At 50.2% G+C, this 60948-nt stretch overlaps 1 protein-coding gene across 1 annotated transcript; it reads right to left on the bottom strand.

Moving 5' to 3' along the window:
• Positions 1-2444: 2444 nt before the first annotated feature.
• Positions 2445-30735, bottom strand: TSPAN33 (tetraspanin 33). Its single transcript, XM_075557727.1, has 8 exons — positions 30634-30735; positions 8968-9025; positions 8300-8427; positions 7954-8028; positions 5573-5668; positions 4681-4809; positions 3846-4007; positions 2445-3591 (listed from the first exon to the last, which is right to left on the bottom strand). The coding sequence occupies exons 1-8, from the start codon at positions 30733-30735 to the stop codon at positions 3490-3492; spliced, it is 852 nt and encodes a 283-aa protein (XP_075413842.1). The 3' UTR covers positions 2445-3489.
• Positions 30736-60948: the final 30213 nt, after the last annotated feature.

Raw genomic sequence — 60948 nt, 5'->3', positions numbered from 1 at the left:
TCTTGCAATGGGAAGATTATCCTGGATTATCTTGTAAAAGGAAGGCCGAAGCATCAGAGAAAAAGGCGATGGGGCGATAGAGTCAGAGGTGGGTGTTCACGGTGTTTGGAGATAGGAGAAGGGGGTCACCAAGCCATGGAGCCTCCACATGCTGGACAAGGCAAGGAGATGGCTTTCTTCCTCGGAGCTTCTGTAGGAGCTTGTGTGGTCGTGGGTTATGCCTTGGCTGCTAACCACACAGTAGCCATTCTCCCCAAAGAGCGGCAGTCCGGGAATCCCACAGGTGCGATTCTGCCCTGTCCTATAGGGTCAGGAAGAGTCCTGACCGGACAACAGTGAGTTTGGTGTGGTTTACTTGGGGGAAACCAGCTCAGTTGAACTTCTGACCTCCAGAACTGTAAGATAATGAATCTGGGTTGTTTTAAGCCAGTGGGTCCCCACCTTCCTCATGCCGCAACCCTTTCATACAGTTCCTCATGTTGTGGTGACCCCCAACCATCCAATTATTTTCGTTGCTACTTCATCACTGTCATTTTGCCTCTGGGATTAATAATAAGACCCCTGTGAAAGGGTCGTTCGATCCCCAAAGGGGTCTCGACCCACAGGTGGAGAACTGATGTTTTAAGCTTGTCAATCTGTGGTGAGTGGTCCTAGCAGCAATCAGAAGTGAAGGTAAGTAAAATCATAATTTCATGGGATACCGTTCCAAATATGTACTCCTGGATTCACATCATAAGGTTTGAGGTTGACCCAGGCCCCCCTCGCCCTTAGGGGACTCTTCCCACGGCTTCAGGCCACCCTGCTTGGCTTTCACTACCCCAAGAATCGCCTTCCCCACACGCACCTGGAGTTGCACCTTCAGCTGCTTCTTGTCGATTCTGACTCCTGACCACCTCACCTGTGCTGAGTGAACTCTGTCTCAGAGGGTTTCCAAGCTGACACCCTTGGGAGCCAGATCTCTAGACACTAAGCACTAAGTGCAAGATGCTTATTACAATTAAGGCCAGAGCCCACCTAACTCAGGCTCTTACCAATAGCCAACATTAGGTCATGCCCACAGTCCACTCCTTCCCCCAAGTCATCGTGAGGCTGCAAAGGGGTGGGTACGGTAAGCCCCCTCCCAAGGGGCCTCTGGCTGGGTTCAAACCTCCAACCTGGTGACTAGTACGTGCGATGCTCACCCCACCCAGGGACTCCCTAGACTTGACCAGCTGTTCCAGTCCTTGTGTGCACCCCGTATGCTTGAAATGAGGGTTCTTCAAATAGGGAGGAAGTCACCAGGCAGAGTGAAGTGAAACTTGAAATAACAGTAAGAACCCTTTACCATGTTTTGGTGGCATTTTTCTCTCCCCACGTCCTTGTCACATATGCATGGAAGATTTGTGAGAGGGTTGAGCTGGAATGGAATCTGCCCGGTAAGCTTCCGAAAGGACCTCTGGTAGCGCAGCGCTTAAGCACTGCCTGCTAACGCGAAGGTCGGTTGTTCCTGGGGGGTGCAGCAATCAATGGGGGGGAGGACGGGGGTGGCCGGGACAGCTCTGTCCTGCGGGGTGGCTGGAGTTAGAACCTCGGTCTGTGTTGGGCACACTTGCTCAGGCGGGTCGAGGCCTGGGGCTGGGGCAGAGGCAGAAACGTCCCCACTCTTGCCCCAGCCGCGTTGTTGGCTTGACTCAGCGGAGCCCTAGGGAAGCGTGGTTTGTAGTGACTGGCCCTGCTGTAAAGCACACTTGAGGTCCCCCCAGCCTGTACCTCTGGACCCTGGGGGAAGAGGGTCCCCCGCAGGGCGGAACCCAGAAAGTGCGCTGCAGGTTTCTTCCTTCCAGAGCAAGAAACGTGTTTTTGAATTAAAAAGTGTACTTGAAAAAATACTTGGGATGATTTTGTTTTTTTCGCCCCGTTCTGTTCCTTGCTGGGCTCGAAGCCCAGGCGGGGGGCCCCAGGCAGTGCTGGAAAGGCGCCCTCCCAGGAATGGAGTGGGGGCGGGGGCGCAGAACCAGGGGCAGCAAACAGCAAGTGCCTCTGTCGCCCCAGAATGTAGGGGCTGGCTGGCGAGGCCCGGGTAGCCAGGGGGCTTGGGGAGACTTGGGGACAGCCCCTCTACCCAGTGGCAGGGTCACAGCCCCACCCACACTTCTCCAGGGAGGGGCGGGGACCACCCAGGGTGCCGCAGGGTGCCCCGCCCCCAGCTCCACAATGCCAGCTGGCTCCCAGGCTTATTGCTCCTAGGTAGAGACCCTGTTTGGGGCGGGAGGGGAGGGAGGACGCCAACTCCCAGATAGACCCTGCCGGCCCAGGACACCCCCTGGGCAGTGCCACACTGTCACATGGGGTGGCCAGGAGTGGGCACCAAGGCAGCACCCCCCACCCCTACCCACACCATAACAGTTTTGGGGGCGGGATTCACTTTAATTTGAAAAATATTTTTAATAAACATCTGTTTGGCTTAGTTTGGAGAGGTTTAGAATGTATTGAGGGGTGGGGGGTAGGGGCAGTGCACATAGTTCTGAGCTAGGTAGGTGGGGTTGAAGGGGGGAGCCTGCTGAGTTTCCCTACCCTTCCCCCCTAGATGGCAGAGTGGAAAATGGCCAACAACTGTTATTGCTGTGTCTGGCTCCCTCTGCCCAAGACTCCTGCTGCTTACTGGGTGGCAGTGCCCAGTGCAGGGGCTGGTGGGTCAGTGCTCCCGAGAGGGCCCCCCCACCATGGGGAAGACTGCAGGGCATCTCTGGCTCAGTTCCCTTTATGCAGGCTGTAGAGGGCAGTGACCCTGGTTCCACACTTTTTTCCCCCAAAAAGTTGGGGGCAGGAGCTGAATTTGGCCACTGTGGCACCCCTGGCCTGTGCTGCCATGTTTCCGTGGAAACGAAGGAGGGGCAGGGTACAGCTACCTGGGGAAGGGCAGTGCAGGCTTTCAGTAAACATCCCCTCCCACACTGCCGGACAGATACATACAGCTGTCCCCAGCCGACCCGAGCTCACTGCCCACTCCACCACCTTCCTTGCTGGAGTTGGTCTTGGGTCGACTGGGCTCCGGGTGGGGGACCCTGGGGCCATTCCGCACAGACAACAGTCAGAGTTGGGGTCTGCCCGCCACGGAGCTCAGCAGCTGCCCCAGCCCAGCTGGCCCTAAGGCCTCAGTGTGAAGGGCAGCCAGCTCTGGCTGTTTCCCAAGCAAACTTCAAAACAAAACAGAAACCCAAATGCTTAAGGAGAGAAGCAAGACAAACAGTTTGCTAATAGTCGGGCGGGCTGGGACGGGGTGGACTGCTGCAGGGGTGGGTGGGCGTGGGGTGGGGCACACACATATTTCCAAGACCCCTGCCCGAGGGAGGGCGGCTATGTGCCCTGCCTTCTGCCCTTCTGGAATCTGCTTCCCACACGGCTGTCTCTGAGGGGCCGCCCTCCCACCCCCCATGTCCACATGGTGCCCAAAGCTGGGCCTGCTGCTGTGGGAGGACGAGGCGTGTCTGCTGCCACGGTGACAGGTCCTCAGTACCACGGGTCAGCCCGGTGCTGCTGGTTGTAGAGTTGTAGCTTGATCTGATCTTTGATCTGGTTCACCAGGATCTGGGACAGCAGGATTCCCACCAGCTGGGGAGAGGGGAAACAAGGGTGGGGGGGTGGGATGGGCGTCTCAGGCAAGGAGGAATTGGGTCCACAGCAGGGCCACCTGAGTGGCCCTGACTCTGCACCACACCCCCACGCCACTCTGCCACCCTCTCTGCCCTTCAGCAACCTCTGGACCTTGACACCCAGAGGATCCCCAGGGGGCCCTACTCCAGATGAAGAGGCCACCTCTGCCAAGTCGGGTCTGTGGGGCCTGCAGGCCTCACGGGACATGTTACCTGAGGGATGGCCAGGCCCAGCGCCACCCCGCCGAGTAAGAAGAGGTTGCTGTGTATCCAGTTGACCAGCTTGTCAATGCAGCCGTTGGGGTAAATGACTTTACTGGCTTCCAGGTAGTCAAGGGACTGCATACCTTGGCCACACATGGTGTTGATCACTGCCTGGGGAGAGAGGTGGGAAGCTCAGTGGGACTCCCACTCCAATAACTGTCTGTCTGAGGCCCTCGCTCTCCGGTGTCAGAGAATCTGTGTAGACTGAGCCCCCCTCCGCCTCTCCAGTCACCCTTCAGGTGTGGACTGGAACTCACCTCCACAGCTTGATGATCAGCCAGTCTCAAAACTCATGGCTGTCAAAGTCAATTCCAGCTCACAGAGACCCCAGCCGACAGGGTAGAACTGTCCAGTTGCGTTTCCGAGACTAACTCCTTAAGGGAGTAGGACAGCCTCATCTTTCTCCCACAGAGCGGCTGGTGGTCTCGAAATGCTGCCTTGGCCCCAGGTATAACCCTTGACACCACGTCAACCACAGGCGGGGCTTTAAGGGGGAGGCAACCCTAGGGAGGTGCGCACGCCTTAGAGTCATCAATCATTTGGGACTCAGAGGCGGCATGTCCCCACGTTGTTCCAAAGGGTCTGGGAAGGGGGCAGACTGGACACTGCAGGGGGGACACACAGGGAGGGCGCGGGAGAAGGGACAGGGACAGGGACAGGGACAGGGACAACACGAAACCAAACATGTTGACCGGAAATGGTTTTGCTATGCCAGCCTTCACCCAATTCACAAGGAAAATGGGCCTGGGGCGGAATGCTCACCGGCCCTGCCCAGGAGGCTCACCTGGTTGGGGGTGGGCAGGCAGCAGGAGTAAGGCACAGAGCAGCGCTCCCGGCTGGGGTTGTCGTCCGAGCAGTTGAAGTACATGTTCTGGGACCAGTCCTTGTAGGAAATCCCTCCACAACAGCTGAACTGCAACAGAGCACCCCCCACCACGGCCTCTGTGCTTAACTGCAAGCAAGTCACCCCTCTGGGCTTGACTTGACCACTGTCCCTGTGCGTGGAGTTTTTGCTTTACATGGGCAACTCTGACTGCCTCTAGGGCAGTTTCCGGCTGGGCAGCCCTGCACAGCAGAGTGTGGTAAGACCTACTGAGGAAGTAAAAGATCCGCTCTGAAAGCCTTGGTCTCAGACCGAGCAAGCACAGCGGGGCAGCTTCAGCACTGTACGCCCGTGGTTACTGCTTTACAGCAAACAGAGCCCTGGGTGTCCGCTCAAATGTCCACTTCAGACGTACCTTCTGAATCCAATCTGCCCAGTCACCGACCGCAAACACAACATCCATTCTGGGTTTCTTAGGTAGCCTCTCAAATGATTGATTGTTCTAGGACAGTGGTTCTCAACCTGTGGGTCGTGACCCTTTGGGAGTCGAATGACCCTTTCACAGGGCCGCCTGATTCATCACAGTAGCAAATGACAGTGATGAAGTAGCAATGAAAATAATTTTATGGTTGGGGGTCACCACAACCTGAGGAACTGTATGAAAGGGTGGAGGCATGAGGAAGGTGGGGTTTTGTCCTGCCGGGTTTTGTTCTTTCTTTTATACCAACCCCCCTTCCCAGTACCCACAGCCTGGCAGGTAATGAAGAGGCCTGCAGGCCTGGAGGGGGGAAGTGCCCCCTTGATTGTGTTATCAGTTTTCCCCCACAGTCCCCCAGACCACCATCACACATACCTTCTTCTGGCCAAAATCAATGAGGTTCTGCAGGTCCAGGTCATCTCGGTAGTGCACGATGGCATTGTTGATGATCTCGCTCACCTTCCCCCGGGCCTGCCAGAGACACCGGGAGCGAGCGAGTCAGGACACCTGGCCACCCTCCTCCTGGCAGAAATGACAGACCCCGCTGGCCAGCCATCTTTATGTGAAGTCAGCTGGGCGATGGCACACTCCGAAGCCCACCTGCCCCGGGCCTGCCACTGGCACCGCTCCAGGAGCACCTTTCTTGGCATTACTTCAGCCAGAGGGGAGGAAGGACCTACGCTTGGGCTTGGGGTTGGGAGACAATCCAACACTGATCTACCTCTATTCTCTGGGTCCGCACACTTGACTGCTCCCTGGAACCACCTGGGCATGTGGTGAAATAGCAGCTCTTGGCTGGGGCTTTCTGCTCCCATCCACAGTACAGTCTCTGGATCCCACAGGGGGCAGTTCGACCCTGTCCTATAGGGTCACTATGAGCTGGCAACCGCTCCACGGTAGTGACTTTTTGTTTGTCTAGTTGTTTTGGTTTCGGGACTCTATTTGCCACCCAATGAATCAGAATCCCTAAGGCAGTGGTTCTCAGCCTTCCTAATGCTGTGACCTTTTCATACGGTTCCTCATGTTGTGGTGACCCCCCCAACTATAAAATTATTTTCGTTGCTACTTCACATCACTGTTATTTTGCTAGTGCTATGAATCGGGCGACCCCTGTGAAAGGGTCCTTCGACCCCAAAAAGGGTCACGACCCACAGGTGAGAACCACTGCTCTAGGGGGAGGAGCCCAGGGATCTGTAGTGTCCCCAGATCCCCAGGTGAGTCCAGTGATCAGCCCAGTTCAGGAACCCAGGCTCTATTCTACAGTGTCTCGCACTGGGCAAACCTGCTGCCAAAGCCTCATGTGTCCCAGAGCAAAGGTGGAGGACTGTCGCGCACCCGACCACGCCATGGTGTTTTCAGTTACCTCCCATGTTGCACAGGCTGGACCATGAAGGAGGAAGAGCGAGGAACAGATAACTGAGTTACAATGTTGGTGAAGAATAGTGAACGTGCCAGGTACTGCCCCAAGAACTGAGACACCTGGCTTGGGAGAAGTACAGACAGATAACTCCTAGGAAACCAAGATGGGGAGATTGAAGTCTCCCGGACTTTGGGCACATCATCAGGAGGGGCAGGCCTGGGAGCAGGGCAACAGGCTTGGTGAAATAGAGGGTCAGTGAAAGAGAGGCAGATTCTCAGCAAGACGCTCTGCCCCGTGGCTGTAGTAATGGGCGGATGGTGCAGGACCAGGTAGTGCATCGTTCTGTTTTGCAGAGGGCCGACTCACAGCCCCGTAACAAGCCCAGCATTTTATCAAGGAGCCCCAGAGGTGCACTGGTTAATGTTCGCTGCTCTGCTAAGCACAGAGCCAGCTTTTGGAGCCTGGCAGTCAATCTTTCCTTGGGAGAAGAAACCTGGCACTCTGCCCAGGAAACTCTGTGGGAGCGGTTCCACCCTGTCACACAGGCTTCTGTGAGTCAGGATCAACTTGATGGCACATGTCAACATTCCCTAGTTTTCCTGTAGCCACAAAAACCGTCTCTGATGGATGCAAAACAGAGAAACAAAGCTTTGGTAAAAAGAGGCTTACGAACGGAGGCACTTCCCTCTAGTGGGCAGACAGAGAATTGCATCTCTTTAGATTTAAGCGTGTCTATTCTTTCAGATTTCACTAAACCAGGAAGAGGCCCTTCTGAATGAACTCTGTGGCTGTCCCTTCTCATGGTTCGTTGTCCTACACGCTCTCCCTTCTTGCTCTACTGTTTGTTTGTTCTTCAAAGGGTCCTATCCGTGGTCCTAGCCTCTGTTCCTGGCCCCCATCTATCTGCCTTTTGGGAAAAACTTTTCTCGGTCTGGGTTACAATGGCAGACCACTTCCCGCCAGAGGCAACACTTTTCCAAGCCACCCTCCCTCTCTCCACTCCCTCTCCTCCGGTTGACCCTAAGGCACAGAACTTCTTTTTTCCCCAACACACAATAATAATAAAATTAAAAAGTTAAAAAAAGGAAAGAGGCCCTTCCTATGGTCTGTGCTCTGCTGGGCGATGGCATTTTGCTGAGTCACTTGATATTAGACTGTGGGTTATTTTAGCAGGATGCCCATAGAGTGAGTCCCCTTGTTGACCTTGAAGTCGTGGGGGGGGGGGGGAAGGCCCCTCTGACTTCCAGGTCCTCTCAAATAGAGGACGGGACGGAGGTGGCGGCTTTTCGGAGGAAGGCTTGCTGGGTTGATCAGCCTGAATGTGTACAGGACCCTTCCCTACCTCCACCCGGCTCACAGCTGTGGGTGGAGAAGGGTGCTGACTCTCAAACAATACCTTGTCGGAGAAGACGAAGCCCAGTATGCTGGCGGCCAGCTGAAGCAGGAAGACCAAGGTGAGGCAGAAGGAGAACTGCGGGGGAGACACAGGTGGGGGTGGGGAGGGTGGTTTTACCATATGGAGCTCCCCTCCCAGGTGACACGCCCCTCCCCCTCACTGGCATCACACCAATATCAAAAAGGCTGCTAGCTCTAGGCCGCTAATCAGGGTGCCCCCACCTCCCCGAGCCCTTCGTTTCTGGTTCCCCTGGGGCTGAGCTCCTTAGTGAGGGGGGGCTAGCCCAGGTGACTGGGCAAGCTTGGAGAGAAGGCCGTCTGCCTGCCGCCTTCATGGGGCCACTCACCGTCTGCAGGAGGCAGATGTTCTCCCGGAGGGACCCAATGCAGCCACAGAAGGTGAGGAGAAACATCAGTACGCCCACCACGATCAGCAGGATGGCGGGGTCCATTGCCAGGCAGGCCAGGGCTGCTTCTGGGGGAGGGGTCACCGGGGGTGGGTGGTGGGTGTTGAACCTGGGAGTCTACTAAAGGGAACACTCTCCCAAGGAAGCGGCGGAGGAACCTCCAGTTCAGCTGGGTGAAGGGCACAGGGAGGTGGTGTCCCCTCACAGGAGAAGAAAAATGGGCGCTAGGAGATTGTGGCATTGGGCAAGCATGGGGACACGAGGCAGTTTGAGTCTTTAGTCCTTGGGTTTATGAGGAGGGGCCGCTTGGCTAGAGACAGGAGTTAGAATGAGTCTGAGCTCCAGGCCTGGCCAAATGTGTCTGGAGAATAGGCAGCTAGCTGCTCGGGAGTGGTGGAGAGGGCAGAGCTGGGGAGGAGAGGCTAAAGACCTTGACCTCCCTCCCTCTGGACACTCTCTGAGCTAACAATGTAGAGTCTCCAGGGCAGAGAGAGACTGCCGCCTCTGGCCCCTTGCAGTTGTGTGAGGAGCGGAGGACCAGAGCGCCCCGAGCTGGGCGGGGCAGGCCTTGGGAGAGTCCTGATGGGCCGGGAGGGCTTTGAGCTCACCTGCATGCTTCATCAGCCGAGCATAGACACCCACTGCCACCATCACCATGGAGATCACCTGTACGGTCAGAAAGGGGCACACGTGAGATTCTGGAAAGCTAGCTGCCAGGAACTTTAAGGAGAGGCACAGGAGGTACCTGGGGGGGGGGGGGGGCTGTTTTCTTCTCACAGCCCCTGGGGACAGTTCCTGTGAGTGCTTGATCATCCAAGAAGTGCCTGCTCTCATGAACCCCAGGACCAAAGACTCAAGCTGTCCAGTGTCCCTGGTGGTGCTCACACATCGTCTTGTGAGGCAGATACTCTCAGCTTACAGAAAAACAAACTGAGACTAGGCCAGGCTACACCCAGGCCGTGGGGAAGGCCACAGGTTTGGGGGTGATTTAAATCGGACCTGAGTTTCTGAACCTCAGTTTCCATGTCTGGAGGTGGACAAGAAAGGATCAAATGAATTCCCCCCCCCCCCCACACAAAAAAACAACAAAAACAAACCAAAACTACCTTTTCACAATGAGAAATCACAAAAAACGGTGCTTGATGCAGACAGGGCCTGTCATTTCTGGTCATGACCTTGTCCAGGGACACACAGAAACTGTGACACTCTGGGCCCTAGTCCCCCTCCATTGGGAAGTTGAGCAGGCCTGATGAGATGGTATGCTCCCAGCACCCTCACTCTCCAGATGGCCAGTGTGGTACCAAGTGCACCCCCCGCGAGCATGTGTGTGCATGTGTCAAGCAAGGGAGCTGCTTCAGTCGAGGGGGTTTTGCCTTGAGAAGCCCCAGTCCCACGGTGGCGGGGCAGAGAGCCTTACTCTCTAGCACCTTTCCAACTTCCTGAGAGAACAAACCCACCAGAGACTGCCAGGGGTCTCCGGAGGGGCCTTGATGGCACGTTGCGGTGATCGAATTCGGAGACTCCGGGGCGAGCAGTTGGCTTTGACCAGTCGACTTCATGGCACCTGCTACTGAAGTCACTTTAAAAACCAAAATAACTCATCCTGACCCTATCAATAACCCAGAAAACGAACTCCCTGCCACTGAATCATTCCTCCTCATTGGACAGGCTGGAACTGCCCGGGGTTTCTGAGACTGTAGCTCTTTACGGGAGTAGAAAGCCCTGTCCTTCTCCTGCGGAGCAGCTGGTGGCTTCAAACTGCTGATATTAGGGTCACATTACACCTCCAGGGCTCCGGGGCAGAATGGCCTCGAGTGGAGTGTCCAAGGGTGTGGTCTTTACGGACACAGCCTGCCTCATCTTCCTCCTGAGGAGTGGCTAGTGGATTTTAACCATCGTTTTTCCCCGTTAACAGCCAACCACTTGACTCCTGCGGTGCCAAGGGTGCTTGTCCCTTAGTAGAGCCGGCTTCCTTTAGGACGGGCCTCTGCCACCTGGCAGGGCTGCGGGAGCCATTCCGCAGGACGTGGGAAACCCTGAGCAGAACCACACCTCCCAGGTCCTCGTGCCTGGCACCCATCACTGCCTCCAACGATGCAGGGTCAGATGTGCCATCTGCCTCCCCTCCCCCTCCCTGTCTGGGAGAGGGGGAACTGTCTGCCACTGGGGTGGCGGGCGGGGTGCCAGCTGATCCTTGCCCCACAACATCCAGGCTCAGGGAATCCAAGGAGGAGGAGGGAAGATGGGAGGAGAGTGGGGACTAAGAGGAAGGAGAGGGGAGTAGGAGGAGGAGGGGGGGGAACCCACAGGATCGGTCTGGAGGCACAGCCTTGCGGCTGACTGAGGCTCACCACAGCCGGTCACCATTGTGTGTGCCCTTTGTTGGAACCATGGGAGAATCCAGGCTGCGCTTGGAGTTGGAGGCTCCCAGGTGCTTCACCGGGCTGTTGTTACCTGGTGCATTTCAACTAGGGCCGGAGGTAGCCCTCTGAGCAGTTTTAACTTATCCTATAGGGCCACTCTAAGGGGCCTTGGTGTCGTAGGGGGTTAAGCGTTGGGCTGCTGGCTGTAAGGTCCGCAGTTGGAAACCACCAGCTGCTCTGAGGGACAGAGATGAGGCTCTTTCCCACACAGAGCTGCAGTCTCAGAAACCCACAGGGGCAGTTCTATCTTGTCGTGCAGGGTCGCTCTGAGTCAGCATCCACTCAAAGGCAGTGAGACAGGGCCCTAATGAATTGAAATTGGCCCGAAGGCAACCGGGGAAGCATGTTCTGTGTTTACCAACCCAGGGCGTCCCAAGAGACTTAGGGACAGGGAGACAGGAAGTGTGAGAACAGGAGCAGAGGGCGGAGCAACGTGAGGCCGGGAGCCAAGTGAGCCAAGAAGCAAAGATTCTCCAGAAAGCCGCTCAAAAAGGACGCAGGATGAATGCACAGATGAGAGCTTCTATGGATGTGTTCTCAGGGGGTGGGAGGGGGCAGGAGCATTTAGAGCCTGAAACAGTGCTTCTCAACCTTGAAATCACCTTGGGGGTGGGGTGGGGATGGCGCTAAAACCTCCCGAGTTGCTGCAGCCGAGACCAAGCGTATCCGAATCACTGGCACGGGAATCCAGGTGCAAGTCGTTCTGAATGCTCCTCTGGCGATTCCAGCGGGCAGTCAACTTCGAGAGCCATTAGCCAAACCGAGATGAAGACCTCCGTATTCAATGGCTCCTTGATGATGCCACTCACCTGGCACTCATGCCCACCTCCCCGATCTGGCACTTGGGTTATCGAGCTGCCCTCTCTCCGGGCACAGCCTGCCCTTCCACCCACTTCCCACCCAAATTCCTCAAAGCTACGGCCATTCCAAAGTTCGTGTCGCTGTTAATAGCGAAGCATTTCCGCGCTGAGTCGAGCCTTAGAAATGAGCTTGGCTACTCGCCCTTTCAATGGGTGAGGAAACAAGAGGTCAACAAAGGAGAAATGGCACGTGACCACGTGCACACGGGGGCAGGACCCTAACCAGGTTCTCCTACCTCAGTGCAGGATCCGTTTGGATAATCTCAGTCTTTGATACCAAGTCCCCATAAAACACCCCAAAACTTACCCGTCCTTTCGTGATGAGGATGGAGAGAAAGACACTTCTCAGGATGGCTTTCCAGGCTCGAATGAAGCCTGGCAACTTAAAAGCTAGTGTGGGACAGGGAGCTACTTCTACCCCAAGTCTTAGTAAACTCCCACCAAATACCTGGGGGATGGTGTGGGTGGGGGACTGTTCACTGGGTGTTTATTTCCGCTTTTTCCGATGAGTCTGGATAAGGGAAGCTGGGCTGGGGAGAGGAAGATACCAATGGGATGACAGGATTCGGTTGTGCGTGATTGTTAACAGGGTTAACTGTGACTGTAGAAACTTGAAACTCTGATGTGGGGGCCGCTCGGTGCATGGTATAAAATGAGCCATCTCAGAAGCAGCAAAGGTGAGCTCACATCCATCCAGAAAAGGGAGGGAAGAGGCGGGCACATCCTTTGGAAACTCAGATCCCTGTGTGCTGAACCCCCTCAATCCGGGGACAGAAAACTGACTCTAGAAAAGGGGCAGGTTAGCAGCAGCAGAACTAAGACCCAGAGCATCGCCCGTGGATTGAGTAAAGCCGAGTGGCTTTGGGCAGGAGGGTCACTTGTGGAGTGGGATGCCTCTAGGTACTTAATTGAGGGAGCTAGGTTTGCGGAGCCACAAGGGGGAAGCTGAGAGTCTTTGGGCTGAGGCTTCTGAAGGAGTGGTAGGTCCTTGGAATATAATGGCAGCCCTAAAAGAGTCTTAAACAGGGCAGAGGCCAACGAGTCACATGGCTGAGCGGCCAAGGACCACAGAGAGGTCTGCTTGTTATGGACGACGCTGTTCTTACTGGAAGAACTGTGTCCTGAGTTTCTGATCCTGAATTGTAACCTGTTAATTTCCCTCACTAAGCCAATAATCATGAGAAGGTCTGTGAGTTCTGTGTGGTCACTTCAGTGGATTATTGAGCCCAGGTGAGAAGTAGAAGATGCAGTGGGAGGCATGCTTCAAGTCAGAATTGGTAAAGGAGATTTGAGGGTGAGGCCTGTCTGGCCTTGAGCTGATGTTGAGTTTGCTCTCCGTGCCTCTAGGGACACTGGAGGAAGCCAGATGCTGCTCCTGCCTCTCTTCTGGTGCTCTTTTGTTTCTATAAATGAAGTCAGATTTGTGTCCTCTTGTGATGGACGTATTTCACTCAGCACAATGGTCTCACATTCTAACTGTACTTATTGTCCATGTATACAGACTGCATTTCCCCCCTTCTGTTTGAATAGTATTCCATTGTTCGTATTTAGCACATTGGTGTAGCCATTTATCTGGCGATAGGCATTTATGCTCTTTCCAGCTTTGGGTTATTGTGAATAATGCTGTCATGAACATTGATGTACAAGTCTTTTCAAGTCTTGTGAGTACACGAGGGGGTAAATTCCCCTTCCCCTCCCCCCAAAAGGGAAAAAGTTCAGCTGGGTAGCGCCTTCATAGTATGCCTTTTTCCTAGTAGGCAAGCAGCAAGCAACTCACTCTGAGTCAGTGCACCCAAAGGTGTTGCCTGGGAAGGTTCTCTCTGGTCACAGTGAAATTCTTTCATAAAATCAGTTTCACTCAAACCTTGTTTTTTTGGTGATGGCCAATTTAAGAGAACAGCATGTAGCTGTGAAGTTTTGTGTCCTGCTCAGGAAAAATGCCACAGAAACGGCTGTGATGTTGAACACAGTTTACCAGGACAGCACTATGGGAAAAACTCAAGTGTGTGAGCGGTTTTCTTGTTTCCAAAAAGGTGACATGTCGATTGGTGACAAACCTCATTCTGGATGTCTACCAACTTTCTGAAGGGACGAAAATGTTGACGAAATTTGTGCCCTTGGCTCGATGACCAACGATGGACCATTATAGAGATGGGGAAGTTAGCTGGACTGTCGTGGAGCTCGGTTCACTGATTTTAATGGAAGATTTGGGAATGAGAAGTTGCGATGAAATGTGTGCCTCTGAGTCTGACTGACCAGGAGAGAGTGGACTGGAAACAGGCCGGGCTTTGAAAGAACAGCTCCGAAGGGACCCAGACTTTTCTCCCCCAAGGTCATTACTGGTGATGAGACATGCTGTTCTTAGGAACCCAAAGCAAACATCCAGCCAGCCAGTGGAAGATGCCATCATCATCACCTTGCCCAAACGAAGCTCTTCAAGTGAAATCAAAGATCAAGACGATGCTCAGTTGGTTTTTTTTAATGTGTTAAATTTCTCTGTTTACATATTTTCCAGGTTTTTGTTATTGTTATGAGAAAATGCTCTGTATAAATCCAATATTTAAAAATCTACCAAGACCTGCTTTGTATCCTAATGATACGTGATCCTAGAATGACCCTTGTGCGCTGGAAGAGACTATTTTGTACTGTTTGGGGATGGAGTATTCGATCCATGTCTGATAAGCCATTTATTTGTTGATAGTGTGATTCAGGTCCTCTATTTCCTTGTTTCAGCTTCTTTCTGTTGTTCCACTATTGCAGGTGGTGCATTAAGACCTGCAACAACTTTTCCTTTCAATTCTATCAATGTTTGCTTTATATATCTAGGGTCTCCAATGTTGGATATATTTATGCATTTATGATAACTCTTCTATAACTCGCTATATAACTTCATCTTTATCGCTTCTGATGAGATTTTGTTCTAAAGCCTACGTTTTCTGATGCTAAGATTGCCGCCCTGCTTCTCTTTGGGTTATTATTTTTACATGGGATATATTTTTTCCAGCTGTTCATGTTCAACATATTTGTGTCCTGGGTTTACAGTATGTCTCTTGTAAACAGTAAATATATAGCGGGATCATGTTTTAAAATCCATCCTGCCAGTCTCTGCCTCTGACTGCACCTTTTAGTACATTTACATTCACTGCAATTACTGATAAGTGACTTACTTGTGCCCCTTTGGTATTTGTTCTCTGTGTGCCTTAAGCCTTCTTTGTTTTTTCTTAGCGCTGCTGCTTACTTTCGTGTTCTGTTGGTTTATTAACGAGCCATTTGGTTTCCTTTCTCCTTTTGTTATTGGTTTTTATATGCGTGTTTTCTTAGTGTTTATTATATTTCATTTAAGAATATGTCATTATGGCATTCTAGAGGGAGTTGGTATCAACTTAACTTCAGTAACATGCAAAACTTCTGTGTCGAAACCGTCCCTCTTCCCTGTCTTGTTATCAGTAATTACACATTTCTGTTTCATGTGCCAGATGACATCATTTTCTCCTTGATTTTTGTATATGTTGTGTGCAAACATAAGGACACAACACTTAGAACAATCAAGTAAATATACCTTATATCTGCCCGTCCATTTCCCTTTATTAGGGGTCTTTTTATTTATTTTGCATCTTTTTTTATGTGTAGCTTTGAACAACTTGCTAGTGTCCCTTCCCTTTATCTATAGAACCTCGATTAGTGGGACCAGTCTGGTGACTATGAACCCTCTCAGCTTCCATTTGAGAGTATTTTGATATCATCCTTATTCTTGAAGGATAGTTTTGCTGGCTGTATTATTTTTGATGGATGGTTTGCTTTTTCTTCTAGCATCTCATTTATTAAAATTTATTTTTATTATTATCTTTTAGCATTTTGACTATATTACTCCATTGCTTTCTGACCTCCAGCTTGTCTGGGGAAAATCTAACTGTAGCTCCTTTGTTATATAACTGTTCTGTTTCTCTCCCAAAGTTTTCAAGATTCTTTCTTCAAATTCTGAGAGCCTAAAGAAGATTGCTTTAGGTTTATCCTGCCTGGGTTTTTTCCCCGTAAGCCTCTGAGATTTGTAGATTCACATCCTTAGATTGGGACATTTTCTGTTCTTTATTTCTTCACCCTCTCTTCTCCGAATTTCTAAGAAGTGAATTAGGAGGTTTCAAGTAATTGTAGGGAAATTCCATTTTATTGTCATTCATTTTTCCATGAACTTTTTGAAGCTCCCTTGTATATTATATCTCTTGCTGTCGTGCCATCATTAACAAAACATGGGCCTCTGTTCTGAGTGTCATTTTGATAATGACCTCCATCTCGAATGTGCTGATTCTTTCTCCGACCTGGTGAAATCTGTTGGTAAGTTCTGTTGTTTTATTTCTAATGATAGTTGTTCCTTTTAATTGAAATTCATTTTTTCAGTTCTAAATTTTCTCTTGGCTGGTTTTCCTTATTTACGTTAGCTCTGTCCGTCTCCTCTCAGGTTCAGTGTTGCTGTATTCTCTCTCCCCCTCACTACTGGGTCATCCCTAGAGTTGTGGCCACTCCTTTTGTCGTGGTCATTTAGATGGGTCATTGGTTCCATGTTCTTTGTGTGTCTTGTGATTGCATTTGTTGGGGCACTGGAATGCTTGGCGGTCTTAACGCTCTCAATTTTCTGCAGCATTTGATGTTTTTGCCCACATGACTGCCTAACAAGAAACTGTCAGGTAAGCAGAGCCTCTGAACTTTCTCCACCATTTAGTCTCCCTCGCTGTCACAGTCCCTGCTTCCTCCCTGGTTTTAGACTCAACAGTTCCAGATCTCAAGGTTCATCTTCCAATTTCTACCAAACACACGGTGGGCAGATACCATGCTCTGGACAGGCCCCCATGGAGACCTGCATTGTTGCTATCAGAGTCCCCCGGTACATGGTTGGCTGTGACTCCAGGATCCACACAAGACTCTTGCTTCCTCTTTCTTCCCAGAGCAAGAAGAAAATGAAGAAAATCAAAGGCTCCTGGACCCAACCAGTCCAAAGGATGAATGAACCATACGAAGCTCAGCTTCCACCATCCTGAAGCCAGAGGGACGAGACGGTGCCCGGCAGCTATTGCCAGCTGTTCTAAAAGTGAACGCGATAGGAAGTCCTGGATAAAGTGAGAGAGAAATGTGGGAAAAGGTCAAAATTAAAAAACAAACAAACCAGGCGCACTGGTCTGATGGAGACAGGTGGAACGCCTGAGACTGTGCCCTGAGGCGTCCTTCGAGCCCAGAACTGTGTCACCCCCAGAACTCAACTTCTAGCCAAATACAGACACGCCTGTCAGGTGAACAGTAACACTGGTGGGGGGGGGGGGGGCGCTCGCCTTAGAGCAATCAACCACAGTGAGGAAAGGGGCGGCATCTGCCCTGGGATAACACTCGGGGCAGGAAGGGGCAGGAAGGAAACAGTAAAGACAGGGGGAAAGCAAGAAGTGATGTCAGATGTGTCTGAACAGAAAAGCAATTTGCTCCGTAAACTTCACAGTGAAAAGGGACTCTGGCTTCCTTATATACTGCAGTCAGCAGTCCTCTTAGCACCAGCAAGAAGTGGGGGCAGGCTAACCTCGTTAACCCCCAGGGAGGCATGTCCTACTGGATTCAGAAGCCAGAGTGATAGTGAGGGCGGGGAGGGTGGCCTAAGGAGGCAGGTGGCCCAGTCTCTACTGCTGATGTCCGGTGGGGAAGGGGCTAGCGCTGTCTGGACCGGCGAGGGGAGGTCTACCTGTTGCTATGGGCGCCCTCCCTGTAGTATCCTGGTTATGGCCCTAACCTCCACCAGAGAGGCCTGCTACTGAGCAGCTCGTCAGTCAGGCAGTGGGGCATGGCGCCTGGAACTGGAGCAAACAGGCCAGGAAGTGGACTTGCCTCCCAGGAAGGCTTCCGAGGCCTGAGCCTTGGGGTGTGTAGGGACGCTGAGAGAGTGTTGACTAGGTACTGAGAACTGCAGGGGCCTTTGGCAGCAATTTGACTGCAGCCTACAGGTTGGGGGGGGGGGTTGGGGGGGGGCACTGGCACCCTCCAAACACCACCCCCTCTGCCCTGCAAAGGCCTCTTTTAAAGCACAAGTTCAGGGTCCTGTCTTTGCGTCAGCTAGAAGATGTGGCAATTAGGGAAACTGGCTCTCATAGGGAGACCACCTTTCTAGTTCACAGCCAGAGGCTTGGGGAGCGGTGGGGACAGGGGGAGGGCTGATTCCCCGTAACCCCAACCAGATGCACTGATGCTTGCCTGGCTGCATCTCCCCTGCTTTCCTGCGCTCTGGGCTCCAGAAGGACTCCCGGTCCAGCACCATCATTTTGTTACATTTTTGGCATGTGTGTGTGTTTGTGGTGTATCACAACTATGGCTGGTTTATGCCACCAGCTCCCAGACTGCTTGATACAGTTTTAAAAACAGGCGAGTCTAGCTTTTAGCAAAAGGCAGCCTCCTGAGAAGTTGTCCGTTAAATGGTATAAAGTAGTTTGCATGAGTCAGTGCCTAAGTAAGGTGAGGCATTGGCTTGGGGTGGAAATAGGCACCTCCTGGGGTTCTCTCTGACTCATAGCGACCCTATACAGCCCCTGGGGGTTTCTTCAGGGCTGGCTCTGCAGGCAGTCGCCTGCTGCATCACCCTCGACAGTCATAAGTTAGAATCAACTTGCTGGCAGTGAGGGTTTTGTTTCTGATTGTTGGGTTCCTTAGAGAAATGGCTGTCTAGGAGCCCTGGTGGCAAACTGGGGTAAGTCCTTGGCTGATCTCTGAAGGGCTGGCTTTGGCACCATCCCCGTCCCAGCTGCTCCCCCAGGGGAAACCCTAGTGATCTGCTCCCATAAAGGTCACAGTCACAGAACCCCCGGGAAGTGGTTCTCGTCTGTCATCAAGGCTCGGTACACAGAGTCGGAATTGACTTGCCGGTGCCAGCAACCACGGGAGGGGCGCAGGACATGCACAGGCTGAGCCAAAAACAAACAAACAAAAAACCCCACATTGTCGAGGGTTTACCAAGCAAACCCGGGAGAGTTCCTAATAGCCAGCGTCGTCGGAACAATTTGACCACGAAGACAAATTCAGCACGAGACTACTCTCCAAAGCATGCCTAAGCTAAATATCTATGCGTCCCTGCTGACACAGGCAAGCGATGGGATAAATAAATGGAGAAGAGGCCCATCTCCGGCCCAGAAGGATTCCAAGGCACGTCTGTGTGTAGCCGCTCTGTCCTGCAGAGAGGGAGTTTCACGTGCACTTCAGTCTTCTCTGCCTCTACGGTATTTCTGTCCTGGGGACGCTCACTGGGTTTTTGACGCTGACGTTCCTGAGAGTCCAGGCCGGCCCTTTTGCAGACCACCTTTAGGTTTGGGCGTTGTTCCCTCTAGGTTCGGTTCAGCATGAACATGCTGACGGGGATCCTAAGGCCAGACCCTGTTGTTCTCGGTGCAGTGCAGTCTACGAAGAGGCACATGCGGCTTATTAATTTCTGCCACGGAAATGAGACGCGATTTTACAAACAGATGATTCGCGCTCCAGCACCTCTCCTCTGTGTCTCATAAAAGGCAATGTTCTACCTAAACAGGCTCCTTGTTTCCACCGAGTCTGGGCGCGGCTATGACACGTGCCCTCTTCCCCGTGTCTTCTGCTGGCACCTGCTGGCAGAGCGGCAGCCCCAGGGACGAGTGCTCAGGGGGAGAATAGAAAATGGAAAATTATTTTATCTCGATTTTTAAGTTCTTTTTTTTTTGAGATGGGGAAAAGAGAGTCACAAGTTGATGTTTATGAGGAAACCCCTTATTCCGGTTGTTTTAGTCTGGGTAGACCAGAGAAACAAATTCACTGACATTCATCTATGTGTATAAGAAAGAGCTTTGGGAGGGAGGGAAGGGGAAGAAATGGGGAGCTGATATCAGGGGTTCAAGTGGGAAAAGAATGCTTTGAAAAGGATGATGGCAGCATATGTGCAAATATGCTTGACACACTGGATGAGTGTATGGATTGTGACAAGAGATGCAAGAGCCCCCAATACAAGTATTTAAAAAAATCAGCTTTATATAAAGAGAAATTGTATATAAAGAAAACATCCCAGCTCAGTCCAGATCAAGTCCATAAGTCTGATATTACCCCATATGTCTGATACCAGTGTATAAATTCCTCTTCCGACTCACACAACACATACAATGATGCTGAATTCAGGAAGATCACAGGCCAGTGGGTGGAAAGTCTTATGGGTCCAGTGGTGGTGGACGCATCTCAGAGCTGGTGTGGGTCTCCACATGGCTCCTCCAGCTCCAGGGCTCTGGTTCCATCAGAGTAGTTCCATGTGTCTTGTCAATAGGAATGTCTTGCGGCAAGAGTGTGTGTGTCCCACCTCCAGTGAGCTATTGATCTCCTTGGCACCTCCAAATGAGGTCATCAAGCCGTGACCTGATTGACAGGCTAAACACCACCCCTTCACTCTTAATAGTCTCAAGTTGACAACAGATGATGTAACTACCACACCAGTCCCCAGGACACTAATTCAGAGCCATCTGCAACATGAGAAGAAAGCTTAGAGTCCGGGCTGAGGCCCTGGACCAGGTTTCCTCTCCTGGCTCTACAGCCCAAACTGCAGGCCAGTTTCTTAGCTCTCTGGGTCCAATCACATAGGACCCCACCTTGAGACCAAGGTGGTGTGACAAGACCTGGGTCCTGGGGCAAGATGCTCAGAGACCCCAGAAAGGTTTCTGTTTCTATAATCGATATCGTGAGTTAGCATCTCACTCAGGCTCACCGTAGGGATGTGAGCCAAGAGGGTTCTTACCTGAGGAGCCTCCCACTCAAGTTTGGCCCTGATCTAGTCTCACCCTACACCTCCTTGCCCATTCCCTTTTCTCTTCCCTGGAAGAGCCATGGCGATGAGAGCACCCATCTTGGCTCACCATGACCATGCTCACCAAGCCATCTCCAGGAGTTATTTCCATTGGCACTGGTCGCAGCCACCTCTTGTAGAAGGCTCAGGGCCAGGTCCTGGACTAGACACTATACGCACTATCTCACTCAGTTCTGACCATGACCCCGAGAGATGTGTTAATATCTCCATTTGACAGAATTGGCATTGAGAGAATTTGAGCAACTTTTGGCAGGTGGATCAGTAGCAAATGGGCACAGTGAGCCAAGACTGAGTTCTGCATGTCCAAAGCCACCACCACATTGCGTCCAATCTTTGTACCTTCACCGCGGGGTGTCATGGGCAGTGAAAGCAGCAGCTGCTTGGAATTCTCTTATGGGAGGTGGGGGCACCACATAGCAGGAAATCTCCAAAGAGGGTGGGGCTCACATGAGGAAGGGGGTAGTCAGAAAGTATCAGCGGGGGTGGCTCAGAGGAAGGGAAAGGCGGGTCTACCTGTCAGGTAGCTTCTAGAACCCCAACCTGGTCTGTCTTTAACATTCATAGTCCCCTCTACAATTGGCATGCATGCCCATGACTCTTCTTTGGAGTCTCTGACCCTCCAAGGGGGGGGGGGCTGCTGTCTGAACACAGGGTGGGAAAGAAATCCCTGGGCCTACTCGCAGGGAGGGCCCCCCCCTCAATTAAGGAGGTTTATTAGACAAGTTACTAGGTGACCACAAGTTAGGATCAGCAAACAGTAAGGATATAGTCATTGGTCCACAGTGTCACCACTCTTCAGTCCTCAGTCTCTCAGCCATGTGGTCCCCTGGCCTTTGCCTCCACGGGCCAGGGAGCCCACCTGTCGCTCTACCTCCCAGTCCCACAGTCCCTGGTCAGGTGGCACCACTTCTCTGATGAGTCTCTGTGCCAGTCTCTAGTCCATCCGGTCTTGGCACCCTCTGCCACTTCAGAGAGAAATCTTGGACATGCTTTTCCAAGGTCCTGGGCCTTTTTCTCTGGGCCCCACATGGCTCTTAGATATGGAGGAATGTCTTTGATGGAGGCGTGTTTTGTTTTTTCCTTATAAATAATTTTATTGGGCGTTCTTAAAGCTTTTGTAACAAACCATACATCAATTGTAGCAAGCACATTTGAATATATGGCGCCTTCATCAATTTCAAAACAATTTCTTTCTACTTGAGCCCTTGGTATCAACTCTTCTTTTTTCCCCCTTTCTCCCCCACTCCCACCCTCATGAACCCTTGATAAATTATAAATTATTATTGTATTCATATCTTACACCTCCACTGTCTTCCTTCACCCATTTCTGCTATTCGTCCCCCTGGGGGTGGGGGTGTTACATAGATCCTTGCGATTGGTTCGCCCTATCTTTCTCCTCTCCTGGGATCGCTACTCCCATTGCTGTTCCGGGGTGGGGGTAGGGTTATCTCTCCTGGATTCCATTTGTGGAGAGCTCTTATCTGTAACAGTGTACATGCTCTGGTTTAGCCAGGCTTGTAAGGTAGAACTGGGGATACGAGAGTGGGTGGAGGAGGAGCATTAAAGAACTAGAGGAATGTTGTGTGTTTCATCAGGGCTGTGCTGCACCCTGGCTGCCGTGTTCTCTCCTTGTGACCTTTGTGTGAAGGGATGTTCGCTTATCTATAGATGGGCTTTTGGTCTCCACTCCAACCCCACTCGTTCACATTGATATGATTGTTTTGGGTCTTCTTATGCCTGATACCTGATCCCTTCGACACCCGTGATCTCACAGGCTGGTGTGCTGCTTCCATGTGGGCTTTGTTGCTTCCCTGCAAGATAGTCACTTGTTTAATTTCAAGCCTTTAAAACTCCAGATGCTACATCTTGTAATAGCCGGGCACCATCAGCTTTCTTCACCACATTTGCTTATGCACCCATTTTGTTTCCAGCAATTGTGTCGGGAAGGTGAGCATCACAGAATGCCAGGTTATTAGAACAAAGTATTTTTGCATTGAGGGAGGACCTGAGGAGAGGCCCACTGTCCTTCTGCTACCTTGATTCTTAACATAGAAATATATGTACATAGACCTATATCCCTATCACTATAAATTAACATATTTACTTATATATATGCCTGTATTTATTCCTCTATCAATGTTTTTGCCTCCTAGTTCTTTCTCCTATTTCCTTTTACTTTACTACTGTCCCACGATCATGTTTGACCTTCATTCCACTCTCAATAATTCCTCTTGGCTACACTGCACTTGATCAAACCCCACCAGACATTCTACACCTTCTTGCCATCGATTTTAGATTTCTTCTTGTTCCCTTGTTCCTGGGTTTGTTGGCTCCTCCCTTCCTTTCCCCCACTTCCCCCTCTCCCATCCCCAGGAATCATTGGTCCCATTGTTTTTTCTTCGGGATTGTTTATCTTGCTTATAGAGATAGACACGAAAGAGAAGAAGATAAACAAGGGCCTATAAATAGTTCCAGATTTGTCTGTTGACCCTCATGTATGTTTTCAGATCAGATCTGAGGAGGTGCCAAGTCCTCAGGGACTTCCTTGCTTTGCTCCCCTTGCTGCTCTGTTGTGTCCCCTTCATGTTACACCCTAGTGTGTGTGTGTGTGTGTGTGTGTGTGTGTGGTCAGATCAGGCACAATCCTCAGTCCTGTCTCCCCTCATTTCTACATGAACCCAAAGAAGTGAAGCTGGCCCCTCTCTTGTCACCGGGGTCCTGTACGTGCTGCTGCTCCTGTGGTCATGTGGCACCGTGCAGTCCTGTAGGGGCCGCTTGTCTGTGGGAAGTTGGCTCTCGGGATACCCTCTCTGAGCCAGACCATGTGTGCTGCTGGAAAGCAGAGCCCACAGAGGTCATTCCCTCGCACGAAAAGCTGGGGCCAACCCTTCAACTTCTCCCTCAGGATGTGGTTGGTTTAAAGTGGGTTCTAAGTGGAGTGCTTTCGTGCTGCGGCGAAGACTGCTGTTTTGTCTGACCTGGCTCGGACCACTGCAGACTGGGCGATGCCTGAAGTGGCACTGCACCTTCAGACCCCACGGGACCAGCCTGCCACAGCCCAGTCACCACTCAGAAAGGGGCTGCACATGCTCATCAAAGAGAGTTTGAAGTAGCTGGTTTTCACTTGGTTCATGACAAACCAAGCTACCAGGTGGGCCAAGAAGGCAGTCTTGTAGCTTGGAGAGCAGAAAAGAGTGGTTCTTTCCTTCATTCTTGGTGTTTGAGAAGGTTGTATTCATAAAAAGAACCTGGCCACTTCAATTACTTAAGTCTGCAAGCTTGATAGGGAGGGGGAGGGGGAAGATGAGTTGGGCTCCTTGGTAATTCTGAGTGCCGTGGAGACATCAGTACAGTGTCCCAGACAGGTGCATGGCCCTCCGAGGACGAGGATGCCTCACCTGTGGCCAGAGTCAGCTAAGGGAAGACCTGGATGGTGGCAGCCTCATTCCCCAAACTACTGGGCATGCAGTAGGAAAAGCAGGGAAAATCCATAGGGGTGAGAAGGGATGTGTGATGCTTCAGGGGTGAGGGGGGATGTGTGAGATGCTGCAGGGGTGAGATGGGATGAGCGTGATGCTGCAAGGGTGATATGGGATGTGTGTGATGCTGCAGGGGTGAGGTGGGATGTGTGTGATGCTGCAGGGGTGAGGTGGGATATGTGAGATGCTGCAGGGTGAGGTGGGATGTGTGTATGCTGCAGGGGTGAGGTGGGATGTGTGTGATGCTGCAGGGGTGAGATGGGATGAGTGTGATGCTGCAGAGGTGAGATGGGATGTGTGAAATCTGCAGGAGGGAGACAGGACTGTATGTGATGCTGCAGGGGTGAGGTGGGGGGGAATGCTGCAGGGTGAGGTGGGGTGTGTGGGATGCTGCAGGGGTGAGGTGTGTGGGATGCTGCAGGGTGAGGTGGGATGTGTGGGGTGCTGCAGGGGTAAGGTGGGATATGTGAGATGCTGCAGGGTGAGATGGGATGTGTGTATGCTGCAGGGGTGAGGTGGGATGTGTGTATGCTGCAGGGGTGAGGTGGGATGTGTGTGATGCTGCAGGGGTGAGGTGGGATGTGTGTGATGGGATGTGTGTGATGCTTCAGGGGTGAGGTGGGATGTGTGAGATGCTGCAGGGGTGAGGTGGGATGTGTGTGATGCTGCAGGGGTGAGATGGGATGTGTGTGATGCTGCAAGGGTGAGATGGGATGTGTGTGATGCTGCAGGGGTGAGGTGGGATGTGTGTGATGCTGCAGGGGTGAGGTGGGATATGTGAGATGCTGCAGGGTGAGATGGGATGTGTGTATGCTGCAGGGTGAGGTGGGATGTGTGTATGCTGCAGGGGTGAGGTGGGATGTGTGTGATGCTGCAGGGTTGAGGTGGGATGTGTGTGATGCTGCAGGGGTGAGGTGGGATGTGTGTGATGCTGCAGGGGTGAGGTGGGATGTGTGTGATACTTCAGGGGTGAGGTGGGATGTGTGAGATGCTGCAGGGGTGAGGTGGGATGAGTGTGATGCTGCAGAGGTGAGATGGGATGTGTGAAATCTGCAGGGGGGAGACAGGACTGTATGTGATGCTGCAGGGGTGAGGTGGGGGGGATGCTGCAGGGTGAGGTGGGGTGTGTGGGATGCTGCAGGGTGAGGTGGGATGTGTGGGGTGCTGCAGGGGTGAGGTGGGATATGTGAGATGCTGCAGGGTGAGATGGGATGTGTGTATGCTGCAGGGTGAGGTGGGATGTGTGTATGCTGCAGGGGTGAGGTGGGATGTGTGTGATGCTGCAGGGGTGAGGTGGGATGTGTGTGATGCTGCAGGGGTGAGGTGGGATGTGTGTGATGCTGCAGGGGTGAGGTGGGATGTGTGTGATGCTTCAGGGGTGAGGTGGGATGTGTGAGATGCTGCAGGGGTGAGGTGGGATGAGTGTGATGCTGCAGAGGTGAGATGGGATGTGTGAAATCTGCAGGGGGGAGACAGGACTGTATGTGATGCTGCAGGGGTGAGGTGGGGGGGATGCTGCAGGGTGAGGTGGGGTGTGTGGGATGCTGCAGGGTGAGGTGGGATGTGTGGGGTGCTGCAGGGGTAAGGTGGGATATGTGAGATGCTGCAGGGGTGAGGTGGGATATGTGAGATGCTGCAGGGTGAGATGGGATGTGTGTATGCTGCAGGGTGAGGTGGAATGTGTGTATGCTGCAGGGGTGAGGTGGGATGTGTGTGATGCTGCAGGGGTGAGGTGGGATGTGTGTGATGGGATGTGTGTGATGCTTCAGGGGTGAGGTGGGATGTGTGTGATGCTGCAGGGGTGAGGTGGGATGTGTGTGATGCTGCAGGGGTGAGGTGGGATGTGTGAGATGCTGCAGGGGTGAGGTGGGATGTGTGTGATGCTGCAGGGGTGAGGTGGGATGTGTGTGATGCTGCAGGGGTGAGGTGGGGGTGCTGCAGGGGAGAGGTGGATGTGTGATGCTGCAGGGGGAAGATGGGGCATGTGAGATGCTGTAGGGGTGAGGTGGAACTATGTGAGATACTGCAGGGGTGAGATGGGATGAGTGTGATGCTGCAGAGGTGAGATGGGATGTGTGAAATATGCAGGGGGGAGACAGGACTGTATGTGATGCTGCAGGGGTGAGGTGTGTGGGATGCTGCAGGGTGATGTGGGATGTGTGGGGTGCTGCAGGGGTAAGGTGGGATATGTGAGATGCTGCAGGGTGAGATGGGATGTGTGTGATGCTGCAGGGGTGAGGTGGGGGTGCTGCAGGGGAGAGGTGGATGTGTGTGATGCTGCAGGGGTGAGGTGGGATGTGTGTGATGCTGCAGGGTTGAGGTGGGGGGATGCTGCAGGGGTGAGGTGGGATGTGTGGGATGCTGCTGGGGTAAGGTGGGGGGATGCTGCAGGGGTGAGGTGGGATGTGTGGGATGCTGCATGGGTGAGGTGGGACTATATGAGATGCTGCAGGGGTGAGGTGGGATGTGTGGGATGCTGCATGGGTGAGGTGGGACTGTGTGAAATCTGCAGGGGGGAGACAGGACTGTATGTGATGCTGCAGGGGTGAGGTTGGGGGGATGCTGCAGGGTGAGGTGGGGAGATGCTGCAGGGGTGAGGTGGGATGTGTGTGATGCTGCAGGGGTGAGGTGGGGGGATGCTGCAGGGGTGAGGTGGGATGTGTGGGATGCTGCAGGGGTGAGGTGGGACTGTGTGAAATCTGCAGCGGGGAGACAGGACTGTATGTGATGCTGCAGGGGTGAGGTGGATGTGTGAGATGCTGCATGGGTGAGGTGGATGTGTGAGATGCTGCATGGGTGAGGTGGGACTGTGTGAAATCTGCAGGGGTGAGACAGGACTGTATGTGATGCTGCAGGGGTGAGGTTGGGGGGATGCTGCAGGGTGAGGTGGGGAGATGCTGCAGGGTGAGGTGGGATGTGTGGGATGCTGCAGGGGTGAGGTGGGACTGTGTGAAATCTGCAGCGGGGAGACAGGACTGTATGTGATGCTGCAGGGGTGAGGTGGATGTGTGAGATGCTGCATGGGTGAGGTGGGACTGTGCGTGCTGCTGCAGGGCTGGACGGGATTGGTGGTCCTGTTGCGATGCTGCAGTGGCGTCAGGCATTTCACCTCCCCAGCTTGAACCACGGCGGGACTGGGTATGTTTGAAGTGGTGCTGCATCTTTCGACCTCAGTGTCTTAAGGGAGGGGGAGCAGGTCACACCCCTACCTCATCTATTGCTTAGTAAAACATTCCACAAGTGCCTGCTACTCACTGCCACGTGAATACGGAGAGCCCAGAAATGAAGCAACCGGTCCATGCCCTCTGGATCCCAAAGTCTAGAAGGAATTGCTGTCCAGAGAAGAGGTGTGACGACCCAAGTGAGTACACGGCACTGAGAAAGCCGTGGCCAGGCCCACAGGGGGTGGGAGCAGAGCGACTAGGCTCTGCTGGACTCAAACCTCATCCAAACTGCTGTTCCAGGTGGCAAAAGGGGCCGGCAAGAGAGGGGGGCAGCTGTGTCAGTGCTGATAACCCTCCTGCCAGCACATGTCCGTGGCTGACAACAGGCCGCCGCCCCCAGCCTCTTCCCGGAGCACAGTGCTGTCCAAGACGTGGCTACCCCTAACTGAGAGATGTCCACACCACTTCGGGATCTCAGGGCATCTACAACAAGCTAATAGTCAGTACCCAGCAATGGGATTCTGGGAAGAGAACCTGAACTCCCGAGAAAGGGGAAGTGGGCTTTGAAATGCCAACAAGGGGAATTGGCCCTCATCCCAAGGAGCCATCCGGTTTGGGTTAGACTCCAAATGGCCAGGGTCAGGGTCTGGAGCAGGAGGTGGGAGCCTAGTGGACACTCCACATGTTCCAGGCACAGACACAAATACCCCCTGCGTCCCCTCCCCCACCCCACTTGGCTCCTTCGGGGCTGGCTAAGACATGTACTTTGCTGCAAAGGGAGTGGCCAACAGTCCCTGCACGGTGCTCCCTGCACACACGAAGGGACGGACATTAGGATGGTGGCAGTCAGCAAAACAGAGCAGTACCCAGTCCCTGAGCCGGGCTGGCAAGAAAGATAACCCCTGATCTGGGAGAATCATCTCTTCATCTCCAGCTGCACACTTGTGATCTGCAGTGCTGGGTCCAGGGGGAGGAGTGACACCCAGAATGCCCAAGAAGAACCGTCCCCCAGGATGGTCAACGTTGGGGAGACCAGGACACAGCCCCAGCCCCAGAAGAGAGAAAACAGGCCCAACAGCATTCATTTGCCTTCAAATAGTCCACAGAGGCAGAAAAGGGTTCCCCTTTCAAGGAGAACAGAGAGACAGGTACACTGACTGAAGGGCACACAGGAAGCTGGTACCTGAAAGAAGGTGGGCCTCTTGTCTTTCCCTTCAGTGGGATTTTTCTACAGCCTCGGACTTTTTATGGGTTTAAAGAGGACCAAGAAGGGGCTCTACTCTAATTTGAGGCAGTGCCAGCTTGGCTAGACAGGGCCTCTGACCTTGAACGAGGCATTTTTATGGAGGTAAATGGGTCAGTGGGGTCAGCTTTTCCTCCTGACTGGGACTCCATTTGCCTAGGTGAGGGCAGGGCAGGGCAGGGCAGGGGAAGGAGATTCCAGGAAAATAACCATGGTACGAGTGAAACAGATGCAGTTAGCTGTAGTTGCAGATAAGGGTGGTGGGGGTGGGGGGGGCACAGGCTCTGAAAGAGAACAAGCCTAGGCTGAGGGTCTCTGGGAACACCAGCGACCCTGGTTAGTCCTCCAGGCTGTGGGGGTGGGGACTGGCTGGCCCGTGTAGGAACAGAGGGGGGGGGGTCACTGATCCTTGCCTTTAGGCAGAGATTTCCCCTTGGCACATCCCCCCACCCCTGGGTGAATGTGGTGAGGGATTTTCTTCTGGTCTTCCCCAAGCTCTAGAAGCAGAACTTAGGCTACGGGGATTTGGATGGCCTGGTCAACACTGCCCATATCCGGCTCTAGCCGCTGCCATTTCAGCCCAGGACTTCCCCCTGGGCGATCAGTCGACCGTGCCTGCTAACCAGTGATTGGACCTTGGACAAAACAGTTGTTCTGCCTCAGCTTTCTTGCACGGCACCCACAGGTGTGGGCAAGACGCGTTCCCAACCTAATTTCCCAACCTAATTTGGCTCAGCGGTAAAGTCTCACTTCCAAGGAGGAGATTCCTGGCCAAGGCACCTCACGTGCGGCCACCGCTTGTCTGTCAGTGGAAGCTTGTATGGGGTGTGATGCTAAACGGGTTTCAGTGGAGCATCCGGACGAAGATGGGCCCAGAAGAAAGACTTGGTGATCCACCCGGAAAGCCCATCAAAACCATGTGGACCATGACGGTTCCATGCACAACTGATGGTGGGCTGGTGCAGGCCTGGGGGAGGCTTTTGCACACTTGGGAAGGCGCAAACAACAGCCAAACTTTCCAGCTCCCAAACTGTGAATTTGTGAGAAGCCCAAACTTCATTTCCCCCCAGAGTAGGATGGCTGAGAGTGAGCCGTCATCCCCACCCACCCAGATGTCACTCATTTGTCCCTGCAGGCTAGCGCTATGTTCTTTGTGTCTGTACTTCACGTGGAGGCCCCTGTGAAACCTTGCCAGCCACTGGCTTTGATGTCTGTCTGTCCCTCGCCTAGGAAAGGCATTTTAGAATCACAGCCCCTCCCTTTGTGGGCCTCCACTTTAGGCCACTGGCTGCCAGGACAGCAAGCAGCTCCTGTGTAGTGGTAGAGGGGAAAGAACTGAGGAATGAGTGCCGCCTGCATCCTCAAACCCTGGGCGGTGGAACCCCCAGAGGAATGAGGGAGATTTTCAAGATCTGGTCTGGCCTGCTAATAGAGTTTTGCTCCATTCCTGATCATAGGGGCTTGAACTGCAGGGAGGAAACAGGCCTACAGAGGTGATGGTGTGTGCCCAGGTCCACAATTAGTGGCAGATCTGGAATGAGAATCCAGGTCTCTGCGGTCTCCATGTCCCATGCACGCTCCTTTCCCAACCACAACTAGCAAGGACCCCTGGTGTTTCTGGTCACCCTAGGGTCTGAAGAAGCTGAGGGCCCTCAGGCCCTGGGGCACGAAGTCTAGTCTTGAGGGAGGAGGGCAAAGTTTGGGGCAATGCTAGGAGACTGATCTGGCCCTGGAGGCCGTTTCTGTTCCTTCTCCAGACTTGGGGGGTGGGGGGAACACAGGCCTGCAGAGGGGGAGCTGAAGCCCCTAAACCCGTTCTGGGTGAAATGGGTGGGGCGGGAGGTTTGGGATTTGCGCCTCCCATCCTCCCCCACCCCCCCTTGCTAGCAGGGCCTCCCAGCCTCAGGCCTGAAGGTCCCCCATCATGAACATGCCTGTGGGTCTGCCTTGGGCCAACAAGAAAGCCCCTTCCTTCCCCTGGGAAATCACCTTTCTCCCTTGCCCCGACCCTCATCCAATGGCAAGGAAGTACCCCCAGGTCTTTCCTGAAGCCCTTTGCAGACTCCCCCGCAACACCCCCTCCAGACACGGTGACACCGAGGTGTGTCCCGACCCCAACCATAAATTATTCCAAAGTGTCGTCCGCCCAGAAAACTAGGCAGCGCCGCTCCGCACGCTGGCTGGGAAGCGGCATCTGGGGATGCCCCCTCCGCAGCCTGCGTCGGGCAGCCCCCGGGCCCTCCGGGGTGCCCCCGGCCCCTGGACTCACCCAGAAGAGCATGTTGAAGAAGAAGAGCAGGTATTTCACCAGCGGACTGACGAAAGAGAACTCCTCGCCGCTGGCGGCCGTCACGCCGGGTCTCCGGGCCATGGCCCCGCCGCTGCCGCCCCCGGGGGCCTAGCTCCCAGCGGCGCCGGCCCACCTGCGCGCCCCGTGCCCGGGGGCATGAGCCGCGCCGCCGCGGGAGCCGCGCGCCGGGGGCCGCCCGCGCCGGGGACGCCGAGCCTGCGGGCGGGGGAGCGCGGGCGGGGAGAGCCGGGGCCGCGCCGCCGCCCGAGCCGCCACGGACAGCGCGAGCGTCCGAGACTCCGCGGCGGCGGGCGGCGGAGGACCAGCCCGGCCCGCCGGCGCCCAGGAAACGGGCCCGCCCCGGCCACCCATTGGTGCGCCCGCCGAAACCTGACTTCTCATTGGTCGGCCGCTGATGTCACTCCGTGCCCGCCGCTGCCTCGGCTCCCAGAGGCAGGGGAGACACCTGTTCCAAGAGGGATAACTTGTTCGAGGGTCAGCGGGTTGGCGGCCCCCTCTCCCAGGAAAGCAGCTGCTCAGGGCAAGAGAGGGACGCAGAGGGCCTGCATCCCACGCCCACGGCCTCTGCCCAGTTGCTGGACACAAATGCAAACACACATGCATTCCAATCAACAAGTACGCACACTGTATGCAGCAATGCGCCGGAAACCGTGGGAATGCAGATGATTAGAGCTAATCCCGAAGGAGTGACAATAAATTCCTAGAGACGGGAAGTAGCATAGATTTAACAGTTAGAGAAAAACTACGAATACCCTGCAATCCTGGTTAGTAGTGATTGCTTGCTACCCTGTTTTCCCGAAAGTAAGACATCCCCCGAAAATAAGACCAATTTACAGTTTTGCCTCTCGCTGAAATATAAGGCATCCCGAAAATTAGACCTCCCCGAAAATAAGGCCCCTTGAAGCTACTGTAACTCTAGACTCTGGGCTGTAGCTGTGGGCACTGCCCCGCAGCTCACTTTTGGCTGCAGGGCAACCGGAGCAGACAGGAAGTGCAAGGTCTCTTTTAATAAAATAATAAACAATAAATGAGTACCGTATTCTTCCTCATGGAAGAATAAGACATCCCCTGAAAATAAGATCTAGTGCATCTTTGGGAGCAAAATTAATATAAAACAGTGTCTTATTTTGGGGGAAACAGGGTCGATGGTTCAAGCCCACCAGCCCCTCTGTGCCAGAAAAAAAATTAGGTTGTCTGCTGCTGGGAAGATGTACAAAGCCTGGGGGCATATATATATAGGGTCTCCGTGAATCAGTCTACTTGATGAAGATGTACAAAGCCCAGGGGCCTATATAGGATCTCCGTCAGTCAGAGTCTACTTGATGGCAGTGAATTTGGTTTATTCTTTTTTTTTCCTTCCTGGAAACTATATATCTAATAAAAACCAAATAATCATCAACATACAAAATATCAACAATACGACATCAAAGGACATTGTCTTTTCAAAGGACTTGAGTAGGCCACCAAAGACGACATTCAGATGGCCATCAAACGTACAAGATGCTCAGTGCCTTTAGCCATCGGAGCTGCAAATCATGACCACATGAGACCGCCACACTTCCTCCACAGTGGCTACGCCAAAAACAGGAAGAAGAAAGAGGAGTTCGAAGGCACATTGGCGAGGACGTGGGGAAATTGGAACCCTTATCCACTGCTGGTGGAAACACAAAATGGCATACCCTTGAGAAAAATACTGGGACAGTTTCTTTAAAAAAAACACAAAATCAAACAAACCTGAACATGACTCAGCAATGTCAGTGCATAACCAGAAGACTTGAAAGCAGACTGAAACAGAAACTGGTCCACCTGTGTTCATGGAAGCACTATGTACAGTAGCCAAAGACAGATGCAACCGAAATGCCCATCTGTGGATGAAGGGACACGCGCAATGTGATGTAGCCATACAGCAAATACTACACAGCCAGTAGGAGAATGAACTGTGGACACATGCTACCGAATGACTGGGGCTTGACAACGGTATGTTGTGTGAAGTTGCAAAAGGACAAATGTTGAATTACGTCACTTCCTTAAGAGAAAATGTATAGAAACCAGAGCTCATTAGTGGTACCAGCCAGAGGCAGGCGGGAGGGAGGGAGAAATGGGGGGGTTAACAGTGATGGAAACTTTGCATTGATTAAAGATAGATTTGCAGAGTCAATTACTGTAGCCATTGTCAATAAGTTGTACACCTGTGAACAGTTGAATTGGCAAGAGCCAGATAATATATTTACAACAACAACAAAAGAGTGGCTGCTAAGACGGCTTATGTACAACAAACACCTCATGGGATTGGGTTTCTCGGTTTGGAAGAGTAGGTCATGATTTGTGGGATAACCCACTGAACTAGCCTCACGAGGTGTTCAGTGCTTTCATTCTGCATCCTCATTCGCTGAATAGTGCCTGGGGCCTTAGATGCTTGCAAGTGGTCGTCCAAAGCACCACTGGTCTCTATTCACCTGCAGCGACAGAGGAGAGAGGCAGCTCTGGAACTGCGAGAGGAAGAGGAAGTGGAACATCCGGCTAGCTGCCTGCAGAACACCTGCCTGCTTGCCAATGAGACCAGGAGAACTGGGTTGTGTCTGGCTACCATTACTGAACCTGCTTGAGCAAAGAAAGATTCGAGAGAAGAATCCTGACGGAAAGGAGGAAACACAGGGCAGAATCAAATTCCCACAGTACCATCTTTACAGAGCCAAGAAGGCTGGACGAACCTTTGAGACTGTCGCCCTGAGATTGTCTTTATACCTTAGACCACAATTATCCCCTAAAAACATCCCTAGGGGAGGGTGGGGATGAAGAGGAGCTGAGACCAAAGAGTGTAAGAAGAATGTTTTGAAAATGACGGTGGCAACAATTGTACAATCATGCTTGATCTAATTGAACTATGGATCGTTATTATATCAGTAGAGCTCCCAGTAAAACAGAAAAACAAAACAAAAACAAAAAACTATCCCTAAAGGTTTCTTAAAACCAAACAATAGAAACTCTCAACTCACTGCCCTCAGTCAATTCGGAGTCCTAAGGTCTGCTTTGGGCATTATGGTTTTGAAATCATCACCTGTTTGGGATCAAATTGACAACAGCAACTTGAAAGGTTAGACAGGACCCTGAGGGAGCAGTGGGTCGAGGGAAAGGGGGGAACAACTCAAAAAGCGAGGGGAGAATGGATGCACCAGGAAAAGGAGGTCTTCATCCTCGCCACTGAGTTGTACATCTCGAAACGATGGGATTGTCTATACATTGCTCTGCATATTCTCAAGTTTTTTTGGGGGGGATCACCTTACAATGGCTGTTGGAATATTCCACCATCCTCATGTTGAGGACTTTTTGAAAAAAAGTTTGAAATGTGATTTCCAAAGTTCTATAGCCCAGTAAAGAAGCCGTGGTGGTGTCCTGGTTAAGTGCTCGAGACAGCTAACAAAAATGCCAATGGTTCAAACCCACCAACCACCAAAAGACGTGATAGTCTGCTTCTGTCGACCCCCTCAAACGTCCTTAGAAGCCCAGGGAGCTGCTCCACCGTGTCCCGGAGGGTGGCTATGAGGCAGAATTGACTTGACAGCAAGTAGTTTTCCAGAGACTCGTAGTGGATCTTCGGAGAAATCACAAGTAAGCCCAACGTAAAGATGCAGATGGAGCAGGTGTGGCGAGTGCTTTATTCTGTGATGCATGGGGGCTCTAAGAACCAGGTGCGGCTCAACAGCACCGAACAGCAATAGCAACATCTATTACTATTCCAAAGTTCTTTTCTTTACAGTCTGTTGACCCAATCAACACAGGTTGAGGTGACCAGCTGTAGTGGACATTGCTCATGAATGAATATGAATATCAGGCAAGAAACTGATTCTACCATCCTCAGCTATACTACCTTGGCTGACTTCTTATCTCCCCAAGCCTAAGATTCTTTAATGTCCAACAGGGTGGGGTCCAGACCCTATAGTATTGTTGTGAGGCACTAATGAGATAACTTATGTAAAATACTTAGCACAGAGATGACACACAAGGGCTCCGAGAGCACAGTAACAGATCTTAGAATCCCGCTGCCCAAATAGCTATAATACATTGGGAGGAGAATTAGTGAAATTTTTATGGCAAGTAAAATTGGTGGAGGTGAGATTTAGAATAGCAGCCATGAAGAGGAAGGAAATGTATTCCAGGAAGAAACACACACACACACACACACACAGTATGGGGTGGTTACGTAATCTGGTGTCAATTCGAGGATTCAGAGTGAAGGGGTGGAGTCTAGCCTGTCAATCAGGTAGTAGCTTGATGACCTCATTTGGAAGTGCTAAGGAGATAAATAGCTCATTGGAGGTGGGACATGCTCACTGCCTGTGAGACATCCTATGGAGAAGACACATGGAGAGAGGCTGATGGAACCAGACCTCTGGATCCAGAAAAGCCACATGGAGACCCCTGACAGCACTGAGATGCGTACAATGCCACTGGATCCACAAGACTTCCCACTCACTGGCCTGTGATCTTCTTGCCTTTGGTGTCATTGCATGTGTTCTGTGAGTCTGAAGAGGACTTTATCGATTGGTATCAGATATATGAGCTAACATTGGACTTATGGACTTGATCTGGACTGGGCTGGGATATTTTCTCAATTATTCAACTGCTCGTGTATATAAAGCTCTTTCTTATATACACAATGCGTCTCCCTGGATTTTTTTCTCTAGTCTATCTGGACTGACACACACAGACACACACACACACACACACACACACACACCGAACCATAGCGAATGGAAGAACTATAGCCTGGATGTCACATGTTTAGTGACAGATAGGCTGATTCCGTTGGAGCATGGGACTGGGGAGTAGGGAACACTGACTGGTGTCAATAAATGTGGATTGAGGAACCACTGTGGAAGGGATCGAATAGTGGATCAAAGAGTTATTGCTTCAAATGGCTTGAAAATAAGAGTTCGGGATGATACACTACTTGCTGTTTGTGATCAGAGAGAGAAAGAGGCTCATTAGGAGATCATTACTAATAGTCCACATAACCAGACAGTAGGGCCTGATTTAGAGATAATGGACAGATCTGATAAGAGAGGCTAAGGATGACTCCACTGGGAAGAGAAGAATCTCTAGGGCTGGGACATGGTCAAGTGTAGTGGTGATCAGAGAGTACTTTGAGTGGGAAGGAGTGCGCCAGGTTAATGGAAGATTGGCCACTAATAGGCTAGTAACTACTTGGAGATCGGTTTTAGTCTGAGAAGAAGGTGGTGTGCGCAGAATTCCCATTACAAAAGGTCAAAGAGTTGAATGGGTAGGCAAAGTGTGTGTTAGGCTGGGCTCTCCAGAGCAGCAAAATTAGTAAAATATTTAGAGATAGATCTGTAAAGAGAGAAACTGATATCAAGAAAATGGCTCTCACACAAGAAAGAAAGAAAGAAAAAATGGCTCACAAAAAAGACAGAAAGAAAAGAAAATGACTCACATAACTGTAGAAGCAGGTAAATCCAATTCCGTTTCAAGATGGTGGAGTCAGATGTTAGGCTGGGGGTTTCTCCTGACTGGCATAGCTTCACAGGGGTCACCTAAGGCCATTGGAAAACACATGTTTCTGGTAGTCTTAGGAACAAAGACACCACTCCTCTATCTGTCTCTAGGCAGGTCTGCCCACATGCAGATACGCCCACATACGAGTACCTGGCATGAAAACTGTTACCCATGCCACACGACAACCTTTCATTTATTTGTCATTACAAATAAATATTTCACAATATATAATTACATATTGTTTTGTGATTAATCACTATGCTTTCATTATGTTCAATTAGTAACAATGAAAATACGTCCTGCGTATCAGATATTGACAGGATGATTCATAACGGTAGCAAAACGACAGTGATGAAGTCGCAATGAAAATCATGTTATGGTTGGGGGTCACCACAACATGAGAAACTGCATGAAAGGGCCTCAGCATTAGGAAGGTTGAGACCCACTGGGTTAGGGGCTGGATCAGCAAGGACACTGCAGGCTGCAGAGGTGAATGAATCCAAGTTCAGTAGGTCAGGCTTGGGACTAGGAAGACAAACGAACCCTAGGTCAGCAGGTCATAGGACGGCTCCTAGAATACGCAGGCAATTTTTCAGTAGGCCTTTGGTTCACATCCAAGCTCTGAGTCAGCTGCATGATCCAGTCGCTGCAAAAAGCAAGCAAGCTTTCCACAGCATCTATATCCATAGGAAGTAGGCCACACCTCTGAGGAAACGTCTTCTCAATGACCTCAGGGCTGTTTGCTCCGCGCTAATCTTCTGACAACTGCTTGGCTGCTCCTGTTGTTGTTGTTAAGTGCCTCTTGAGTAGGTTCCAACTCAAAGTGACCACATACACAACAGAGGAAACACTGCCTGGTCCTGGGCCAACCTCACCACTGTTCTTATGGTTGAGCCTAGTGATGCAGCCACTGTGTCAATCCATCGTGTCAAGGGCTTCCTCTTTACCAAACATGAGGTCCTTCTCCAGGGACTGGTCTCTCCTTGACATTATGTCCAAAGGATGTGAGAGGAAGTCTCGCCATCCTTGCCTCTCAGCGGCGCTCTGGCTGTACTTCTTCCGAGACAGATTGGTTTGTCCTTTAGGCAGTCCATGTTCTTTCAATGTTCTTTGCCAGCACCGTTCAAATGCATTGATTCTTTTAGGATATTCTTTATTCAACGTGCAGCTTTCACACACTTATGAGGCGGTTGAAAATACCATGGCTTGTGTCAGGTGCACCTTAATCCTTAAAGCAACATCCTTGCTGTTTAACACGTTAGAGAGGTCTTGTGCAGCCAGGAAGGAACCTTGTGGCTTCTCACAGAAGATTCCATTACGTAGTTGAGTACGTTATGTTAGGTCCCATCATGGGGGATTACTAGGCCTTAAATGACAAATTACAGAGCATCCTGACCCAGCCAGATTGATACAATACCAAACTATCACACTTAGTTACTTAGTGATGCTGTAAAAATAAAAACAAAAAGATATCATGAGTGAGTGATGTTAAAGAACAGCACTTGATGTTCTAACGGTTATGGAGGCTAAATATTCAAACAGCATATTGACCATATTGATTCTTAGCCTCTCTCTTCTTGTCTGCCGACTGCTGGCAATTCTTGGTGTTTCTTTAGTTGCAGATGCGCCTTCGCAAGGTGTCTCTCTCCTCCTGTGTGTACATCTGCATCTATTCTGCCCCTTTCATAAGATACCAATCAGAATCCATTAGATTTAGGACCCACCCTACTTCTGTATGACCTCACCAACATAACAAAAGCAGCCTCCTCTTTCCAAATAGGACTATATTTACATGTACAGAGGTTTGGGGACATAATCCAACACCTGGCAGGTGATGAATCATTTTCAGATATCAGAGGGGTAGAGACGGAGATAAAGTTGGTGAATGTTTATATCCGATGACCTTCAAAGATCAATTTTGGTAGACAAGCAGAGGGTGGCAGATCATAAGGGACCAAGGAGTGAATGGTAGTGAAATGGGAGCTGTAGAGGACGAATAATAACTCTTTCTAAAAACTGGAAATCTAGAGGAGAGATTGGGGGGGGGCAGTTTTAAGGGGTCTCAGAGCCAAGGGAAAGTTCTCTTTTAGCATATTAGAGAACTGACGTGTTTATAAGCATTCAGTCAAACAGCCAACCAGCCTGGCAAAAGAAAAGCTAGTAGGTGGATAAGGGATATATCTGGAGACAATGGGTAGAAATGGGATCAGGAGTTAGAGAGATGTCCACCAATGGGAAGTCAAGAATGATACCCAAACAGGAAGGAACCAGGCATCTGTAGAAAAAACAATGTATGCAGAAGTTATCCATGTACTGAGCAGGAACCATCTTTTAGAAATGCTACCAAGTGCATAAGCAAATGTGGTGAAGAAAGCTGATGGTGTCCAGCTAGCAAAAGATATAGTGTCTGGAAAAGGCTGAAAGGTAAACAAGTGGCCATCTAGCTCAGAAGCAACAAAGTCCACATGGAAGAAGCACACCAGCCTTGTGATCACAAGGTGTAGAAGGGATCAGGTATTAGTCATCAAAGAACAAAAAATCGTATCATCGTGAATGAGGGGGAGTGCGGAGTAGGGAGCCAAAGCCCATCAGTAGGCAACTGGACACCCCCTTACAGAAGGGTCATGGGTAGGAGATGAACAAGTCAGGCTGCAGAGTATCAACAATGAAACATACAACTTTCCTCCAGTTATTTAATGCTTCCTCCCCCCACTATCATGATCCCAATTCTACCTTACCAATCCAGCTAGACCAGAGGATGTACACTGGTACAGATAGGAACTGGAAACACAGTGAATCCAGGGCAGATGATCTCTTCGAGACCAGTGGTGAGAGTGGCGATACTGGGAGGGTAGAAGGAGGGTGGGTTGGAAAAGGGGAACCAATTACAAGGATCTACATATACCCCCTCCCTGGGAGATGGACAATAGAAAAGTGGGTGAAGGGAGATGTTGGACAGTATAAGACATGAAATAATAATAATAATTTATAAATTATCAAGAGCTCATGAGGGAGGAAGGGGGTGGGGAGGGAGAGGGAAAAATGAGGAGCTGATACCAAGGACTCAAGTAGAAAGCAAATATTTTGAGAATGATGATGGCAACAAATGTACAAATGTGCTTGACACAATGGATGGATGGATGGATTGTGATAGAGTTGTAGGAGCCCCCAATAAAATGATTGAGAAAGAAAAAGATATGCTACCAAGTAGGAAACAAGGGGTGGAACATTGTGTATGTTCTATGTGTGTATATATACCCCGGATGTAGACGGCTAGCCTCAACTGTGTAGCCCTGGTGGCATAGTGGGTCATACGCTGGCTGCTAACCACAAGGTCAGCAGTTCACCCCACCAGCTGCGCTACAGGAAAAAGATGAGGCTTTCTGTTCTCATAAAGACGGACAGCCTCGGGGATCCAAAGAGGCAGTTCTAGTTGGTCTTACAGGGATGCGAGAGTCAGACCTACCTAGCTGGCTACGAGGCTGTTGCTGTTTTAACTGTGAGAAAATAAATATCTGTTCGTTAAACCACCCTGTTTGGCATTTCTGCTATAGCTGCCCCAGACAACAAAGACAAACCATAGCCGATATTGGCTCCCAAAATTTTCCATCACCTACATCTGCTGGTCAGTGTCTCTCCAAAGAATGACACCTTCTCTTCAGGGTTTTTTGACAATATTTTTTATTGACATATGCCTATAGACGGCATTGTTCTTGCTTAGTTATGTGCTCTTATTTTTACCTTTTGTTTATGTTCTCTTCAAATTTGTGGTCAATAAAAACATTGTATGTCCGAGTAATCCCAAGTCTGTATCAGACAAAGAATCACGTGTATAAATGTATCTAGAGAGCAATGCACCTTTATGTAAAAACAATGATCTCCACATGGCAGAACTCAGGTGTCCTTTGATGTACGTGGCTTTTCTTTTTCTCCCATATTTTATTCACTGTACATCTTTATTACTTTTATAGACAAAACTTGTTTTGAGTGCTTGTTTCCACTTTGGATTAGGATTTTTTTCAAATGAATAAGAAGATCAACAAACAAACCTCACTACCACTGAGTTCATTCTGACTCATGAGCCCTTTTAGAACAGGCTAGAACTGCCCCTGTGGGTTTCGGAGAGTGTATGTTTTCACAGAAGCAGAAAGCTTCATCTCTCTCCTACAGAGTGACTGGTGGTTTTGAACTGCTGATCTTGTGGTTAGCAGTCTGACACATTACCCACTTCACCACCAGGGCTCCTGGAAAAATCTAAAACATTCTCATTATCAAGTTTTCACATTCTGCCATGCTTTCTGCATCCATCTTTAAGCTATAGACCTTAAAGCATCTCATCCTTAAATGATCACATTTTCCTGTGTAAAAACAATGATTTTTTTATTTTTTTTATTTTAACAATTTATTGGGGCTCATACAATTCTTTTCACAGTTCATACATATACATACATCAATTGTATAAAGCACATCTGTACAGTCTTTGCCCTAATCATTTTTTTTCTTTTCTTCTTTTACATTTTATTAGGGACTCATACAACTCTTACCACAATCCATACATATACATACATCAGTTGTATAAAGCACATCCATACATTCCCTGCCCCAATCACTCTCAAGGCTTTTGCTCTCCACTTAAGCCCCTTGCATCAGGTCCTTTTTTTTTTTTCCCCTCCCTCCCCATTCCCCCCTCCCTCATATGCCCTTGGTAATTTATACATCGTTGTTTTGTCATATCTTGCCCTATCCGGAGTCTCCCTTCCCCCCTTCTCTGCTGTCCCTCTCCCAGGGAAGAGGTCACATGTGGATCCTTGTAATCAGTTCCCCCTTTCCAACCCACTCACCCTACACTCTCCCAGCATCGTCCCTCACACCCTTGGTCCTGAAGGTATCATCCACCCTGGATTCCCTGTACCTCCAACCCTCATATGCACCAGTGTACAGCCTCTGTCCTATCCAGCCCTGCAAGGTAGAATTCGGATCATGGTAGTTGGGGGGAGGAAGCATCCAGGATCTGGGGGAAAGCTGTGTTCTTCATCGATACTACCTCACACCCTAATTAAACCATCTCCTCTCCTAAACCCCTCTATGAGGGGATCTCCATTGGTCGACACTTGGGCCTTGGGTCTCCACTCTGCACTTCCCCCTTCATTTACTATGATATATATATACATATATATACATATATATACATACATATATACATATACACATATATACACATACATACACACACTTACATCTTTTTTTTTTTTTGCATGATGCCTTATACCTGGTCCCTTGGGCACCTCGTGATCGCACTGGCCGGTGTGCTTCTTCCATGTGGGCTTATTTGCTTCTGAGCTAGATGGCCGCTTGTTCACCTTCAAGCCTTTAAGACCCCACACTCTATCTCTTTTGATAGCCGGGCACCATCAGCTTTCTTCACCACATTTGCTTATGCACCCATTTGTCTTCAGCGATCCTATCATGGAGGTGTGCAGTCAATGATATGATTTTTTGTTCTTTGATGCCTGGTAACTGATCCCTTTGGGACCACTCGATCACACAGGCTGGTGTGTTCTTCCATGTGGACTTTGTTGCTTCTGAGCTAGATGGCCGCTTGTTTATCTTCAAGCCTTTAAGACCCCAGTCACTATCTCTTTTGATAGCCGGGCACCATCAGCTTTCTTCACCACATTTGCTTATGCACCCATTTGTCTTCAGCGATCCTATCATGGAGGTGTGCAGTCAATGATATGATTTTTTGTTCTTTGATGCCTGGTAACTGATCCCTTTGGGACCACTCGATCACACAGGCTGGTGTGTTCTTCCATGTGGACTTTGTTGCTTCTGAGCTAGATGGCCGCTTGTTTATCTTCAAGCCTTTAAGACCCCAGTCACTATCTCTTTTGATAGCCGGGCACCATCAGCTTTCTTCACCACATTTACTTATTTACCCACTTTGGCTCCAGCCGTTGTGTCGGGAGAGTGAGCATCATAGAGTTCCAATTTAATAAAAGAAGGTATTCATGCATTGAGGGAGTGTTTGAGTAGAGGCCCAAGGTCCTTCCGCCACCTTAATACTTGACCTATAAATATAGACACATAGATCTATTTCCCCATCCTCCTATTTATATTTGCATGTACATGTCTTTGTCTAGACCTCCATGAATGCCCTTTGACTCCTAGCTCTTTCCTCCATCTCCCTTGACTTTCCTCCTGCCCTACTACCATGCTTCATCGCCACCTGGGCTAGAGTATACCTCTTCTCTAAGCAACCTTACCCTTGATCATTTCCCACCAGGCCTGCCACTCCCCCTTCTCTACCATTTGGGGTCCCATGTTTTTCCCTTGTCCCTGGGTTTGTTAACACCACTTCCTTAGCCCCCCTACCCCCCACCCCACGTCCCCCCAGAACTGTCGGTCCCGTTGTTTTTCCTCCAGATAGTTCATCCAGCCTGTCCTATTCAGATAGACCTGTGGAGTCACTAACATGCACGAAAACTAGACAGAGGAAAACAAAGCAACAGTATACAACCAAACAACAAAAACAAACCACTGACAAAGAACAGAATAAAACAGTTCACAAGAGAAAAGCTTGTAGTTAGTTCAGGGATCGTTTGCTGGCCCTTAGGAGCGTTTTCCAGTCCAGTCTGTTGGGGCACCACGCCCTGGCCCCAAAGTCCACTTTCAGCATTCCCTGGGGACCTTGCCACTCCATTCCCTTGCTGTTCCGCTGCACTCCCCCAGTGATTTGCCTCGGTGTGGTGGGATCAGGTCAGGTGCAATTCCCACACTGTGTCTCTGGTGCTGTCCCCTGTATCGCCCTTAGTCACTGAGGGGCATCATGTCTCATAGTGGGGCCAGCCATGTTGTTCTCTCTGTGGACTGGCTGCTCTACTCAGGAACATCATCATCACGGCCTGGTGGGCCAGGCTGTGCTCCACTCTCTCCTCCTGCCCCTTCATCTGCTCCCGTGTGCTCTGATCAAATATGTCCATCTCCCAGAGCTGCAGAGTCAATGTCGTCCTTTGGAACAAATTCTTTTCGGGGGAGGGGCAGGAATCCACTTAATTTATGGTGCTGGGGCCAGCCTCCCAGACCTCTCTACCAGTTCCCTCCTCCACGCCGGGATATTGCGTTCACACCTTGCGACACTGGGTTGAAGTCTGGTCCCACTTTCCCTGTGGAGATATAAACAATACCCTCCCCTTGGGTGGATTAATGCCCCATGACCCCACTACCCTTTTCTTCCTTGTATTCATCCTTTTGTTTTCCTTTCCCCACAACAATGATTTTTTACAGAACCACAACAGCATTATAATTCCTTATAAATCTAACAATCATTTCCTAATATCATTTTGTACTTCATTTACACTTGAATTTTCCTAATTGATCCCAAGACAGCTTTTACAGTTGGCTTGTTCAAGGCAGGATTTAATCAAGGACCATTCATTGCAGTTCTGGTGCAGGGTTCTTTTGAAGAAACAGGACTGAAGTGGAACTTCATGAACAAGCATAATGTTTCGTGAATAAGGTGGCATTTGAGCTCTGGTTCCTCCAGGACATTTCCGAATTGATAGGGGTAGAAAAATGACAAATGTGTCATTTCAGGAGCAGAATTCCAAGTAGGCAGAGGTAAGAGTGGGAGAGAGAGAGAAGAGTGCTTGGGGAGCAGCAAGTGGATCAAAGGGAGGGGAATAAAATTAGCAAAATTAACAGATCATGAAGGGCCTAGAATTTGCTTCTGGTTCATTCTGAAGTTGCTCTGGTCCACCCGGAGAATTCTAGTGAGGTCCACGTTGAAAAGGCCTACAGGACAGTGGCTGTGTGTCTTTTGTTCATCTGGGTACCCAGGCACCGGGCAGAAGGTACTTGGACAACTCAGAGTACATCCATTGTAGAGCACATGGTGCTACTGAAGGCGTGTTTGTTGGGCTAACATCCCCTTTGGGAAGTTTTAGATGATTGAGCGGTACTGATGGCTTGTAGAGTCAGAAGTAGGGAATGGAGCTAGCGGAATGGGTTGGAGTAACTGAAGAAGACGCTAGAGGCGGTGAAATGTGGTTCAATTCTGTCCTATTTGTCCAGTGCTGCTGTAACAGAGTCTTCGTCTCACATACTTTGGACTTGTTGCCAGAAGACACCAGTCCCTGGAAAAGGACATCATGCTTGATAACGTGGAGGGGCAGCCAAAAAAGACGAAGCCCCTCCATAAGATGAATTATCACCGTGGGGGTAACAATGGGCTCAAGCATAAGACCGTAAGGACAGCCCCAGGAGGTGGCTTTGAGTCAGAACCAACTCAATGGAACTTAATGCAAACAGTGAGAACAGAAATACCCCGTGTGTCACTAAACAAACAGACTTTATTTTCTTGAAGCTTAGGAGGCTGGAAGTCTGAAATCAGGGTACCGGATCTTGTGGGGGAAGCCTTTCTTTCTCTATTGGCTCTGGCAGAAGGTCTAGGCATTGGTCTCCCCCCACGCCTGCTGACTTACTTGCTGGATTAACTTCCTATATATTTCCAAAGAGATTGGTTTAAGGTAGACTCTCAACTAATGCTGTCTCAGGAGCATAACAGAATGTGTAGGAGCACTCCCCAATGGATCCTAACCACTCCAGGGGTTAGGATTTCTAACACATATTTTGGGGGATACGATCGACCAATAATATTCATACTGACCAGTCAGCATACTGACTAGGGAGGAGAAGGCACGCCGGCCATGTTTTGAGTGATGACAGCAAAGGCAGAGTCAGAATAGTTCAGGGGCACCTCTTTACTCTACAAACCAAGTAGTGCCACCAATGGTCTAAAACTTCCCAAAGGAGATGCTAGTACAATGAAAAAGTTCCTAGTGGAACTGCTTTTGTGAAAAAATTCACTGTGACCAGAGAGAACCTTCCCAGGCAACGCCACTGGGTGCGCTAACTCAGAGTGAGAAGGAGATGTTAGTCCGACGAAAAAGTCTTCCTTAGCACCATGTGCTGAATAATGGCTTCTGATGACAGGTGAATCCAAGGGTAGGGGGTTTGAAATTGTTTCCAGCAGCTCTTTCTCATAAAGGAGGCCTACTGGGGTTCTGGTGAAAGTCTCAGCTTTGAACTAAAAGGTCAATTTTTTAAACCCACCCATTGGTTCAATAGGAGAAAAGACATGCAGATCTTCTCTTACAAATTTCAGACCGACACATCAGGTCTACACTGACCTACAGACTGGCAAAATGTGCAATAAACGTTATAATGAAAAATGAGCCCAGTGTTATTGGTGCAGGAGGAAAAAAGAGAAGCGGAGAGAATTAAAATGGGCAGGGAAGAGCTCAGGAGAAACTAAAAAAGAAAAAACCCAAACTCCCTACCCTTTCCCCAATTTAGACTCTTCGGGCCTCTCTGGGACAGCGTAGAACTGCCCCCGTGGGTTTCTGAGACTGTAACTCTTTCTAATCGAAAACCACATCTGACTCCCACAGAGAGGCTGTGGTTTTGAACTGCTGACTTTGTGGACAGCAACCCGATGTGTTGCTATCCACGGTGCCACGAGGGCTCCTAGAGAGGAAGGAGAGGAGCGCTTTCATTAAGGGGTAAGAAAATGTCCCTGGGTGCCACACATGGTTTGCATGGGTCTACTAGCCTACAGGCTGAGGTTTCAAACCCACCCAGAAACCCCACGGAAGACAAGCCTGCCCAAGATTACAGCCAAGGAAGCACCACGGTGCAGTTCTCGGGGACACAGAACCTGTTTTTGGCAATGGCTTGCTTTCTTGCTTTAGTATGGGATAAAAAGGATTTTGCCAGAGAAAACATGACGGCCCACAGGGCTGCAGGCACGTGGTCAGTGTGAAGTCCTGGCAGAGGTTGAGGCTGAAGCGGGATGTGTGGTAGTTATATAATCGTTTGTCAATTTGAGGATTAAGAGTGAAGGGGTGGAAGGTAAGCAAGTGGCCATCTAGCTCAGAAGCAACAAAGCCCACATGGAAGAAGCACACCAGCCTGTGCAATCACGAGGTGTCGAAGGGATCAGGTATCAGGCATCATCAGAACAAAAAATCATATCGTTGTGAATGAGTAGGGGAGTGTGGAGTGGAGACCCAAATCCCATTTGTAGGCCACTGGAGATCCACTTACAGAAGGGTCTCGGGGAGGAGATGAGCCAGTCAGGGTGCGATATAGCAACGGTGAAACATACAACTTTCCTCTAGTTCCTAAATGCTTCCCCCCTCACACTATCATGATCCCAATTCTACCTTACAAATAAAGCTATGCCAGAGGGTGTACACTGGTGCAGATAGTAGCTGGAAACACAGGGAATTCAGGGTGGATAATCCCTTCAGGACCAGTAGTGTGAGTGGCAATACTGGGGGTGGTGGAGGGAGGGTGGGTTGGAAAGGGGGAACCGATTACAAGGACCTATATATAAACTCCTCCTTGGGGGATGGACAACAGAAAAGTGGGTGAAGGGAGACGTTGGACAGGGCAAGATTTGACAAAATAATAATTTATAAATTATCAAGGGTTCATGAGGGTGGAGGGAGTGGGGAGGGAGAGGAAAAATGAGGAGCTGATGCCAGGGGCTTGGGTGGAGAGCAAATGTTTTGAGAATGATGAGGGCAATGAATGTACAAATGTGCTTTACACAATTGATGTATGTATGGATTGTGATGAGTTGTATGAGCCCTTAATAAAACGATTTTTAAAAAAAGAGTGAAGGGGTGGAGTCTAGTCTGTCAATCAGGTTATAGCCAATGAGGCTTCTGTGTGGGCAAGGCCTTCTCCTGAGGATTCTGGGAATTACTGTTTTTCCTCCCTGGAAGTGGGAGACACACACTCTCTTGGCTCACTCCCTGAGAGATGCTCTACTGACAAGACACATGGCACTACATTGATAGACCTCATGTCCTGGGAACTAGGGGAACCATGTGGAGACCCCTGCCAGCGCTGAGATGCTTCTACCGCCACTGGATCCACAAGACTTCCCACCCACTGGCCTGTGATCCTTCTGCATTTTGGCTTCATTGCATGTGTTTCATGAGTCTGAAGAGGACTTTATAGATTGGTATTGGACAAATGGGCTAATATCGGACTTATGGACTTGATCTGGACTGGGCTGGGATGTTTTCTCAATATTGAACTGCTCTTGTATATAAAGCTCTTTCTTATACATATATGAGTGTCTATGAATTTGTTTCTCTAGTCCACCCGGACTAACACAGGAGGCTGGGCAAGGAGATTTACATATCTGTTCAGGCCATCATAGCTTCAGGAGGTCACTTAACAAAATGTCAGCTACAGGAGACACAACTACAGCTCAGGGCAACTTGGGCTTCCTCTTGAAATAATGAAACTCCCAAACCCAAGCTCACTGCCATTGAGTCAATGCTGACTCATAGCAACCTTATAGGACAGGGTAGAACTAATTGCCTCTGTGGATTTCCAGGACGAACTTTTTAAGAGGGTAGAAAGTCACATCTTCCCCCGGAGCCGACTCATGGTTTCAAACTGCTGACCTTGTAGTTAGTACTCCAATATATAACCACTCTGTCACCAGGGAGGCTTGAATTAACAGGCAGAGGCAAATTGGAATCATTAATGCCAAAGAGAAGGCTTTCAAAAGATGATTAGAAAAATGAACGTACATAATGGAAGCCAGTCCATATCAAAACAAAGAGTACAAGGTACTCTCCTGAACCCCCCAACCAAGCTGCAACCATGACCAACCTGGGGCCCACCTCTCGCCACTCTCCCTCCCACCGCTCACCACTGGAGTCTCTTGAAGCAAATGGAAGACATCCCATCATTCCTAGGATGGAGACATTTTTGAATACTGTACTTACTAGTCCTCACTCTTATTATTATTAAGGTCCCTTCTTTGCAGGATGTCAGGGACTCGTCCTACGCTGTAAGCCCTCGTAACAAGTATCGCGTCTGACGGAGCCAATTCATTTTGAAAACGGTCTTCATTGTGTTAACGGCTATTGGTATTACCTGATTAGCCATTTCAGGAACACACACACACACACACACGCTTTGTTTGAATGGTATTGATTTCATTTCCTCATAATGATGGGTGAAAGAGGATGCTGAAGCCTGGGCTAACGGGGGTGCTGTCCACGATCAGAGAGAAGGGCAAACCCTTGATAAAGAATCCAACCCTTAGAACTAGGAAAACCTTGACTATTGAAATGTTGGCCAAACAACAACAAAAACGCACCAACAAATTCAACAACCTGCTGCCTGAAACTCTCCAACTCCTTTCCTTTTGCATTGGGATGTTGTTGTTGTTTTAAGATTTTGTTTTTTAAAAAAGAGATTGTGTTGCTCTTGGAATCACTTCATAGCTGTTCTCAAGCGACGGGGAAGGGAGTTAACTGTACATTTGGGGAGCGTGGGGTGGGGCTGTGTTGTGCTCACCCTACATCTCCGTTGTTGGCACCCAGCTGTGGTCGTGATTGTTGCTGGTGACTGTCAAGTGCATCGGGGCAATCCACGCCCCACAGAAGGAAGCACTACCCGTCCCATACCAGCCCCGGGCGGGTTGCAGATAGGACCATTGGGATCCATAGGGTTTCCACTGGTTGCTTTTTAAGAGCAGATTGTTGGGTCTGAGAGCCTTGGCCATGTCTGGGAACAATTCTGGCTTTCAAGACTAAGAAGACTGGTCATAACTAGTGGGCAGGGAGTAGAGATACTGCTAAATGAGTCCCAGATTAGGGTAAGGCCAGGGGAGATGGCTAGGCAGGAAACTAGGGGTCAGTGCTTCACCACCTCAACCTGGTCATGTGGCCCTTCTGCACCTTGTCCCACCCTACAACACACACAACAACCCGCTCTAACTAAAGACGTCTTCAGCCCGGCTTACTAGTCCCAAGGTTGAACAGCCCTTCTTGATAGTACCTCCGGGAACCTTTGTCAGTCTAGGTCACCTTTGGCTCCAATTTCAGCGAAGTAACACACTACTACCAACATAGTCCATCCAGACCCACTGCTTAAACCCGAAACCAAACTCACTGATGCTGAGTTGAGTCAATGCTGGCTCATAGTGACCCTACCGGGCAGGGTACAATTGCCCCAGTGAGTTTCTGACATGGTCACTCTTTCCGGCAGTAGACAGCCCCCTTCTTCTCCATGGCTGCGTCAGCACTGACTCGATGGCAGCAGGTTCGGTCTGGGGTTTTGTTTTTGGTGAAACACTACAGCTCAGGGTGTGTATTATCTCTCTGCCCCACGCACCCTCTCCTCCTCACCTCACAGCCTGCAGAACTCGGCTCTGCTGCAGGCCGCAGAGCATCTGCAGTTCCTGGCAAAGTAATTATCTCGGAGGAAGGCCATTATGTTTTCTTCGGGGAAGGACAAACTGTCTCCAGTTCTTCCTCAGATGACATGGGCAGAAGAAATAAAAACCTTGAAAGAAAGTGAAACGGATTTTATGTTTCACGTAGGATGCGTTCTTTTCAGATCGTTCATTCCACAATGGATGGAATTTGCCTCTTCGGGGAGGAGCCGTTGTATGTAAATTGGGTTTCATGGACTATATTCATTCTGATATGAAACTCAAGTACTTGTGATCGCACTGGCTGGGGGTAGAAATAACCACTGGCAATTGGGAGCATGCTGCCTCTTGGAGTTTCTGTCACCTTGATTAAAGGGGAGTCCCGACTCACCTTTTCAAGGGGAGGCCTGTGAAGCAGAATACCGTTCTCTGCGGTACTTGGTGCGTGCCTACCCGGTGGAGGGAAACGGGTGGTAATAGGTTTAAACTATTTAATTCGTGAAAGGAATTTGGATCTTGGCACCCAGAATGCAGTTAAGCTGTGGGAGTGACCCATCACATACAGCCAACATGCCGAGGACACACGCCATATCGCCACCCTGCACCGAGGGCTGGAGTACAAACACGGGCAAGAGACAGCCTTAGTCAATACTGGAAGAAGCACCCAAGCTAACTGGCAGATTAAATCGAATTAAAAAGAGGGGGGGCTCTGCTCTATCACTGATGACTGAACGTACACATGAAAAGAATCCTATAGGATGGCAGCATGTCCTTAAAAAGAAAAAAACAATATTTCAAGTTAGGGTACAAAGAACATACAGTTGTTATATTTAAAAATGCAAACAATAAAGAGGAAGAAATTGAAACTGTCTGTCAGCCCACTGCCTCTCACACACTACAAACGCCCCGGGAATTAATGCTTTCCAGAGACGAGAGACAGCAGCGAGGAGAATCTCTGGACTCTTTAAAGAACAAAGACATGGATTCTATCCCTGCCTTTTGAAGCATCCCTCCCAATCCTGCTCATTGTATTTATGTCACTGTCTTGAGGTTAATTTGAAGTGAGCAGTCAAATGGTTCGTATGTGCCCATTGCTGATGTGGAATTTGATGTCTGGAGAGTACGGTTTGAAAGATGCTGAGTGTGAAGACCTAGCGAAGGGGAAACGGAGGGTAAAGTCATCTTAAACCAATTTTTCATTGATGCTAAGAAGCAACAAAGGCAAAGAAGCTATTTGGAAAGGCTGGATTAAATTAAAAAGTGATCAGTGTGCATTGAGAGTCTCCATCCGTGCATCTGGAACAGCTAAGTTTCCTGGTTTTGTATGAAGCCAGTGTCTCCCGATATCACTTCAGTTGCCCACTGACTCTTTTGGGCCATGTATGTGACAGTCATTTTATACATGTCAAGCCATCCTACTGGGACAACAAGAAATAGTATAGTTAGACCAAGCTCTTTGGAGACATGCTACTTTGAGAGTTCCTAACGATGCGGATTGTTGGGCCAGGCAATGGCTCAGCCCTAACAGAGGCCATCCCTGTAGACGTGATATGTAACCTGTAGACGTGATATGTAACCAGTCGTAGAACAGGTCAGCAATAAGAGTTCTGTTCCAAGTGCAGGATGTCCCAAAAGTTGGAAGTGTAGGATAAACTATTTAAAAATATATATTGGTAGTTCCTGGATTACAAATTCCACTTCTTTGTCTTGAAGTCAACTTTTATTTAAATTGGAACAGTTAGGTACGGTTTGCGTCTTATGTCAGTTAGTCACGTGTTTGTCTCAGCATGCAATGCACCTTTGTAGGTGTTAAAACAACCCACGAATGAGACACTTCCAGGAACACTAAAATGTTTTAAGCATAATAAAACAATAATAACAACACTTTCATGAATGTGGCAATATTAGAAACCATTGGTGTGTGCTTCAGATTTTTAATATGCATTATGGGGGTTAGTTGGAAGCTACATTGTACATAAATGGAATGTTCATAACCTGGGGCTGCCTATAGTACTCCTATGTTATTTATCTTTTTGAGTAATATGCTCAATTTTGTTCAACCCAGACATCTTTGTAGGCAAAGTATCTACCTCTACATTTAGGGAGCGGTGGCAGTTCATCAGTAGAATTCTTGCCTGCTATGAGGGAGATGGAGTTTTGATTCCTGCCCGATGGAGCTCCTGCGGAGCCGCTGTCCATTTGTCGGTGGAGGGCTTGTGTGTTGCTGTGATTTTCAACAGGTATCAGAAGGGCTTCCAGATGAAGACAGAGCAGGGTAAAAGGTCTAGACATCTACTGCCAAAAACTGGTACAGAAAGCCTCCCAGATCACACTGGTCTGATGAGAGAGGATCAGGGAGATGGTGGTGGGCGAGGCAGTGTGCAGCTCAGTGAATTACTTCATACGGCCCTTTTAGCCATGCATGATCTTGTAACTCCCACCCTATGATTGGGTGTAACTATGCACATGAGCTGTTTGCAATCCAACGAGGGGACGGGTCACCTTGCTAATACTGAAAACAAGGTGCCTGGAACCCTAAAGAGAGGATTAGTCTGTTTAGCCATTCTAGTCTGTTTAATGTGAGTTACCCCAAAGGCAAAACAGGGGCCCCCATTACCATCAAGAAGCTGGTCATTCTAGATTTGTGCCCAGATGAGTATGTAGTAGGCCAGGTTGACTAGAGAAACAAAACCAGAGACACTCATATATGTGTAAGAGAGTGCATTCTATCAAGTAGTAATTATAGATCAGGAAAACATCCCAGTCCAATCCAACTCAAATCCAATTCTAGTCCATAAATCCCTCTTCAGACTCACAAAGCCACATGCAACGATGCAGGAAGATCACAGGCTGGTGGGTGAAAAGTCTTGTGGATCCAGTGGCAGTGGATGCACCTCCAAGGCTCATGCAGATCTCAGCTTGGCTCCCCGGCATGAAGGTGAAGGCAGAGAGAGACGGGGAGGTTCTCAGGGCCCTCCTTAGGAGGAGGTCATACCCACAAAGAGACACCCTCTGGCTGTGACCTGATTGACAGGCTAGACCCCACCCCTACACTTAAAGTTGACACGAAATTTTGTTAACTCCCACAGAGTAGTACTAGATCTTTGCTTACAACCACTGAACCGGACTACCTCTCTAGAGAAGAGAAGATGCGTCTGGAAATGCAGCAATTTGGAACTGACCTAATAAGCCTGTGAAAGATCCAGAGTTGATATTGATTCTGACTGAGAGAAACCTGGGCAAGTGAGATTCTGTGACTTTTTGACAGGTTGTATTGAAGAGGTTGTATTGGGGAGGGCCGTGGAGGGCTTCAGGAGGCTGGTCACAGCCTTCAGATGGTGTACGCAGTGGGATGCAACTCTGGATCCTGGGGTGTTTGGGGTTGGAGTCCACATGGGAGGTCGGGGCAGCAGCTGTGGAGTCAGAGAGTCAGGAGGCCACGCAGGGCTAGTCTCCCCTGGGCATTCAGAAGGAGAGAGGTTGGCCTTTGTCTTGGGTATATGGTCCAGTTGGGAGCTAATTGACCATCTCAAAGGTGACCTCATGGGAAATATACTGAGTAGCGAAGGACACCGAAAGTACCATGGATTGCCAAAAGGTCAGACAAATCTGTCCTGGAAGAAGTCAAGTCAGAATGCTCCTTAGAGGCAAGGGTGGTGAGAAGTCATCTCCCATACTTTGGACATGTTATCAAGAGAGACGTCGGCGAAGGGCATCACACTTGGTAAAGTGGATGAGCCATAGAGAAGACCTTCAACAAGAAGGATTGGCACAGTGGCTGCAACCATGAGCTCAACTGAAGAACATTTGTGAGCATGGCGCAGGACCGGGCAAGGTTTCCTTCGGTTGTGCCTAGGGTCACCGTGAGTCAGAACCAAGTTGAAGTCACCTAAGAACAATGTTGGAGTGAAACCGTTTCGAATGAGGTCCACGAGTAGCATCCAATCCATGTCTGAAGCCCAGCATATTTCTCCAAGCTCAGCATCCATTTCCCCCTTCCAGTGCCCACATCCTAGACTTCATCAGGAAAACTACCCTACTTTCCATCTCAAGCCAGGGGAGCTCTGTCCCTGGGCACCACGGTAGAGCGCGTGACTCAGTCCTGGCCAATCCAAATACAAGGGCCAGTGCTGTGATCCCGTCAGGTGGCCCAGTCAGTATGGATCCTGGAGTGGGGAAGGGGGGAGCAGAGAACATGACTGAAACATGACTGCTCCCCTTTTTGCTGGGATCCCCTAGCAGTCAGTCCTGGTGACTCCGCCTGCTGCTGATGCTGGGGGTCACCACAGGAATCAGAGAGAAGGTTGCACTGAGGGGAGGCAGAGTTGAGAGATGGGCTTCAATCTGATCCTGATGTTATTGTTGAGCCCCAAGGTCCCACAGTGCCTGAAGTTAGGCTCAGCCTTAGTTGTCAATAAATGAGGCTTTTTTGGGTGTTTGTTTGCTTCGCCGAAGTCAGTTTGAAATTGATTTCCAGTCTCCATGTGACTGAAAAAAGTACTGACTGGCCCGTCTTGCCATGTGTAGCTATAAAAATGAACAAAGGCGGCCTTTCTTAGGGATTCATCATCCCCTTCCTCCCTCTCCCCCTCGCCCCCATGCAAGATCACTGAGATGGAGCCGGATCTAGGGCACATGTTTTTTATCGCTTACTTCTTTACCTCTGGCTACTGCCTGATGACCTCCTTTCTGCAGCTCCAGCAGAGAAAAGCTCAGCAGGGCTCTTGGAAAGGTGAGTTGGCAAGGCTGCTTCTGTCGCAGGGCCTTCCCCAGCTGACCTGGGCAGACTGAGGCAGATGGCCCATCCCCATGCCATGAGCTGCTCTGCTTCCGGTGCTAGAGACCTCAGGAAGAACCCACCCCCTGCCCCTGCCCGAGGTGGGACAGGACCCCAAACATTTGGCTCTCTACAACTGAGGGCAGTTAAGAAATGAGCCGGCTTCTGGAGAAAACCCTCCTTCCCAGAGTCTGGGATCCTGCCAAGCCCCACCCCACCCCCACCCCAGGAAGACATAGGCCTTCCTGTCAAGAACATAATAATAACTTACACGGGAAAAGCACTGAGGAGCCGAACCTCTTTCAAAGTGCTTTTGCCCACTCATTCTCATTAGGATATCTGATTTGCTAGGGTTTTTTTTTTCTTCACATTTTTAAAAACTCAAATCCAGTGGAGATGTGCTTTTCTTTTAATGTGGCTTTCAATAAGCCTTTAGAAGAAGAAAAAACCCGCAAACTCAATCCAAGAACAAGGCTTTCCTAGCTCCTCAAATATAATCCTTCTTTCTTATGCCCAACATAATGAGGCCCAGAAGCATTGAGGGCAGGCGGCAAAGGCTCGCCTCTCAGAAACATTTGGTGGGCGTGGAAATCTAGGTTCGAGTTCCCAACCTGCTACCCAGCGGCTGTGTGAGCTGGGCAGGCCACTTCATCTCTCTGTACCTCTTCCTTGTAAAACGGAGGCGCTCGGGCTTCGTCGGGGAGACTGACCTATACAATGCAAGGCACAGTGCTCTGGGATGGTTTTTGACCTGGGAACTGTAGAACCTGAAGGGACTGATTTAGACGCAATCTATGGCGTGTGTTTATGACAACAGAACCCGTGGCAAGCACTGAACTTGGGGCCCTGACCAGACGTTTGATACCCTGTCTTTTAGAGAGTTTCCAGAGCATCACTTGAAAAAGAAAATCCCCAGCCAAGCTTGCTAATCTCCATCTTACCACATCATGGTACTGTTTCCTTCCTTTCACAGGAAAACTGCGCTCTCTCTCTCTCTCTCTCTCTCTCTCTCTCTCTCTCTCTCTCTCCCCTTAAATTGTCTTTTCTTTCTGCACTCAGCCACGCAAGATCACATGGTCTCTGCCTCCACCCACAAACCAAACCAAAGTCAGTACCACTGAGTTGATTCCGACTCGTAGCGACCCTGTACATTTCTGAGACTGTAAACGCATTTCGGGAATAGAAAGCCCAGTTTTGTGGGATTATAAAGAGACTTCCCCCAAAGACATGCCAAATATTAGAGGCTATTTGCTAGCAGATGGTGGGAGGTCAGATGCCTAGAGACATCCTCCCTGAAGGCAGTCAGTTGCCAGACTGCTGTGTGGTTCCTCCTGTTAAGGCCCTCCTGTTAGGGAGCTCCTGAGGACAATGGGCTACTTCTCCCTAAAGGCTTGTGACCATTAGCCTGGTCCCTGTAGGTGGGGTTTACACCCTATTGATAATGGTTTCTATGGAGATCCAGAGAACAGGTCAAACCTGCTCAGTGACATCCAAAGTTAGGCTGCCCTTCTTGTCACATGTGTGCCCCCAATCCCTCCTCTCCCTATTGCGTGTGTATCCCTAGATTGTCCCCCTCTCATTGCTGTATAACTTATGGGGAAACCCCTTCCTGTGACATATATCTTTACCTGTAATTAGTGGGCTTGCACTCCCCCCAAAGATATATAAGCCTGGGTTAGCAATAAAGATCCCCTTTGGCCTCTGGTCGGCTCCTCCTTCCTCTCCCCTACTCGTTCCCCTGTGCCCTTTCCCCTTGTCCTCCTTCCCCTCCCCCTCTCTCTACATGGACCACCAAGGGGGGTGAGCATGCTACCACGAAATGTGTCTGACTCCATTATTTCAATCTCTCCCCTATCTCTCATGCTCTCTATGACTTTACTATTATCTTTATATATATTAACCATACAATTGCGCCTATCAAACCCGCGATTAGTTGTTGGGGGGCTGGCCTCCCCCGCCACCCCCAGTTTTCTCCCAAGGAGCAGCTGGTGGTTTTGAGGATCACAGCCCAATGCATAACCACGGCACCCACCTTGGCCCCTAGAGATCCTCAGATACACAAATGTTAGTGTTCATTTACAGAACAATCTCTCACAGCTGGTGATGGGGCTGGGGAACAGAAATGGCTCAGCGCCTCCACCTTCAGGTGGCCCTGTCTCATTCTGCTGTGTGAAGAGGGGAGACTGGCTCAGGGGATCGGGTGCTGTCACGCAGTGGGATGTCCAGCTGAAACGGGCTGACTCCACAGAGACTCTAAGGTCTCTTCAAGCTGCTGGACCAGACACACCACACGTGAGGGTCTCTCAAAAACAGAAATAGATTTTCTCACCGGTCAGGAGGCTAGAGGGCTCCTGGAACTGACCCTAGCAGGGGAGGGGCTCCGTTGGCTCCCTGTTCATTCAGCATCTTATGCAGCCCCATCATTCTTTGGTTCCTCCTTGACCTTCACACAGCATCTCGGTCCCCTGGGTTGTACTTGCTAGTTTCCTCCTCTGAGCTGCTCCTTCGAACGCAGAAGTGATTCTTTCAGACACGGCTGTGATCTTACTGACATCCCAAGGAAGACCTCGTTCCCAAATGGGGATGAAGATTCCAACACATATTTTTTTTTGGGGGGGGTTATAGCCACAGACATTGAGGTCAGGTTCCAAATCATACTTTCCGGGGACAGTCTCCTTAGGGTTACTTCTGGGGTGGGTTGGTTAAATGAAGGGCAAGTGGTAGATTAGGGAGCCCTGCCAGTGGTGGAAAGCGCCCTGGGGGGATACTGGTTACAAGTTGCCCTGTTAACTTCAATCAAGGTCAGCAGTTCGAAGCCACCAGCCACTCTGAGGGAAAAAGATGAGGCTTTCTATTCCTGTCAAGAGTTACAGACTGAAGGAGAAGGAGAGAGAGAGAGAAAGAGAGAGAGAGAGAGAGAGAGAGAGAGAGAGAGAGAGAGAGAGAGAGAGAATGAAATTACAGTTTCAGAAACTCGAAGAGGTAGTCCTACCCTGTCCTGCAGGGTTGCTGTTGAGTTGGCATCCACTCGACGGGCGTGAGTTTGGTTTCAGCTTGGCCAGCTGTGGGAGGAGGCCAAGGCAAGTGTTGGACCAGTTCTTGGCAGCACAGGGAAGAGAAATATAGAACATCCTGCTGAGGACATGGCCTCTGTCGGGCTTGGCAGGCCAGGATAGTAAACCCTACAGTGCAAAGTCTGCCCTAAGATATTTTTCTGGCCGATCAAAATCTTCTCTTCACAGCCCTTAGCTTCAGCTAACTCTTTCCACCTAGTGGGGAGGCGAAGGGCCTCCCCTCCCACCCTCTCCTTGTGCTATCGAGTCACAGAGACCCTATAGGACAAAGCAGAGTCACTTGTTAAGGTTTCCAAGGCTGTAGCTCTTTATGAAAGCAACCTGCCTCATCTTTCTCCTGAGGCTGGTGGGTTAAAACCATTGCCCTCTTCAGTCAGTAGCCTAAGGCTTAACACACTTAACCACCAGGGCTCCAGCCTGTTTGACCATCCTCTCTAATCTATCCTGCCTCCTCCTTCCATTTTCCTGTGGCTCCTTTGAAAAACTATGATATCAGTCATCGGGTCCCACTACACCGGAATCGTGCATTCTTTGAGAGCCGGGACGGAGCAGAAGCCAAAGTGCTCCCCCGTGCCTCCCCCACCTCACTCAGCTCTGCTTGGGCTTTGGCTGTGGACCCTCTTCAACCTGTCCCCCTTACCCACCCTTCCACAAGAAGTCTTCCTTTGCTCCTAAAGGAATTCATCCTAAAGTCCTGATCGGTCTCAAAATAAATAAACCGCCCTGCCTTCGAGTCGACACTGACTCACCGCCAACCTAGAAGACAGGGTAGACCTGCCCCTCTGGGTTTCTGGGACTGTTGCTCTTGACAGGGGTCGAGAGTCTCATTCTCTTGTGGGGCAGCTGGCGCTTTTGAATGGCTGAGCCCCAGGGCATAACCACTGCCCCACCAGGCCTCCTATCAGCCGGGACGGGCTCGATGGTAGTGAATTTGCTCTGTTGGTTACTGGGGTTCACATGGGGTGAACCAGGAGGGTACCCTGGAAGTGACTTGCACCCATGTTTGAACTGTTGCCAAGCTAAAGTAATAACCGGAGTGAACAGGTAAGATGAGGAAGTTAAATAATATCAAGAAGGTGATGTTTGGGATTCTAAAATAAAACTCTAGAGGGTTCCGTGGGGAAACCGACAACAGAGCCACCATCCACTGGCCCTTTGCTGTCCTCGAAGGCTCGGAGCTAGAGACCCTGGAAGGAGCCGGGCTTCCTGTCCTCTCTAGTCCAGGCACCTTCCCTTCTGTCCTTTCCTACTGCGCACACAGTAGAAGTTGTGACCAGCCCTCAGGAACAGAAAGTCCCAGCAACCTTTGTTAGCTCGCCGCTGAGAGAAGAGTGATCACCAGAGTTGGGGAGACTTGTGAGAACCAAATAGACAAGAAACACTGCAAAGAAAGATCGAGACAGAGGAAATGTCTGGACTGAGGCCTCAAGGCAATTTGCTGACCTCAAACCACAACCCAAAGTCATTCCTGCCTGGTGCTGGGCACCCAGCCGATGCCTGCAGCTAGGAAGATCCAAGCAGAGCTCATTCAGCGCAGAATTGGAGCAGCTGAGCCGACTTTGATCCGCCCCGTGCGGCTCTGACAATAAAGGAGCCTTATCAACCCCTGCCACCAAAGGCTTCTAAAACCTCTCCGCTGTTTCCAAGTGTAGTAGCTCAGAACCAGATTTGAGCTGATGTGTGGTCCAGGGAGGACCTCGCTGGCTCAGTTCTCTGACACACACACTGGCCAGCAGCGGGCTTGGCTGCTGACACCAGTGGGGCATTCGCCTGGGGCAGCTCCGCTTTCTGCAACACCGAGATGTGGAAATCCAGATTTCCCCCAAACGGCAGCTCAGGGAAGAGATGGTGTAATTTTTTGCCTTACAAAAGCAACCTTGAAGCGTTTCTTTAGAATTCCTCTGATTCTGGTTGGTTTGGGGTTGTTTTTTTTTTGTCTCTTTGTTATAAAATTTAAGAATCACTTTATTTTTAAAAAATGGACCAATCTTTTAAGTTAAAAAAAATGCAGCATCAAATACACAAACAATTTCCAGAAGCATGGCGGATTCTGTCCTGCGAGAAGGACGACTGGGAGGTTCATAGAATCCACAATGCGGAGACTTTGTCGCCCCTACTTTGGACACGTGATCAGGGAAGACCAGTCTCTGGGAGAAAGACCTCATGCAGGGCCAGCAACAGAATTAAGAGGCACCCTCAATTAGCTGGATGGACCTAGTGGCTTCCTCCATGGCTCCCACCTCATGACTGTGGCGCAGGACCGGCCGTGTTTTGTGTTGTCCCGGATCGTTATGAGTCAGAACCAACATGGCAGCCTCTAGCAGCACCACAAACAACAATCAGTTTGATACTGCTGGCACCGGGCAGCTCTCTTTTCTGTTTTCTCTCGCATTCCCCACCACCGCCTTTTAGACTTTAAAGTCCCACTTTAGAGTCACTTACACCTGATCCCAAGTAGAAACCAAAAAGTAACAGAGATTCCACTTGCTTATTATCCCCAGTGACCGCTTACTGTTCAGTCTTAGAGAAGCTTTCCAGAAAATAACCGGTTGCCTATGGAGTCGATCCTGACTCCCGCTGACCCCACGTGGGCAGAGCGGCACCTCGCTCCTCCGGTTTCCCGTGGCTCCAATAGTCAGAAGCAGATGGCCTGGTGGGTCCTTCCTTTTAAGATCCCTTTGATTCATCGCCCACGGTCGGTGCCATCCAGGAGCACTTTCCAGAAAATAGCTTGTCCTCCCCGTGTCCTAACAGTTTATTGTGCTATCGGTGAAAGTTTGCTACAGGAATTGGTTTTCCATTCAGCAGTTCACAGACAAATTGGCCGTGACGGCACGTTGGTGGCTGACCCTGCAATGGGCCAGCACCTTCCTCTTGTCTACCCTCTGCGTTGGGCTGCTAGCCACAAGGTCAGATGTCCCCACCCCCCTGCTGCTCCAGGGGAGAAAGAGGAGGATCCCACTCCTGTGAAGAGTCACGTCTTCTTGGAAACCCTCGGGGCAGTTCTCTCCTGTTCTGTAGGGCCACTCTAAGTGGGCTCCGCTCAATGGCAGTGACCTTGCATTGGGTTTATCCCTGTTGACAGCCTTCGTTTGTCCTTCCCCTCCTTGCCAGCTCAGCTTTACTTTTGAGCAAATGTTGCCCCATTTGATTCATTGAGTTTATTGTTCTCCGGGGAACATTCCACAAGTGTGCTATTGTGTTTTTGGTTGTTGTTGTTGTTTTTTTATCTGTTATTTGTCTGGATGGTAACTGCTGGGCACGTTTCAGTTCCAAGGTAAAAGGGTGTCTCAGGGCTATAGCTTTTTTGGGGGGGTTGGGGGGGGTGTTGTTCCTTCAGGCTCCATGATACCAATAAGTCTGGTCTTTTTTTTTTTTTTTAATGAATTTGAGTTCTTTCTGACCTTCTGTTGGGTCCCAGGTCAGCGTGGACGGCAGTGGCAGCCAGACCCCACGTAGTCCTGGTCCCGAGCAAGAAGAGGCGGTGGTTCGTGTGAGTCAGGAGTCTTGGAGGTTGTCTTCCTTGAGCCTCTGACTTCCTTTGCTCTTCCTTGCTCCAGATGGGAAGAGACCAATCGTTGCCTCTTAGACGGTCACTCACAAGCTGTGAAGACCTCAGATGCTACTCACTAGCCTGTTGTTAGGTGTTGTTGAGTGGACTC

This window comes from Tenrec ecaudatus, chromosome 9 (assembly GCF_050624435.1).
Source record: "Tenrec ecaudatus isolate mTenEca1 chromosome 9, mTenEca1.hap1, whole genome shotgun sequence".
Taxonomy (NCBI): Eukaryota; Metazoa; Chordata; class Mammalia; order Afrosoricida; family Tenrecidae; genus Tenrec; species Tenrec ecaudatus.
The sequence above is the reverse complement of the archived record's forward strand: the minus strand, read 5'-3'. Positions and strand labels throughout refer to the sequence as shown.

Excerpts from the sequence above, each read along its gene's own strand:
- TSPAN33 (XM_075557727.1), bottom strand. The coding sequence starts at position 30,735 with ATGGCCCGGAGACCCGGCGTGACGGCCGCCAGCGGCGAGGAGTTCTCT. Across the intron at positions 9,026-30,633 it reads TCTTCAACATGCTCTTCTGG|GTGATCTCCATGGTGATGGT; the intron begins GTGAGTCCAGGG and ends CTGACCGTACAG. Across the intron at positions 5,669-7,953 it reads GCTTCGTCTTCTCCGACAAG|GCCCGGGGGAAGGTGAGCGA; the intron begins GTATTGTTTGAG and ends TGTCTCTGGCAG.